General features: G+C 42.0%; 2 protein-coding genes across 5 annotated transcripts; one reads left to right on the top strand and one right to left on the bottom strand.

Annotated features, from left to right (window-relative positions):
* Positions 1-3,600: 3,600 nt before the first annotated feature.
* Positions 3,601-21,216, top strand: scn1ba (sodium channel, voltage-gated, type I, beta a). Its single transcript, XM_041942599.1, has 5 exons — positions 3,601-4,460; positions 14,835-15,001; positions 16,364-16,601; positions 17,631-17,772; positions 19,062-21,216. The coding sequence occupies exons 1-5, from the start codon at positions 4,406-4,408 to the stop codon at positions 19,090-19,092; spliced, it is 633 nt and encodes a 210-aa protein (XP_041798533.1). The 5' UTR covers positions 3,601-4,405; the 3' UTR covers positions 19,093-21,216.
* Positions 21,217-22,821: 1,605 nt separating this feature from the next.
* gramd1a (GRAM domain containing 1A) lies at positions 22,822-51,959 on the bottom strand. Of its 4 annotated transcripts, none has more exons than XM_041942489.1 (20): positions 51,542-51,959; positions 42,352-42,574; positions 41,372-41,392; positions 41,013-41,097; positions 40,708-40,811; positions 40,382-40,477; positions 39,986-40,066; positions 39,048-39,166; positions 37,976-38,285; positions 36,545-36,698; positions 35,114-35,260; positions 33,022-33,143; positions 32,000-32,142; positions 30,212-30,315; positions 29,046-29,276; positions 28,566-28,650; positions 27,982-27,993; positions 25,870-25,977; positions 25,013-25,133; positions 22,822-24,802 (listed from the first exon to the last, which is right to left on the bottom strand). In XM_041942489.1, exons 1-20 carry the CDS (start codon positions 51,655-51,657, stop codon positions 24,701-24,703), a joined length of 2,484 nt encoding a protein of 827 aa, XP_041798423.1. In that variant the 5' UTR covers positions 51,658-51,959; the 3' UTR covers positions 22,822-24,700. The 4 variants fall into 4 exon arrangements, with proteins under 4 accessions (XP_041798423.1, XP_041798421.1, XP_041798424.1 ...); XM_041942487.1 differs by lacking the exon at positions 51,542-51,959 and adding an exon at positions 49,131-49,600; XM_041942490.1 differs by lacking the exon at positions 51,542-51,959 and adding an exon at positions 44,830-44,935.
* Positions 51,960-53,074: the final 1,115 nt, after the last annotated feature.

The following is a 53,074-nucleotide window of genomic DNA, read 5'->3' as shown; positions in this document are numbered from 1 at the left end:
CCTCAGTGCCTCTCGCTGGATGAGTGATATTCATCCTGCTGAGACTGAAGTTAATCCACATATTTAAAAAGATGAAAAAGGGATGTTGGTGGAATTAGGGACAGGAAGGTCTCACACACACACACACACACACACACACACACTTTTGTCAGGGCGAGGACAGGGATGCAATCAGCACAGTAATCCTGACTGCAGGCATAATGAAATGGCCAAAACGAGAGAGCAGCACACACTCAGTGGACTGATTCCTCTCTGAGCTGAGGCAGAAAGCCAGCCAGCCATCGTCATGTGATGTGGTTGTGTGTGTGTGTGTGTGTGTGTGCGTGTGTGTGTGAACACCTGTACATGTGGGTTACTGACTGAGACAGAGAGCTTTAGTGTTAGAAAAGTGGGTTTGAAACCTGTTACTGTCAAACTGTCAAACGCTTATTTTTGAGGTGAGCGATCCCTTTAGAATCACCAGCACACACCAAATGTCCGATGTGAATTTGAAATGAGCTGATATATGTTATATAGCATTTGTTAAACACACAAAACGGTGGCAGGTTGACAAACGTTTGAATGAGGGGGCAGACTGGGGCAGTAAATTCTTGGTAATAATGAACTGCATATGAACAATAGTTCCTTCCCAAATCAAACAATAATATATTTAAGCATATTATCACTGAAGTTTCGAAAAGTCATTACAAGTGCACTTTTACTTTTTGTGCTTAATTTAAAGTGTGTTTGACACATAATTAGATGTCATGAAGTTCTACTTAAACGTATTAAAAATAAATACATTAATTCAGCCGTACTTAAAGTGGTATTTCAAAGTACTAATGAAAAGTATACTTTATTGTGAGTGTATTATAAATCACACTTAACTGTACCTTTAAAAGTGCACTCCTACTCCTACTACTAATTACAAATACTTTTAGTAGTAATAAAGTGTACTTATGAAACGTATACTTGTTTTCAAGTCCTTTGTAACACACTATCAGCATGCTTAACTAAAGTGGACTTAAATGTCACTTAATTTTAAGCATATTTAAGTGAATTTCCAACACATTGGTGATATAATACAATTGTATTGCAGACGTGTTTTGAATTCTCATGAATCCTGATTTTCACTGGTGGACTAAAAGTTTTGTACAATTGAGCAACTAATTGCAGTTCAAGTAAAATATTTATACTCAAGTGTTACTCAATGACTATTTGAGTAACACTTAAGTAAACTTTAAGGTGACAAAATGTAAGTGTGCTTGGTACATTCTTCAGAAAGGAGAATTTAAGTGTAATATTTTTTACCTGGGTTTGTTGATTCAGTGTAATAAATGAATGCAAAATAAACAGCTTTAAATATTATAATAGGAAATAATCTAAAAACAAAAATTCTTACATTTGGAACTACAAATAGACTATAACCATGGAGGTGAACACTCCCCACATAAGCAGTTCAAACAGAAACTGACAGCCTTGCTGAAGGTGGGATATTTGCAGAGCTGCTTGCATTAGACTGGTGCTGTGTTTTTCCTGTTCACGGTGGGGCTGAGGTGTCACTGCTCCCACTAACTGATTAATAGCTCCACTGTCACACCAACGTGGTGGCGCTTCGCTGTCTGAAAATAACGCCGTGTCTGAAGAAACTGATGACGAGGGCTGATTTCTTGTTTTTCTGCCGAACGATGAATCAGAGGCAGAACTGGAGCACGGCGGCTCAGGGGACATGACACTGACAGTGATTTGTCATTACTGTGCTGACTAACGTGTGCTGCAGATCACTTACAGTATAGTGAGTATAGAGTGTAACACCTCACAATGTGCATATAAATACATATGCTCCGATATATTTATTTGGTTTATTACTGTGTGTTAATGTTCTGAAACATTACTTCTTTACAGATATCTATGAATCCTTATTTGAATATTTATCCTTTACATTTTTAAACACTAGACTTTAGCACGAGCTTGCATTTCACCACACATGTTACTTATTTATGCGACAAATAAACCTTTGAATCTTGACTGTTTTGTCTGTCCTTTTTTTTAAACATCTTTGGCCTATTTTACATGCATGTTATCATTATTACATTTTGGATTCTGTGTGTTTTGCAGATCCACATTAACCAAACTTTTCAGAATCCTGAAGAGAAATAGTCCTGTGGACATCATGTGCCTGTAATCCTCCTATTTTACGCTACTATGCAGTTTTTCCTGAGATATCTGACCTGACTGTTGTCTTTGCCAACACGTGGGGGTTCTGGAAGGGATGAAAACATCACTAAAATCATCGTTGCCATAGCAATGGCTCTAAATTTTCCCTCCTCCTCCTCCTCTTCTTTCTCCATCCCTCTGCAGCAACGCATCTCACCCTCCCTCCTCCTCCCCCTCCCCCTGCATGCACCTCCCTCCCCCAGCCTTCACCCATCCCAAACACCGATTAGCGCGCCATCCTTCCACTGACACACCATGCAATTTGAGGGTTCCTGATTTTTTTTCTCTCTCTCACTCTGTGTGTGTGCGTGTGTGTGTCCCTCCGCTTCTCTTAATTTTGACGCCTCGCTCAGCATCTCCAGGAGGAAGATGCCGGTCTCATAAAGACATTTCCCGGCGTGCGTCCCCTCTTTAGGCAATAAGAAGAAGAATAGGGACGTTTTTGTCTCTTTTTCTGTGTTGCGCTCGAGCCTAAAATCCCTCCGATGGTACCCGGTGCGACGGCGGAGGGGCTTCTAGCATCTGGCTGCCGGACGCGGGATGGAAGCCGTCCATCTCTGACCCATCAATAGGACGAGACGTTTCAAGGATATCAGTGAGGGAGAAGCGCAGGATTTGTTTGTTTTTGTTGAAAGGGGGGGTTTATTAAGAGGTGACAGGTGAAAAGACGCTGCGCTCGGCTCTGCTGCGTCGATGGGATTTTTTTTAAAAGAGGACACACAGGATTTTGTGCATTTTTAGCAAATCCATCCATTCGAGATGAGTTGATTGTAGTTTCTTCTACGATCAGTTCAAACACAATTCACGGCCACACCGCTGGGATGCACAAAATAGCAGCGCACTTTTTTTAAGCCTCCGAAGACGCACAGAGGGCGGGCGGCGGTGCTGCTCAGTGCACGCCTCTCAGGCTGCTGTCATGTGCTGGTGACCCATCCGAGCACCGGAGCCACCTGTGCCGCTGCAGCCCGTGAAGCACCATGCGCAGACAGCCGCCAAACAAACCGTACGGCTTAACCGATGCGCAACCGGACTCTGCCCTCCATCACAGCCTCGAGTTTTAACAAGAGATGTGTAGTCGTGAAGCTGCAGAGAGAAAGCAATAACACTGGTATGAGGCAATAACAGGAGAAAGTTGATCATTGTGATTCCTTCCAAAACCAAAGAGAGGTGGAGACAAGCGGGAGGGATACTTCACACTGCTTCCATTCGCCATTTCGCTCACGCTGTGGCTCCATCCAGCACTGACCCTCCTTTCTGCTGGGGTCACATCTGCACTCCCACATGAGGGAAAAAGGCAGGAAGCGCTGCTAAATGTTTCCAGCCAGGGGCGTTCGTGCATGCAACATTTTGACATTTTAACAGACTTTATTGCACAATCACCCCATCTCCACTGCACCACTCTCTCTCTCTCTCTCTCACACACACACACACACACACAAGCTGTGTCTTCCAATTTAATCACAAATTCCACCGGACAGCTCAGCGTCGTCCCCCGTCAAATCAGCCTGAGATATCAGTCTTCCAGCAGCTTTTATTGTTAATCACTGACGGTGCATTTAATGAGCGGCCTGTGTGTCAGGATACTGGCCTTATTTGGTGCATGCAGACTCACTGTGGAGCTAAACAGGCCCAAGGGTGTGCCACAGAGTATAAATAGTTGAACAAAGGCCCTTTTGGAGCGACAAGAGGCCGAAACCTGAAACTTGGAGAGATTCCTCCCTCTGGTAACTCTATACGCTGACACACACTGAGAGGCTGGACAGACTGTCCAGCACCATAGAGTGATTTAGATCCTGAGAGGGTGAAGAGACAAGGCAGCAGGGCATATGCCTTCTGCACTGCCACTGTCAGGTTTTTCAGGTGCTTAAGAAGACCAGATCAGCAAGAAGACCCACCCACCCCTCCTTCCAGCACTTGTATCAGCTGGAGATTTTAAAAAAAGTAGAAGAAGAGGACACTGGTGTGGACCACACCCAGAGTCCGGACAGCCTCAGGGAAGAGTCTCCTCTTAACCTTCAGGACTTTTATTCATAGTCAGGACGTCTTTGGCATCGTAGCGCTCATCACCGAGCAGGAAGAGCTGCTGCAGATCTGTCTTGTGTCTCCCATTCTCAAGTGTGAGTGTGTGTGTGTGTGTGGTGTGTGTGTGTGTGTGTGGTGTGTTTGGACGCCGTTGAGAGCCGCCACCAGTGTTCTTTCTCCTGTCAGGATGGCTGCAGTGCAAGACCTGCTGCTGGTGCCCCTGGCCCTCCTGGCGCTTCAAGGTGAGTGGGTAACGGTTGTGTCGCCATGGCGATGCCACGATGGCAACACCTTGGCGTGCACACGAGCCACCATCCAATCCCCCCCGTTCACTGCGCTGCGCTGTTTGTTACTGTTGTTGAGGTGTTTGCTGTTGTCTGATGTTGCCTGATCTACTGTGTCTGCTCTGTTTGGAGGCAACGTTTTGGGTTTTTTTTGTTTGTTTGTCTTTAGGGATGCAAGTGTGTGTGTGTGTGTGTGTGTGTGTGTGTGTGTGTGTGTGTGTGTGTGTTTAGATGCAGATGTGTGAGTGGGTGTTTGCGGTTTCATCATTGTGCTGGATTGCTTGCTAAAAGCCCAGCTGTTCAGGGTTTTTTTTTTTTTAGAGTAATGAGATTAGAACATGTGGCAGTGTTAAAATGGAGGACACACACACACACACAGACACACACACACAGACACAAACACACACAGATACAGCATCCGTTGTCTATTGAGAGGTCTTGAACAATGTAGTTTATTCATTTCTCCCTGTGTGCTGCACGGGGGCGTCGTGATCCTCTGATGTCTGTTTATGTGTGTGTTTGCAGTTTAGGGCTGCGACTAACTCAGCATTGATTAAAACGCCAATGTTTTTCTCGTTTAATCTGTTTCGTAAGAGGTTTATGAAACTGCAGCAAATAGTGAAAATGCCTGTCACGACTTCCTAAAGGTCACATCATCAAATGTCTGACCGACACTCCAAAACCCAAAGGAATGCAGGTTCCAGTGATATAAAACCTCAGATTGAGAGAAGCTGGAGAACGTTTGGCGTCTTTGCATGAAAAATTGCTCAAACACTTAATTGATTATCAATTTTCTGTCGCTTGACCACTCAATTAACGATCAAATGGTTTCAGCTCTAGATCCAGTGAACGGATGTTCTCAGTGAGTCAGTGCTGCGAGTGATGAGTTGTTGTTGTGGTGTTTCACGTCAGGTCTCTACTGTACTCTACCGTTCCTCCTGCTGGCATCTGTATCATTGAGATTTCTTCTCTTGCTGCCATTTATTCCTTTACAGCATGAAAAACACTGACGGGAAAATGGGCCGAGCTACATAATCCATCACCGTCAACTTGTTGTCAGTCTCTTGACACCCACAGGGGGAGAAGCAACTCTGGAAGGAAATCATCCTTCACGAGCCTGTTTTCAGAAATTTACGATCACGGCCGTGTCTCTTTATTTATGGCCTTTGGCTTTATTTGAAAATTAGCAGCTGGTATTGACTGGATGCAATTTAAACAAGATGTTAGTAAACGGGTGACAACCGTGGAGACAAGTCGGTGATTTGCTCATTTTTAGACAAGACAAACAAATTTAACCTATGGGATTAGGACTGCAGGCCAACAAGCGGGATGGCATCCCCACTTATTTCATTAAAATGCTATTACATTTTTAACTTTTTCGTACAAATCGAGCCAAACCCAAGCCAAAAAGTTTTTAGGTGTCATATTGCCATCACAAGTAATCTAATTTTCAGAAGTGGGATTTAAAACTGAGCCCAAAAAGGAAGCAACACATTAAAAGAGTGATCGCTATCAGCCAGATGTTCTCGCATTCAGCATGCAGCAAAAATCCAATCGTTGTTTTTCCTTTACATGAAGTGTCGGCTTCTCCGGGACACGAGGTTGAAACAAGCAGGCAGAGCTGCAGACTGTTGAGCCAGGAAGCAGATAGTGAGCAAAGACATGAGGCTTGGCAAAAAAGTAAGAAGGTTACACAACCTTGACTGACGGGAAGAGAGCACATCTGGAGCTGGACGCAGTGAGGATGAGGACATAAGACGAGACAGGAAATTGGACGGAATCTCCTAAAGGAGGAGGAGGGGAACAGATTGAGGCTGATAAAGACAACAGCTTGTTCTCTTTGTGTTTCGAAAGGTGCTTTACAAGTGCTTAAAAAAACATAAACAGGATGGAATTCAAGAAGTTTCTGAATGAGAGAAAACAGATATTACAGCAGTTAAACATCAGTGATTTGATGATGATCACATGCTTCATCACACTGAGTTCTATCTAAATTAAGTTTGGTGATGGTGAATACAATCAGAAAAAGAAGAAATAAAGAGACATAAAGGAACAGTTCGCCCCAAAATGCAATAAAACAGACTTAGATATCATCTGTAGAGAGTTTGAAACTCTCCAGCTTCTCTCTTTCTAAGTGTAACATCGCGATTATTCTAAAGAATAATCTTAATAATCTAAAGATCTCATTGCAGGTGTCAGTTTCCTCCAAAAAAAAAGAAAGAAAGAAAGAAAAAAGAAGTAATTATATGAGAGAAAGTAAAAAAAAAAAAAGAAGTATATGTATTTTTTTTAACCGGCTGATTGAAGATGAGCTGCCTTCCAACTTGACACCAACTAAACAGTCGATTGCATTCTTGCTTTCAAGCTAGAGCGGAGGCTCATAAAACCTAATGCATCTGATGGCGGCCTTAACTAATGCATGCAGCAGAGAGACTCTTTGTTTCCGCAGTCGCAGAACGGAGCCGTTTAGTCTGCAAATGGCTCGGGCACGAACTTCTGGTCAAAGGAGATCTCTGTCAGCAGGATGTCTGAGCAGCCACACCATCTTCTCCGGCCTGAGCCATTTGGATTCAGGTCCATTCCATCACTCCGCTCCGACCGCTGCATCTGTGCCAACTGGAGATTACATTACAGAGGAGCTCATCACTTTAAGTAGCAGGGGTAGAACATAAACTAATTGTATCTACTCAAGTGATGCACTGCAGCAAGTTTTTAAAACAATAGTTAGTGTGATGTATGGTTTGTACTTCAGCTTCAGGAATTTTCCAGAAGAGTGTCCTTACTCTGAGGTGCGATACTGTATGCCAATTATCCAAATAGCTTAAATTAGGAAAATAGCACATCAAAATAAAGGAGGTGTTTTGCGGGGCAAATATTTATTTATTTATTTTTTTTGCAGATTTTTCAACATTTACAGCTCAGAGCTTTATTTCTTCCCATAAAAGCCGAATAATTTAACAGAGTCTGAACTCTTTAAGCTTTTGTGAGAGAATTTAAGTTGCCTTTTCTTCCTCTTGAGTTTTGCTTGTCTTCAGCGGTCACATACGAGCCTGTCGTACAAAACCTGCAATGGCTGCTGGCAACACGTTGGATGTCTGGATCTCTATTTATTGCCTCGTAATTGTTGTAAACAAAGAGCTCTCGATTGATGCGCTCCATCCGAGTGGCCCTGCAAGGTGCACGACAACATGCATGTGATCTTTAGCAACTATAACAGCCGTCGCTCACTTGCGCCCCATCTGCAGCTGCTGTCAGACTCTGACGCCTCAAAGCTCACTCTGAAAAGTTTCATTTCGATTTTTTTTGCACTTTTTTTATTGCCAGATCCTTTCTACGCCACAAATCTTAAGCGCCCTAATCACAGGCTGCACCTGTCCTACTAACTTATGTCACACATGCCAAACACACACACCCGTGGCCCTGTTCATCCAGCTAACTCTAGGGTGCCAGACGACCTTCCACACAGCTCAGTTTGTGTTTGTAGAGCTGAAAACTCATCGGTTTATCAGTAATTATCATGTTAATTAAGGTTAACACACCTTCAGAATAGCTGATTAAATGCTCTGCACTTAACACACTTTAATTGGTTTTTATGATCAGCGTGAAACTGCAAAAGCAACTTAACTGAGATGTTTGGTTTCAGTTGAGGTCAGTAAGAATGTATTGTTTTACAGTTTTTTCAAGTTTCTCAAGTTTAAGGAAAACATACGTAGTGCACAGACCTATTTATTGACCCACTGAATACATACACTATGTTCAACTAAAGTACCACCTTTAATTAATTATTTTGCCCCAATATATACATAGATTTGCAGAAACGCAGAATGTGCCATACAATTAGTTAATTTAAGATTCCTGCCTCAATGCTAAATATTGTCACTGTCAGGTAAAATCTTCAGGAAAAAATCTGAAATGCGTGGACTGTGAAAGCATTCAGAACTTCCACCAACTCAGACAAATGCAAAAATCCCTCTGACTTCAACGTACACACAGCAAGTGGAGCTACCACGCAGCTGTGCAGTGTGTTTATTTGACACTGCAGAGAGATCCGAGAAGGGCTGAAGAAATCAGCTCAAGCAATCTGTCAAGACAGAAAGAAGAAGCAGAAAAGAAGAGCAGAGCGAGTTGATATCCTGGAGACAGACAGACCAATAAGTGTGTGTGTGTGTGTGTGTGTGCCAGAGCTGCACAAGGGCAGACGAGGACAAGTGCACTTACAAATCAGGACATGCACATCAGTTTCTGTGTGTGGAGAGAGATTTTTAAACAATGTGTCACAACAATGTGCTGCAGAAAGTCCTGCAACTGTGATAAGTTCAAGATCTTGTGTGTGTGTGTGTGTGTGTGTGTGTGTGTGTGTGTGTGTGCGTGTGTGGTGTACTAGCCTCTCATGCTACTGTTAGATGACCTTGCAGCTGCCTTTGTCTACAGGGTGTTTAGGGTCTTTCAGCTCATTGTTTTGGTTTTGCAGCCTGCGATTTGACTATTTTGATTGAGCTTAACAACTCTAGAAACCTCGTTACTCCAACAACAAAAAAAAAAACCTCTGACAAACTCACTGTGCTCTACCTCCCCAGCAGGAAAAGTCAGTGACCGGCTAGTGAACTTAGTGCAGCTTTTAGCAGCTAAAGAGCGGGCTATTTAGGAGGTGGTGGTGACCAAAAGAGATAGAAGAATGTCTATTGGACTTGTGTACATTCAGAGGCCAGCCAGATGCACAACTGCAAATACAAGCGAGCGTTGCAGGCAAAAACAGGCCTAAACAGGCAATAGAATGCTAACACGTTAGCCATATCAGCTTGCAAGCTAATAACATGTCAAAACAATGCAGTTTCTAGCTTGTTGTGCGGCAGAACAGAACAAAACACTGATTAATGCATCTTTCAAATTGCGTTTTGGAATATAATCACAGTTTTGTCATGGCTACGATCAGTCCAATGAGCCTTTCTCATGGTGGACATTTTAGCTTGTAACAAACAGATGCAACTAATAATATTGATAATGGCCACACCTCATTTTGGGCGTCTCGCTCCAGTGCCCATATAGGCCTTTTTTATTTATTTTTTTTAAAGCAGACATTTTGGCTCGTTAAAGCAGGAAAAGGGCAGGCGTGACTAACATTAATGAGGCTTTGCTTCGTTTAGGTGTGTCACTCTACAACGGGAGCACCTACATGTAGCGGAGCCATCATTCATGTTATTAGTTACAGCTGCGCTTTTCCTGCTTTCACAAGTCACAATGTCAACCCATGAAAAGCTTTGTAGAGACTATGTGGAATGACGTGTTCAATGAAAAGCTCTGAATTTCACCAACAAGTTGAATAGACTAGTGAGCCGAGGACTTCTTGAGGAAAGAATGAAAGTGCGCCTTGTGTTTCATTCTTCAAAACAGATTCGTATCTATTTTGCAGAACAAAATGCCATTGAACATACACAACAAAGAGCGTTTGTGCATGATTTGCAGAGAACAGAATTTACAAGAGGAAGGACAGAAGTGACATTAACATGAAATTGGACAGCAGACAGAAAGAACTCAATCTGCATCAAAACATGCACACACGCGTAACAGATAATTAGAAAAATGGGAATTCCAGTGGCATTATCTTTCCCTCAAACTGTGTTCGCGGTTGCAAACTAGTAACAAATGTAATTTGTAGGCGATGGGAATGTATGGAATATTGTACTCACAGTTTGATATTTGCTCAGTTGTAATCATCTTTGGTAATGAGATTCATTGGAATCTATGAGATTTTGAGTTTTTGGTTTATTTCTATTTACATTTTTGCCCATATATAATTTTCCAGAGCAAGAAGAGAAAGGACATTTCAGGAGAAAAAGAAATGAACAAAATGTGACAAAGTTTTGGTTAACATCATAATGTTTTTACTCTTGTGTTGGGAGCTACTAAGTTAAGAAGACTTAAGGGCTGTGACTGTTCTTCTAAATGTCTTACAACATTGTGGAAAGGATTCCTGCAGGGACCTTTTTGTTAAACAGTAAGATCTTTTTGTTTTCTGTTCAAAGCCACCAGACTCAGACAAAAACAGTCATTTTTACCCCACAGAACACAGGAGCTGGTCCACAGCCGCCTCAATCAGTTTGTTTGTGTTATTGTGTGACTTTGGTGTTCCAGAGCTCAACAGTTAACACACTTGTTTTAACGTTGAGATCTGAAGCCTTTTTATAAAAACAAACTGTGCTCTTGAACAAATGGAGTAGCTGCTTTAAGAAGAAGCAGGCAGGGCTCCCTCAGGCTCGTTCTATGCTGACAAACCGGTGTGCCATCACTTTACCGGCCGTGACAACATGACAGCTTTGTGAAATGAATGAAAGAGACGCTCACAGACTAGTGTGCTTCAATGGTCTACTTGTTCCAGTGGAAAGTCTTTTGCTTGGTGTCAAGGGAAATGTCATGGATGCTTGGCATTTCCCCAGGTTGTGTATGCCTACAGTATGCGTGTGTGTGTATATCAGTGGTAACTGAGCCGTGGAAACAGATGTTGTCCTCCCTCGTCTCTTTTTGCTGTTGCTTATCCAATTTTCTTTGCTGCCTCTCTCTTTGGCTGGATCAGCGAATAACCTTCATCCTCTCTGTATTTCCTTCAGCTCCCAGCGATATGCTAAGATAGCTAACCTCGGTGGGTGGATGGTCTTTTGTGCAGCTGAGGCTTTAAATCAGTATTTTTGCTTTGTCGGCCTCGGGGGCATACAGCAACTGATATGAGGGATTAACAAAACAGCCCCCCGTCAGGAAAAAAAAACTCCTAATCTGCATTTTCTGGAATATCCGTTGCATAATCCTGAACCTCAGTCCACAGATTATGTAATGGATTTGCATTTTTGATGCTGTGTGTGTGTGTGTCTCCTGCTGGTAGTTACAGCTGTTGCTGAGGCAGTTTGGTGGACTCTGTGTAGTCTGCACTTTGGATGTGCAGTTCCTTTTGTGTCTGCTTGCATGTTTGTCTCTCTCTCGCGCAGTGTCTTTTCGCTGTCTTCTTCACTTGCTGTCTCAGCTTCGGACAGTCAGCAGCATCCGTGCTCACCTTGCACAATCTCGCCTCTCTGTGCGTCACCGAGCTCCCTCAGGATTACTGCCTCACACTGTCTGTGTGTGCTGCTGCTCCTGCTAGATCTTCATCTGTCTTTGTTCTTTTTTTTTTTGTCCCTGCAACTAATAGGCCCTCTTCTGTCTTCAGACATCCTCTCAGTTTACTTCCTGCCGTCTGTCGAACATGTGCTTTGTTGTTGTTGTAATGTGTCTCCTCTGTGTGTGTTCCAGGTCTCACCTCCTTTTCTCTGAGCAGTCAATAACCCATCTCAAACCCTTCTGTGTTGTTCTGCATGGGATGTCTTGCTCTTGTGTCTGTCTGGTGTCTCTGTGCCTTTCTGTCTTTCTCTCTAGAAGCTGATATGATAGAATCGCTCACAGACTTGAGTCAAAACATCACTGCATATTAATGTTTAACCAAACGTTTGCTGTGTCTGTTGATTTCCTGGGAGATTTTGCAGGGGCATTAAGTGATGAATGACTTTCATCGACCTCTATTGGCAACAGAGGATTAGCTGCAGCGCTGACAGCTGGTGCATCTGACAGCAGCCTGTAATTAACACAAACAAATCAAAACATATTTGTAAAACACAAGAAAGCTTATTAGAGCAGAGATTAAACTTAAAAAAACATATTTTCCACTCACTGCACTGCTTTTGGTGAACACCTGTTCTCCAAGCAGTTCAGGACGAGTATTTGCAAATGCTGTTTGCCTCAAGTCTGCTTGTTTTAATCTAGAGGTCCTCAACAGACCCACCTTCCCGAAACCCTAAAAACCCAAGACCCAGGCCTTAAACAAACCCTGTTTCATAGGTTCAGACAAATTTTAAGTTATTGTGGTGGATGTCATGTGTGAGTAGAGGCAAATTTAAAGGGAAAATTTTCATAGTTTTGGAATTTGAATACAATAGTAGTATCACAGAGAGAAAAAGAGTAATTGCAGAGATCTGGGAAAACAATGACACCACAAGCACCTGCAGACATCCAGATCCAATCCAGGGATTCTCTTTCTGCAGGTACATGTACACCAGAGGTACTTCTGCAGTTGTCTGGGGTTCGGGGAAAGACTGTGGAGTTGATCAGTTAAAAAATAGAAATTATGATTTAGTAAAAAGAAATTGAACACCCATGCAGGATTCAAAATTTGTGATATTTAGTACAAAGCTGATAACAAAAAAGTTGAGACGTGCAAAACATGAAAAAAAACAATTTAGTTATTTGCAAATGAACTGTAGTTATATGAAGTGTTCCTGAGCTCATGTATTAATCTTCTTTACACGAGCATGTGTTCACAAAGTGGTGAACCTCCCTCCATCCTCGCTTGCGATCGACTGAGCCTTTCGATGCTCCTTTCATACCCAATCATGATGCTATCACCTGCTACCAATCAATCTGTTTACCTGTGGGATGATCCAAACAAACTGGTGTTTTTGATGTCTTGTTGCTGTTGTAAAGAGTCATGGTGGAACAAGGGATTGAACCCAAAAAGAAGAGCTGGTGCAGTTCAATACATTTATCAAGATGGATCATGAACAAACCAAGACTTATGGGAAGATGAGGGTGAAAACCAAAATAAAAGTCCACTGCAGCAACAAAATCCAAATAAAGGGTGCATAAATCCAAAAATGAGAAAACAAGCAAAGTCCAGGGAAAACAAAACAAAAATCCAAAATCTCAGAAAGACTGAGAAAACACTCACAAAGGCAATAATTCAAAACACAAATGGGACAAAGAATAGATACACAGGAAGGAAAGACTGACAGAGAACAGGTGAAAACAATCACACAGGTGGGAAAACACAGGAAGTAAAGCAAAATAAGACACATAAGGTAAACCTTCAAAATAAAACAGGAAATACAAAACCCAGTCAAACCACATCATGACAGTTGTGTTCCCACATCTCTGCAAATAACTGGGTGCGAGGAATGACGTTCAAAACTGTGAAAATAAGGCCAAATTTGTATGAAACTTATATCAACCTTTATGTTTTCAGCAGAACCGATGGAATGAGATCTCGAATGAAATCAGTTGTAGCTGGTTGGTTTAGACGTTCTCAGGTCCAGCTGGGTTCTGGGTTTTAAATGCACGGGTCCATCTCTTGTTTCGATATGGTAGCAATGGGTCCATTTACTTTTAAGTTATTATTTTTGTGCCTGTGAAGTCTTACATTATGTTCTTAACTTTCTCTTCTCCTCCTTCCCTTTTTTTCTCTCCCTCTTCTCTCTGCAGTGCATCAGCCTCTTCTAGGCCTCTTCCCTCCTGCTTCCCCATCTCCACATGCTTTTGCAAAAGTGGCTGTTACTACTGACGCCTGTGCTAACTTTCTGTTTCTCTCCTTCTCCCTCATTCCTCCCCTCCATGTTTCTCTGCAGTGTGCTGGCATTTCTAGTTTTATAATCTTTTAAGTCTCACTGCGGTGCTACAATATTTGTATCCCAGGGAGTCAAAAAATGGACTTTTGTTTTGATATATTTTTATACGTGAGGCCATGGACGATGTGCAGCCTCAGTGAATCTCAACCAAACGTTTAGTGATTTCAGTTCATCTTGAGTTCATCTGATCAGCATTGTGTTTCCTGTCCTCTCCCTCATCTCCCTCCCCCCATCTTGTGATTTGAAACAAAAGCATCCCCAGAGGTCAAAGTTCAGAATAGCACAAGATCATTGGTTGAGAGCCAACCTGAGGCCTCAGTGGAAACTGCAAGGTGCAGTGTGAGAAAGAAACATTTGGAGTTACAGGTGTGTAACTCCCGGCCGATGAGAAGTATGTGTCATGGTGATGATGGCATATATAGACTCACGCTTCTATATATGAATTTAGCTCAGCCACCAGTTGGCAGAATGCAAGAAACTAGTATTGCTCACTGCAACCTCTTTATTTCCCCTCAGTTTCACGGATTAAAAACACCTAAAATGTACATTACTACAAACCTGAAAACCAAATTAATCAAATTCACAAGAATCTATGAACTGAAATGATGAGTGGAAATAAAAAAAAGCAAGAAAAAAAGCATATGCCCGTGACGAAAGAAAAAAACACGCATGCAGTGGCCATTGGGCGCAAGCACGCAACAATACAAACGTTACACGAGCTAATGTTGTTTTGTAAAGTGCTGTTTAGACAGTTTGCCTGCAAGTACTGAGATAGTGGAAAAACAGCAGAGCTCTGCCCTTGTAGCAACCTTTCCCTCAAGTCACGGGTACATGAAAAAGAGGATGCTGGCCACCCAGGGACGTGATACAGGAGGTTTCTAACTGTGTGCTCTTCATCCTTTTTGCTCTGCAGCGTCTCTGTGCCACGGAGCCTGCGTGGAGTTGGACTCGGACACAGAGGCCGTTGCCATGGAAGGCTTCAAACTGGGCTGCATCTCCTGTAAGATGAGGGGCGAGGTGCCCGCCACGGCCAGCGTCAACTGGTACTTCAAGGCTAAAGATGAGACCGAGTTCTCTCACGTGAGTGATGAGATGTACAGCAACATCGCAAAACAGGGAAGTCAAACTCATTGCAACCAGAAGAGAACTGATCAAGCATAAATAAAGAATCAGATCAATAAGAACAATTGATAATGGCACTGGTATCAATGAAATCTTAGCAATTTCCATCCCTATTGTCAACCTCATGAGGTTGCATGAAAATGAAAAAGAAACCAGTAATTACATTATTTAATACATACACATACTTAAAGACTCCAAAGGGTGAAAAAAAACGTGTGCAGCTGTTATTTTTTGGACTGACGGGTTTGAAAACAACCTTTAAATTGCAGTCAGAGAATTACCCAGAAATGTGGGGGCTGATGCAGGAAACCGAACTCTCCAGATTCCCCTGCCTATCAAATGAGTGCAAAGGCTCCTGCTGAGGAATGGGCCTGGAAGAGAGCCTGCGAAAACATCCACAGCGTAGGTTTTTCTGTAAATTTGGAGATCTGAAATGGAATGTTCTCCCTGATGTAATGAGTTATCATGTGTCCAGATGAAGCAATAGCCAAAATCAGCACAAAGCCCCAAACACATTCATCACAACAAGGTCGTTTGTCTCCTCTACTGGGAATCGGCTGCAATGCATTTATCATGAGAGAGAGCAGAGTGCTGCATTTTTCATGACAGCACCCCCCCCCTTCTATTGACTGGAAGGCAGCACATTTGCTGGCCCAAGGAGCACTCACCAGGCAAGGCAAAGAGGCTATTATGGTATTTACTTATAGTGGGAGAGATCCCACTAGTCCATTTATAATCTGTATCCACTAATTCACCAGGAAGTGAGGGGAGGCCCTAACTGCGGCTCGGTCGATGTGGAAAAACAGCAGCGGTGATGTGGGGACCAGCGTTATTTACCCATGTCGCACTGCATTCTGTAGTGATTTGGCAAAGTTCAAAGTTCACTGAGAGAACAAAGTACCAGCTGCTTGATTTACTTGAAAATGTTATTGAACCCCATGACTTTTAATGTTAAACAGCCGTGGAGGAAGCACTGAGGTCTTTAAGTGCAGAAAAAGTATTAATAACATGATAAAAATGCTCTGTAAATGTCCTACACTCAAAATGTTACTCAAGTAAAAGTACAGTTAGCTGTCTAAAAGTGAATTTTCACAACATCTTGAAATGTCGTGTGGCTGCATGTAAGGAGTGCAAAACACATCAATTACTCTAATAATGCAAAAATTACACTATTTGTAGTAAATGATTATAACATGCAGAAACACCGGTTTGGTCTTTAAACATGCCTGAAACGCTTGTTATCACTTTGCTGAATGTTCACAGTCTCTATTTCGCTTCGGCTCCTTTTCAAAGAAATCCCATTCTGTGATTCTCTTCCAGTTATACAGCTTTGAGGACCAAACACCCGAGATCATAGACCCACGTTTCTACGGCCGCCTGGGCTGGAACGGCAGCAAGAACACCAAGGACCTACAGGACGGCTCCATCTACATCCTCAATGTGACCTTCAATGACACGGGGACCTACGAGTGCATATTCAGCCGCAACCTCATCTATACCAACTACGAGTTTCAAACCAACGCCAGCAAGATCATCGTCATGAAGGTGGTGCCACGACGTAAGGACAGAGGGGAGAGATGCTGTACAGCGTGTCTGAGTGTGGGCTGAAATTAGCCAAAATCACTTGCATGTCTTGGTCAATTTTATTGTTTTGGGACATGATATCACACTATCACATTAAACTTCTAATTAGCACAAGAATGTACTAAAGACCCCAAAAAAAAAAAAAAAAAAAAAAAAAATAGGACAAACCACACATCAGCTTGCACGGATTATTTAGTTTCTGACAACCAGGAAGGAGCAGAAATCTTACAACTAAGTAAATACACCGAACAATCCACCCAATTGGCAGAATAAATGTTGGTATTGTACGTTTCTGCAAAACACAGGTACACTGAAACTATACTTTATGTTTCTGAACATTTCAGTTTTAAATTTTCTGTTGTGATAATGCTGTGGTTAAGGTTTTGTTAGGTTCACAAAAAAACACTTGTTTAGGTTTGAGAAAAGATAATTTCTTGACTCAGGGTTAGGGTTGTTCTTGTCGATTTGCTCAACACGAACACGGTGGAAAATGTCTGGTTAGGCTTAGGCACAAAAACCACTTGGTGAGGGTTTGGAAAAACTTATGTTTTGGCTTTAAGTACACAGTTTCACTGGCTCGAACTAGGCTCCAAAATTCCCCTACATCTCACTAAAAGCACAGCTGCAAAACTTCCTCACATCATCACAAAAAGTGCCTGAGTTAGCATAAAGGTGTCCCCCATGGCTCAATGCTTGGTCCTCTGAATTTTCATCGCAGGCAGAGTCATTGCTGTTGTTTCTGTTTGTTTTTTCCTTTTTACTGCCAAGCTGAGCAGCAACCTTTACCTTGTAGATGTCAGGCAGGTTAACGGTATCTGCAGCAGCTGTTCAGGAACTGATGAATGGTGACACGCTGTAATTCAGGACAGGAGGTCGTGAATTATGACGTCATCGTCTAAAAAATGTATGGCCTGGGTAGCCCACATCCTCTTCAAAGTACAGATTAAATCCCCTTTCCACAAGCACACACATACAATACATCTCGCCCTCTCTGTCTCTCCAGTCACCAGGGGACTGGCATCCATCTTGTCTGAGGTGATGATGTACGTCTCCATCATCGGGCTGCAGCTCTGGCTGGTGGTTGAGATGATTTACTGCTACAGGAAGATTGCGGCAGCAGGGGAGGAAGCTCTGAGAGAGAGCGCGTACGTAACACACACACACACACACACACACACACACAGCCTCTCTCCGGTGCCAGTCCTTTATTTTCAGATCCTGCTGGACGGTCCAAATGTCCTGATTTCCCACCAACCGCTTTCACAATCTGCTTCACTCTGCTCTTCTCAAAATAACAAACATTTTCCTGTCTCCACACTGAACTGATGTCTCTGATTCTGCTTCACTGACCTTCTCCGCCTGTTTTTCCCTCTTCTCCTTTTCTACCACTCTCTCCTTCAGGGCGGAGTATTTAGCAATAGCATCGGAAAGTAAAGATAACTGTGCAGGTGTACAGGTGGCAGAATAGCACCGGTAGGTCTGGATTCTCACTAATGTTTGGTCGTGTGCTTTATCGTTTGTTTGTTTACAAAGCAGGTGCTTATACAGTTTGTTTACACCTGCTGTGTTGTTACCACCACTGGAGCAGAACTGGGCCCAGAGTCACACGTTTTCAGTGTCCTCCTATACTTCCTTTAAGCTTGTGACCCCTTAATATGAAGCAAGGTCCACATTTTGTCGCATGTCTCTGAGATGTGAGCAGTTCAAATGAAGACTGATTTTGTCCATAGCATTATCTGCTCCACCCACCCATCGTTCTTTGATTGGAGACATTTTAAAAGGGTCATCTGCCGGTTTTAAGAAAACATGGATGCCATTTTTTGGAACTTCTGTTGCAACTGCAGACTCCTACATGCCTCTCTGGTTAGCCAGCGTGCTACAGTCAGATTTACCCCACAAGATAACCAAATTATTCATCTTAAATTGAAGCCAACCAGTTGAGAGGTAGTTTGCACATCCTACATTTAGCTCAGGTGCAGGACAGCAGATTCAATGAAGGAAAACATAGTAACAGAGTAAACTCAGGCCCCCAAACCGCATTTATTAGATGGAAAAAAAAACCAATAATAGCTGAGTCACAGGGAACATTTAATTTTTCCAGCTCAAATTACTAACCGGTGCACAAACTTTGTCACTCCCTCAGTTAAATAAGTTGTGACCTCAAATTACTTCATTTATTGGCCCAATTAAATGCATTATTACTTATGTTTCCATTTGCCTTCCTCCCATCTCTTTGTCCTTTTGCATGGTGCCACTTCAGTTTAGAACAGTTTTTTTTTTTTTTTTATCTTGGCCTTTGACACGTTTAAACACGTTTATTTGGATTTTAGATTTAGAGATCCTTGTGTTTGTGCTTGGAGGAAGCTGAAATGTTACTTTCATCACATTTTCCTGATAGTTTTATGTTTTGTTTTGTTTTGTTTTTTAACTTCAGGTCAAGAAAGAACTCGAGAATGCTTCATTGAGGAATCTCACATCCACTCTCGTGCCCTCTCCTCTCACCGTCACTCACCTCCCGCCATCCTCTCCACATGACGGAAAGACAGAACCACAGAGAGGAGAAAGATCTTCAAGAAAAAGGTTTTTATTTTTGAGTGACTTCCTGCAAAAGGCTGAACTGTATCCTGTTCTGAGGGACAGGAGAGATGCTGCATCAGGTCGTGGTCCAGCAGGACAGAGGAGGAGGAGGAGAGTTGTCATGTATATACGTGTATAAGTATGCACAGATAATCTTTGAACACATGTAGAGTATATTATAGGCCTACGTTGTATATCCACTATCTGCATGCTTACAAGCTTAATCAAAACAGCCGGCATCATGCTTCTGGTCTTCTGTCTCGCTCATGTTTACGAGTTTTTATGCAGTTTTGTCATATTTGATTTTGTGTGTTGACATTGGGCTTTGAATGATACAGGTTTTACAAACTCTTATTGTCAACTGATCCAGTGTCAGTGTTTCCCTGCAGGTTTATGAAGCTGAAAATTCAAAATGCTTAATAACAGAAAAAATATTTTATTTTTAAACACCAGTGAGACTAAATTTGACTGCTCTTAGTAAAACTCTGCTGCTGCTCAGCTGATCTTTTGCTCAGATATATATATATACATACTGTGTGTATATCTATATGTATATATCCAGCAAAAAAAAACATAGGGCGTTTTTGTTGGATTCCATTAAAATCAGCCTCATAAAACAGAATTTAAACAAACAGGACACAATAAATGGAAAATACAAATATTGATTTTCATTTTCTTCTTCAAATATTTTTAATAGATCAGATTATAATGCTTTTCGTTTTCATTAAAGCATGATGACAGGCCTTTTCAGCAGACCACCACCCTGTTTAAAGCTTGCAGCTGAGTTTACTTCGCTCTTCAAAGTTACTGAGGAAATATCTCACTAGATTCAAGTGATGAGGGGTGAAACCAGCACCAAAGTGTGACTTCCTGTGACATTTTAGAAGATGATGCCCGCTTTAATGCACCCGAACCAAAAAAAAAGAAAAGAAAAGGGAGAAAAAGCAGCTTTGCCAGTTTATCTGAAGTGACATGAAAGCGTCAAGGTGTAATTTCACATGTTTAAGTGTCTTTGTTGAAATTTAAGGGCTTGGCAAATTGCTATTAATCTCACTGCCGTGGGCAAATGCGCCACAACACCTGTCCAGCGTGCCTCCCAGCCGGTGGAAACCAAGAGGAAAGAGGAAAGAAGCCTTGCTATAAATCTTTAGAGTAGCAGCTGCACTCGCTTCTCTTTCCAGACAACCAGTTATTGACCATGGCCAACACTAGATGGCAGCCAAACACTGCCGTTCTGCATGTTCACCGTTCATCCCTTTTGTACCAAAACTGACTGAGATACATTATGAGACACTTGAGAAGGGGACACACACACAAACTGAGAAATCCATTCAGAATGGCTGCATGATGGGATGAGCAAAGGCTGCCACAGGCCTCTGATTTTTCTCAGTACAGACTGTTCAATGAGATACAGAGAGAAAGACAACGAGTGACATTTCCTTCGAAGGCCGTTCGAGCAGTTTTATACACCACTTACTTACTTATGTCATCGTAACACCTTTTGCTGCATGGATGAACCCAACAGTGAAAGGAGAATCACACTGCCACGTTGTTGGTCTGCTTTGTGTCCACGTGCTTCCTTTCAGCAGCGAATAAAACTGTAGTTCATGTGTAGATGTGGAGGAAAAGACACAGAAAGAAATAAAATTCTTGTGAGGAAATTATCTGTGTCTCATTTGGATTCTTTCGATCACAGAATCAACACGTGATAAAAAGTTTGACGCAGGTTTTTAGTAAATTCTGTCCACACATCAAAAGGAAACTGATTTGTCATGTTGTATTTCTTTCTAAATTTTATTCCCCTCAGGTCATTAACGTCTTATTAAAAAAGGCCCCAGTGTCCACCATGGCAGGGGAGTGTCCAGAGGGTGGCCTGAGGTGGCACTGGCCACATCTTAACTCTGATTGGCCAACCCAAGTGCTGTCCCATCATCCTAAAGTATGATTGGATATCTGCCCAGTGAGAGGCGGACCTTAGTTTGACATGTAGCTTTGAATGTTATGTTCTTCTGCGAGTAGCCTTGTTTGGAGGTACAATTTCTTTTTGAGGACTTACAGAATAAAGAAGCTTTATATTCGATTTGTATGCTGCCACTGGAATATTTATCTTTGAATAAATAAAAATAAAAAATAAACAAAGGGATGTAAGAAACTGTAAGATATTGTGATTAGTGTGAGGAGCTAATAAAACTGAATTGCTATTTGCAAATGAACTGTTTACACCAACAGCGTTTATTCGATGTGTAAGAGCCCATCTATTAAACTCCTTTATCCAATCATGTGTTCACAAAGTGGTGAACCTCGCTCCATCCCCATCCTCGCTGTGAACCACTGAGCCTTTCCAGGATGCTCCTTTCATACCCAATCATGATGCTATCACCTGTTACCAAGCAACCTGTTTACCTGTTGAATGTTCCAAAGGTGTTTTTGGAGCATTCCACAACTTTCCCAGTCTTCAGTTGCTCCTGTCCCAACTTGTTTATGTGTTGCTTGCTTTACAAAAATCAATGAAGTTGATGAGGTGAAACATTAAAGGGTTGTATGAAAGTCAGGTTTGACAGGAAATGACAACACTCGTGCTGTCTTTTGACTCATCTGTTATTCAACAAGACATTTCCATAATTCATTCATTGTTGAAGTCATTTATCAAGCAAACGTGTCAAACATTTGCTGCTTCCAGTAACTTATCGTGTGTGAGAATTTCGTCTTTTTCTCAGTTTTACATTATTGTAAATGTCTGTTTGTTGGTTTTAGCCTTTTAAGTGGTTGCAAGTAATTTAAAGGTGTCACCTGTGGCTCTGGGAACTTGAGACTTTCTGACACATTAAGTCAAAAGCAACATTTTACTTCATTCCCTTTCAAATTTCCTCTCCTGCACGAGACATTAGACCGACACTCCACTGGTGTGCACTCCGCAAAATGAGCAGGGCCTAATTCAATCCAGCATGAACACGAAAAACAGTTAAATTGGTCTGGTAACAGAACAAGACATCTGAAGACGTCACCTTGGACTTGTTTTGTCAGCTCTGAGACTAATCAATGAATCTAGAAATTAATCAGCTTCAAAGAACAAAATGAACATTTGTTGCAGCTCTACTTTGGAGTTTCTCCTGTCCTTGATTTGGCAAATAAAACAACATTGTTTTAATTGATTTCTTGGCTTTTGAGCAAAAATGCTGAAAAGCTCACTGATTCCAGCTTCTCAAATGTGAATATTTGCTTTTATTTGTCTTCCATGATATAAAACTGAATATTTAGGTGTTTAGGACTGTTGGCTGGACAAAATGAATAATTTCATTATGTCAGCGTGGGCTTGGGACATTGTGATGAATGCATTTTAGCATTTTCAGACCTTTTTGGACAAAATAAACCAAGAAGCAAAAATAAAAGCTCCAACACGATCCAGTGAAAATTTGAAGTTAATCTTTTCAAGGGAAAAAACACACAGACGCAAAGATGAGCGACGAGTTGTTGCGTGTTTTAGAACTTTTCATTTCTCTCCATGGCGTGGTGTACAATCACATTACAGTACATCCTCATCCCTGCTCCTGAACCGTCTCTTTCTCTCCCTCAATCTACCCCAGGTTGCCCCCCCACCCCCAACCCCACCCTCCCTAAATAAATATTACACCCTTTGTTATCCGCGGACAGCCATGCACAGCATGGCCCACATGCTTCTGTAGCCGCCATTTTCAGTGAAACAGAGAGAGAAAGAGCGGGGGAAGGGTAGGAGCACATAGAGGAAAGAGAGGAAGAGTGGGGTTGAGTGACGAGCAGAAGAAAACAAAGCGGGAGTACAGACGAGTGACATGTTTTCACATCAGCAGAGGCCAGAATCGAGCGGACGGGAGGACTGGCTGAAAATAAGCAACAAATAAAGACGACAAAATAATAAAGATAGAAAATGAAAAAGGAATCGAATAAAAAGAGAAAAACAAGTCAAAATAGTCTTACAGACACACACACAAAAAAACAATACTGCAAAACAGATTCCCTTTTTCTTCACCTGGGCCTATAAAATTCTGGTTGGTCCTTTTGTTTCGAAGCGCCCAGCCCAGTTGGACAACGAAGTAGCTGTTCTGATATTTAGGTTTCCACCTGATCAAGTCTACGGTAAATCCTGAACTGTTACAGTCCGGCTCTGCGATACAAAGAGTGAGCAACCACGTGTGAAAACGAAAATCTCCAGAGACAAACTTAAGAAACGCTAATATGAAAATGTAACATCTGAAAATGTAACTCTGAGGACTCCTCGTGAACACGCACGCACACATCTGTCAGGTCGAAATCTTCTTTGCTTCGTTTTTTCACTGCCTCTACACACATTCACACACAAGTCATCATCATCATATTATTATTATTATATACTACTTTGTTTGAAACATTCAAAAAGTACTAGAATCACTATTGTCATTATTGCTGTGACAGTAATCCTTCTCGCGCAGCTCTTCTTGGTCCGCACCGCAACAGCAAATCAGAGCACAAGATACCAACAAATGATTTCTTAAGAGCAGGACAGGACTTCAGATCAAAAGTCATTGGTAATAATAAATACTCTAACAGCCAAAGAAAACGACGCAGCTTGATGTCCTAACAAACGACCCAACACACTGATTTCGAAAAAGGATAAAACCCAGACCGGACTGGGAGGAGTGTGAGGGTGTTTGGGATTTATCTTCAGATGTATAACCTACATCTAAAATTGAGGGAGAAAACTAAAGTGTCTGGTGGTGAAATGTTCCTTGTCCCCTTTCGCAGAGGACCGACGGCCTTCGAGGGGGCTCAGCTCGGACGTGAAAAGAACAAATCCCTGACGGAAAGAGCGAGAGAGGTGTCCTGCTCCTGTCAGCACTCTCCCCTCTCCTTCCGGGCGTTCGTTCCTCACGTCCGCACAGCAGGTGGTGCCCCCTCTTCTCGTATCAGCAGGCGTTCACTAGAGGCAAAAGGTATCTAATTGTTCCCCGGTCTGGGAGGGCGAGCTCCCAGAAATCACCGATCCCTTCCCACTGCACCTATGAAATGCTGCATGTCAGAAGAGTACTGAAGTCTGTGATAGTCATAAAATGGGAGGAAGATGAAGGAGGTCTGAAGCAGTTATTCTGAAACACAGTTGGCCTTTTTGAAATGTTTCTTGAGGAGTGGATGGTCTGAGTCGGCCCACCAGTGGCCTGCTTCCATACAGTACGTACAGATGACTTGCAGCTGTAGGTAAATTATTGCTGTGGTCCTGATAGCTTCCAGTCTGCATGAGTTCACTGAAGGTGTTTCTGGTTCAGGCTGAAGGCAAACATAGCCACTTCAAGTCAGTCAGGTGAGGAGAGTTGTGGGTAATGGAGTCCCCCCCCTGCATGTCCCACTCCTGGTCGTCGGTGGAAACGAGGGAAAGAGCAAACAGTGTCCTGATCCAAGTCAACCAGCGCCCTCTTTTCTACCAGGGTGTGTTCAGAGATGGGAGACAGTCAGGGGGGGGTTTGTGGTGACCAGAAGAGGCAGGGCTCAGTCCTCAGTCAGGGACTCTGTGAGGGTATCATCAGGTGGATCCTGCTGCACCTCTGGGACCACGATGCCCCGGTGGAGCTTTTCTAAAGACTGCTTCATCTGGGAGGAAACATGGACGGGGTGATGGAGGAGGGGGTGAGAGAGAGGTCGGGTCAGATATACTGGATTACACAATGCTGTGACGATCTGGCACATTATGAGCATGAGCAGTTTGTGTGGCGCATGACATTTCCTGCTGACTGGTCCCAGCAGAACCAAGTCAGGAGCATTTTACTACAGAGAGTATGATAAACGCGCACACACACACACCTGATCGAGAAGCGTGACAGACGACTGCAGGATCTGCTGCCACTTGCTGAGCTGAGCCTGGTGAAACTGCCTCTGAAGCTGTAAGACCTGAGCCCACTCGCCAGCTGTCTGAGGCAAAGGACTGAGGAGAGGGATGCAAGAGGAGACGTTAGAGGGGTGGAGGTGGGACAAGGAGCAGAAGAGGTATGGAGACACAGTGAGACTAGTGCAGAGTCATCGAAAGGTAGTCAGTCGTGTAGTCATAGTTCTTAAACCTGCAATAACCAATTTTTGGCCACTAGAGAGCAGCAGAAACAAGCTGTAAACTCTACACTGACACGTTGTTGTTCATACGTTCAAAGATCATAAGATAAAAAAGGACAAGACTTTATTTACCCCACGGTGGGAAAAATTCAATTGTCACGCATGTCAGTGTGTCAATTGTCAATTGATGAACTTGTTATCAGAACAGTTACCAATTTGCACAACCAGCACATATGGAGCCAGATTAGCATTATTTTGGATTTGTGCTTTCTCGGCCTGGTGAGCACATGTTCCATCATCCCTCTCCTTTTAGCTCTGTTCTGGTCTCCACCAACTCCTGAAGGACATATAAGCCTCTTTAGCTGCTAAATACTCAACTATGTTCACCAGCTCCTGAGAGCAAAGCTAAAAACAACACTAATGGGAACAGTGAGAGTGAATCAAAACAATGAACATTTTATCTACTTCCCTTACAAAAGGTGAGAGAAGACTTGTTGCAATGCAATAACTAAAAGTCTAGGGGCATGTCAGACTTCAAATCCCACAACAACAACCTGAGACTCTCAATTAACACCCTAACAAACAGTCTGTGGAAAACAGTGCCAAGTGTTTACCTGTCAGCAACAGAATAGGAGTGCCATGTCTCCAGTGTATGGGCCGCCCTTTCCAGAGCGTACAGCTTGTAGAACAGCAGCATGTTGAGAGCCACCAGCACCACCAGACTGACAGGGACAGAGAGAGAAGACAGTCTCATTTACCGACTCGTATGAAAATGCTTAAAAACTGTGAAAATGCTTCCAAGGAATCACTAAGACAAAATCTGAAAGATATGCCATTACGGATGGCACAGAGAAGATACGAATACTTCAGTGTTTGTCCGTCACTTCTTCACAACACAATGTGAGTTTACTGCAGGAAAAATCCACCCTGGAACAAATGTTAGTGCTGTAAACAACTGCTATTGTTTTACTGTGCGTGTTGCATTCCTGGAAAGGACTTTTTCACGGATCTTTTGGTTCCCGTTGATTTCCAGTTTAATGCCTCAATAAGGACCACTCTCTGGACTCACCAACAGTCAACAATCACATATACTAAGACACCAATTTCTCCACTGGTAGTAGCTGTGAACCAGAATGTAATGCACCCACAAAACCAAGGACTTGAAAATCCATTGGTCTCTCTGTCGCCATGATTTCTGTGAGAGACAGAATCAAGGAATTTGATAATAAAACGATGAATATCGTGGAAACTGGCGAAATGTGGATGCAACTTATGAAAGCGTTTTTTCTCAGCAACTAATCCAGATGAACAGGAAAAAAACGACGCTGTGAACGAGTCCCACTTACCCGGTGTGTTTGTGTGTTGGTGTGTCCTGCAGAAGGTCCGTTTGATAAAAAATAGCGCAATGTTGTGTTACATCAAATTCGTTAATACAAAAACTTTGACATTCTCTGATTAGAAATGTTGTAAAACATAGACTTTAGAAAAACTGAAACGGAAAAACAGGGAAAATTAAAATTAAAAAAAAAATTAAATGTAGCAATTTAAATTTCATAGGACCCAATGTGTTAAACCCACAGCTAAAATCCTGTTCTTTGAAGGCTGTAGAAAGTAATTCTGGGAAATGCAGGAAACGCTTAACTGAACTGGTGGTACATGAATCAGCAACACTCCTGATATACACTGATCATGCACAACAGTCTAAGCGTGCTTTGACACATAACATCTTTGGTTCAGCTCGTACAAACTCGTAAAAACATTTGCCCGGTTACTGCAGTTTGTTCTGGTTGGTGTGAAAGCTGTCAATCAAACTCTGGTTCAGACAAAAAAACTGAATCAAGACCGCCTGAAAATGAGAGTCTGCTTCCAAGTGGACTCTGGTACGGTTCGTTTGGGGTCTGAAAGCAAAGACACCAACCAGGAGTTTAGAACAGTAGAAATGTGACTTTACTATGAATCTGAAAATCCATCCTCTGGTCATGAACTGCCACCCGAGCGATACACAGTATATTTATACAAATCATTTGGTAACCGTGGTCACACAGATGTGCATCAGCCACAAGTGTGATCCATCAGAAAGAGGACAGAGCTTAAAAAAGAGGTGTGTTGAGCTCGTTTCCAACTGTGTTAATATTGGTACAAATGAACTGTAGTGACCAAACAGCAACCATCTCTCTCCGTAATATCACAGCTTTTCATCCTGTCTGTAACTTCTCATCGTTTTTCATACAATAACGTTAAGTTTCAGCCTCGGGTAATAATGCTCATTATCAGTTGTTTCTTTGTGAGCTCTCTGAAAACACTGGAGAAGATAAAGGAAAATAAAGGTGCAGTAAAGTGCTGCATGACTTGCTGTCAAGTCAGCAAAATTTGATTTGTTTCCCACTCAACATGAGGTAAATTGCACTAAAAAGGAAATAGGAAAAGGTGCAGTTGTGTTCTTGTTTCAGACCAAATTACAGGTGTGACAGTGACTTAATTGAACTTTTAGACTGAATATGAAGTAAGAATAACCTGCAGAGATCTGTGGATGTTTGTGGAAAAGAAACATGGACGTAAAAATAACGCCAGCAGTCAAATTTGTGTCAAGAATTAGAGACAAAAATTTGCTTCATGTTTAATTTGAGGGCACCTCAAGAGTATCAAAGGGTGGATTTTTCCTGTATAATCTACATAGCTTTTATTTATGCAGCCAGAGGTATAAAATCAAAGCCTCTCATACGAACCTGATACAGATCCTATTCACAAGAAGTATTGCAGTGAGGAGGGGAAGAGAAGAGAAATAGCAAGAAAGGCAGTGTGAGGCTGTTAGTATGCAGAAGACTGATATCCAACATGTCTGAATGAGGATGCATTCAGACGTGGATACAACCAAGACAGCAAAAAGCCAATATAATCAAAAATATACAATCAAACCAAGGATTTGATCAGGTCTCCTAAAATTCCTCTATATCACACAATATAGGAGAGGACGTACTGTACCACTAAGGAGGAGGACCACATGCAAACACATGCTTCTATATGTAGACTGCACTGATCTCGACTCTATATTTGAACACTCAGAGAATGCCTTTGTTAGATAACATAATCTCTACTTAGAGATGCTCATCTCCGCTCTGAGTAACTCATTGTGTGTGAGATGACTAGCGAATAAGACATAAGACTCATATGATCAGTGTGCAGTAAAATATGAAACATGCTGGAAACCATCTGGAGTTTAAATAGCCAGGAGGGAAGTTCAGAACAGGGATTTAGAGAGTCTGCTGTTACTCAAGGACCACTAACACACAGTACGAATACTTGAACTTACATGAAGCTGACGATGAGGAGGATGGTGGATATACTGTTGTGTCCTCCACCACGTGAACGCTCCCCAAGCTTCATATACTGGGAACCTAAAACAAACAAAAAAAAGTGATTATGGTTCTTATTGAGTTTCTAACAGAAATTGCTAAATTATAATGTTTCTAGTCCCTAAAAATACTATCCTATCACTTCAAGTAATTTTCAGGTCCTAAATGAATAAGACCAGTTTCTTCTTCCCAAGTCCCAGATTTTGTCTGAAAACTATTCCTCTCTGCATTTCTACACATCAAACAATGTTCAACGATCAATGACTGATGTTTCTATTTCTGTAATATAACTCCCAACAAAACCACTAGAGGGTAGTATTGCACAGAAGATGGATTCAGACTTTTCCTTGAGCTCATGACCTTCAACGTTGGTGGCAAAGACTGAAGTTCCAGCTCAGATCCAAAGCATTTCAGCATCTGCATCCTGTCTGACTTACTGGCTTCTCTCCTGTCCCTCTCCTCTCCGACTCCTCTGTCCCCTCGGTCTCCGGTGCCCATGCCGCCTCCCTCCCTCTCTCTCTCCTTCTCGCCCTGCCGTCGAGAGCAGGTGCGTTTGCGCCGCCGCAGGGCCGGTGGGGTCTTGGCGGCGTCGGCGCCCACTGCTTCGCCTGTGGTCACCACGGAAACCTCAGACTGTAGTAGTGTCTCCAGCTTGCACACCTCGCTCTCTGCATGGAGGGGGAAAGTAAACAGAAAATAAAAGAATAAATGACCGGAGAATTTAAAATCCGCACAACAGTAAAAAGAAAGTAAAGTGGAGGGACAAATACAACTGGATCATTGAACAGCCAATCAGAGTGCATGCTGAGGAACGAAGTAACAATTAAACTCTGAACACAGCACTTTAGTATCAAATTTGTCAAGTACAAAATGCTGGGACTGAATGTTTGGTCACATTATTTGACCATATTTAAGTAATTTTTAGATCATTTTAAATATGTGTGGGTATTATGTGGCAAAGTTCTTGTATGACTACTACTACCTACTTCACTTCAAAGTTGATTTTCAGTGTACATGTACTGTTTCGGGTTTCCACATTGCGCTTGAGTAAATTGCATATTGGACCACGTTTGGCTTCGAGGACAGCTGTGTTTCAAAATCCTGCTTGTGGGTTTATGTCCTCACTCAGATTTAAGATGAGCACAGAAAATACTTTGCTCCATCAGCGGATGAATGTGAACACAACCTCTTAGTGTCAAAGAGTTCTGGCACCAGAATTTAACAAATTCAAAACAACCATTCCTCGATCTAAAAAACTCAATATGTCAAAATCAAACAGGTCAACTTTATCTGGTTATTTCTTGTCAAATCTAAATGTACATAAGTCATGAACCACATGAACAGACTCTCAGCATTCATTTCTGCTGAAAAGAGAAAGTAGGAGTGACTCTCACATTATTAGCAAGGAAACATGATGCTGGCAAACACATTCAGGCTAGAACACACACAAACTGGACAAAAGGTGCTCTTGTGTATTGTGATCTGCAACATGAAACTGTGCATTTGGCTTTCATATCAATGATGCCTGTCAGTCGGTCAGTTTGGTTTCCGCAGCACGCGTGTATACAAATACAGGCTGGAAGATGCAGATCATGTGACTCACCCATGTGTCTGTAGTACTCCTCAATGCCACTCCAGGTGTTCTTTTCAATCAACGCTTTGACCAGGCTCCACGGCTGCTTCCTGTAGCAGATGTCTGAGGAAACTCTGGGCAAAAGAAAAGCAAACAAAACCTTTTCATAACACAATCTAATGTATGGCTTATATTTCTTCTTTTCATTTTTGTGGAGGACAACTTAGCCTGCTCTGTTTCGCTTTGACATTAATCAGTGCTGGTCTCAGTTATTGATATCATACATTTCCCATGACTTTTAACCAGTGCCTGACAACTATAGCAGGAACTTGTGCAGGTGGCTCATATAAGTTCCTGTAATTCCTACAAATTTCCTTCCAAACTGACCAGTGTTTCCATGCTCCAAAGAAAGCAATCAGAAAACACACAACACACCACCAGTACACCAACGTTTAGAAAGTGATGGATCTGTGTTGACACTTTTTAGCAGTTCTGCTAGAATATTCTAGTACTTTGACAAGTACTTCGAGTTTTTAAATCCCAAGATAGGCCTTCAGGTCTGCCTATAATTAGTAACCATCAACTACTCAAAGACGCTTTTGGGAAAGAAACACCACTCTGAAAAGTGGAGAGAGAAGAGAGAAACAACAGGGGTTCTCTAAACGGTACACGTGGATTAGTCCACTCCTTAGAGGGTGAACAAATTTTTTTTTTGGGAAAAAGAAAGCAGTTGTTGACAAATGGCAGTCTTTTCTGAACACACTTAATAGCACTCTTTAATACTAGTATGTAATGTGGCTAGCTAGCTAACATTAGCTTGCTGATTAACTAACCGTTAATTAACCGTTTATATATATATATATATATATATATATGGATTGTGACGTAAGTTTTGAAAGTTTTATTATGCCACTTATGTGTTGCAACAGACTGTATTATGAAATACAGTAATTCTTTCTCAGTTTAGGGGATGGAATAAGATGACGTCCTTTGTTTGATGACCTTCCAAAGAGTTGACAGAAATAATATTCTATAATGTTCTAAAGCCTCATAGCGATTACAGGATGTCGAGAAAAGGAGGCTGAAATATGTTACAATTTCACATTGTGCAGCCTGTTAAATGTCTTATAAGCACTTAATTACTGATTTACTTGCAGGAGTTATTTGTACAGCAGTGAGAATGGATGTATTAAAGGGGAAAGGAGCCCACTGAAGCTGCATGTAGGGCCTAGATTTTTGTGCTACACCACTGAAGCCAAATGAAGACAACTAGTGATACAGTTACTGAGACGCAGACAGCGTGACAGTTAAAGCCCTTACTTAAATGAAGCATGTCTTGCGGCAACATTGCATAATAGTCCGTTCAGGCTACTGTCAGTGGAGAAACTTCTGTGTCTGCCTTTTGTTTTTCTTCCTCTGTCACTGCTGAATGTCGGTGCAAAATTATAAGAAAGATGCTCTTGGTCTTTGATCCTGAGATGCTGACATCAAGATGTCAAGTACTGTACGTGTACTAAAAATATGCCGATGTGTCATGAAGTCAAATACAATATGTTTGGCCAGCGATTTCTGCGGACGTGATGAAAAAAGACAAACAAAAAGGGCCTGAAAATAGAAGCAGTGACTCGGGAAAGCAGCATGGGACATTAGAAGAAACAAGGGACAGAAAGCTCTGATGGGATAATTTCATATAGCAGCGAGAGTTTCTGGTCCCCAGGCGGAGGGATGCAACCAGTTTGCATCATCTATTTTGCTGCAAGCTGACATCAAATGTAAAGAGGTGATGAAACATGGCAGCGATCTCTCCACCGAACCTACCTGAGCCGGCTCTTGTGCTTGTTGATGGAGGTGAGGCAGTATCTGTGGACTGTGTAGAAATAGTCCTGGTAGGGGATGCCTGAAGTGATGACCTCCGAGTCCACCACGAAGCACTCGCCCCGGGCACTGCTCTTATGCAATGTCTGGAAAATATGGAAGCTGATGGTTAACGGTGTGTAAACATATTGATTTCCTCTGATACATAACAATACCTGTCGGTTTGCGTTTAGTTATGGCATCTTCTGGCTGATAATGACCTGCTGTGCCGGTATGCTTCATCAGAACTAATCGTTGGACGGTCAAAAAGCTTTGGAACCCCTTCCCCCCCCTCACCTTTCTGGCCTTGTGATTGGCCAGCTGGATGTGAGAAAGTTAGCAGGGTTTGAACTTTATTCTCGAGCTGTCTTTTCTCAATTTACACAAAACTTTTTCCAGTCTCTGTCTGATTCTGAGGGCTCCTGTCAGGGAAAAGTAACCAACATTGCAACAAATACCACTTGCTGTGGCACAATAAACACAACACTGGCATGTCACAACAGTCCGTTTCTGCTCTGTACAAATAGAGTAGCAGAAAGCTGCTTGCTGTGATACAAGAACTTCAACATAAGTGTTAGAAAGAATGGGATTATTTATGAAAACAAATATCAGTCAAAATGCTTTGAAAGAAAATGGTACATAAGCTTAATAAATACTTGAAATCTACTTCTATTGACCTTGTGACATAATTTCCAAATTGTAGATATGTTATTTCTGAATTAAATTCTTCATTTGTTTCATGATGTGTAAGAAAATTTGTTTTAGTTACAACATATTATCAGTTGTAGCATTGACACCTCCACTCGACCCAAAGATGGAACCATTACAAAGCAAATATTAAAAGATCCCTAAGACACAACTACATACGACTACTGAGACATTTCCACTTCAGTTAAAGCTAAATAAGTAACCACTTATTGGCAAAGCCTTTTTGCAGAAGGGCTAAATAATGAAACTAAAAAGGCCGGTGTGTGTCAAGGACTGACCTGCGTCTCCACCACAGGGGCGGTCTTGGGGCCGAGCGGGTTGTTGAGGGCGATGGTGTAGCTAAGCACGCGGCTGGTATTCCCGCTGCTGCTGTCCTGCTGCCACTCACCCACCGACAGGTCTGAGAAAGGGAGAGAAAAGAGACGGAGAACATGAGCGAGTCAAGCGAGGACAAGAGACAAAAAGTTCCAAGAGATTTCATGAAAATGAGCGAGAGAAAGGACAGGAGAGGTTGAGAATTTGTAAATGAAAAGGAGAGAGACCACAAAACTCAGACGGGTGGAAGGGACAGAGAGAGAAGAGAGAGAGAAAAAGAGAGGCTCAATCCATGCTCCCTCCTAAATAAGAAAGAAAGAAATGCCCCAATTAGAGCTACACAATGTTCCCAAGCGGGCTGGGCCTCCAACTGGGGTAGCCACCGGCCAAATCAACTCCACGGCTTCACCTCCGTCCTCATTTAAACTACTGCAGAAAAATGTCCAAAATACACACTGCTTTTACATCTGAAGTGTCAGCCCATTAAATAAAAGACAGCTGTACAGTGACAAAGCAGGGCAAGAAAAAACAGAGTGGCAAAGAGCAGAAGAAAGAATGATGGAAGATGGTTAACACAGCGTACACAGCTAGTGTGGCACCCTCATTAGTGGCACAATACAGTGGGCTACAGCATGTTTTGAGGGGTGGGGAGTATGTCGCCACATTTATATTCATCAGCTGGAGGGTAGCTGCAACAGCTGCTTCATAAGACCAACAAAACTACTTTTAAGATTAAAAACATGACCAAAAACATGTTTCCACAGTGTAAAAAATGCTTGCAGTCGTGCTTTTCTCATTCCCATAGATGACTAACATGGTGGCAACAGCACAGATACTTGCAGTGCACCTACAACTGAGCGTAACGGCAGCAAAACGTCACGGTATCAACAGCAAACATCAGGTTCTTGTGACAACCACAAAGAATGAAGGAGTAAGTGATTTTTCTGCCCACAGCAGCCTCAATAAGTCCAGTAAGCAGCAGAGCAACAACAAACACTGGGCCATAACTGTCATTGTCTCAGCAGGAAAAACTCGCTCCCTTGCGCTTAATGTTGTGCAACAAGTTGATGCAAGTTCAGCGGCGGTTGCTGAAAACCTGGGTAATGTCACATCATTATAAAAGTCTAACACAATCTCACAGCATGAGAAAGAACTCACAGAGATCTCTCAAACATGGGTTCAATGGGCCAGATAAACAGAAAGAGATAAGTATCACAGAACACCACAGGAAGTCATTCCTGCCTGTGACCAGCAAACTTCTGAAGAGTCAGTAGACGGGCCTCCTGGACGCATTCCATCCCTGTCAGTAACTACAGTACTGCACTACCTCATAATAATGATACTTTGATTAACATGTGCAATAAATCAACTGGGCTGTGCAATAATTAAATGGTGCAATACTACGGTGTATATGGAGATTACCTATACTGCATATTTATACTGCATTATTCCACTACCATTATTATTATTGTTTTTGTTAGTAGTAGTAGTAGTGTATTTATTGTTATTATTATATTAGTATTATCATAATATTATTGCTGTTTCTATAGACCACTACATATATTACTATACACAATTATTACCATATATTATTACTGTTATTAGTGTTCTTATTAGCAGTAGTGATATTCTAGTATTCTATTTTCTTGTTACTAAATGTTGCACAGCGACACAGATATATTTCTATACAGACGGTTGCTATTTATCGTAACTAAGTACACAAAGTTTACATATTTACCTGTGCATATTTCATATTGTTTATTATTCATTTATATTGTAATATAGTGCACATGTTTTTACATTTTTCTTTACATATTTTCCATTATATTTCTTATTTACTATTTCTATTTTGCTACTTGTTCTACAATGGGAGTAACTGCAACTGAGCAATTTCCCCTCGGGGATCAATTAAGTATTCTGATTCTGAATATGTTAAAAATGTATGGAAGATGTGTAGCCATAGAGGACATCTGTATTTTAACATATCAACTGCGTACAAGCAGTGAGAAAGTTTTGACCCTCATATATGTGTGTGTAGATGTGTGTTTTACCAACCAGTAAAGTGTCGCTGGGAGAAGAGGTGCTGGATGAAGTGTGTGTCAGCAGAGAAAAGCAGGTCGTGCAGCTTGTCTACACTCATTCGAACTGCAGCGTTGATGTGCAGCCGCCCGCTCAGGTCGGCGCAGAACGACTCCACTTCACCTGAAGATCAGAGAGAAAACAGGAAAGATTTTATTTCTGTTTCTGGTCATTTCAGCACACTCGCTGTTTGTTGTTGTGGTTAAACATTTATCGGTTTAGTTCTGAGTTAAAAATCCTGCACAGGTTCCTGTTATAAAAATGCAAATGTAATGCTAAACTATTACCAGCTTATTCAAATGTTTAGATACTTGAGCAGGTTTGTTTTAGGTAAATTTGCCATGATAGCAATTTTATTTCCAAATGAATTGAGGGGAAACACAGATTGCTGCTGTATGTCTTTGCTTGCCTCCCAGCAATCATACCATGATGTCAGTTTGGAGGAATTTTAGGTTCATCATCATCTGACTGTGCCACATGCACAAACCTCCAAAGGAATTATCCGATTTAGTTCAGGACAGATTCACCCACAGAGCACCAAACACTCCATGTTAATGTCTGAAAAACCTTCCCTGCATTTTGAAGGTGGAAGCAATGACGAAAGAAAGAAGAGGAAGGGAAAATAATAGAACTCAACCTAATAAACTTTACCACCTACGTAAAGACAGAGTTAGCTCAGTAAGATTAAAGCTCACAACTTCAAATGAGCACAGTAAATTAAGAAGACAGCACAAATATAGAAATTAGAGTTTAAAAATAGCATAAAATAAAATAAATAAATAACAGCATAAAATACATCCCAGGAGAGCTTATCAAAAGAGTTTTAAGATGCAACTAATACTGAATCCGACAATGAATCTGCAACCCTCCGTACTTTAGGGAGATTTTTAAATCAAAGCCTCTGTGGTCTGACAGAATCTTGGCTGCAAGATCAGAAAAACTGAGTGTTGTTATCGCTGATTTTTTGTTTACTCGATTAACAAAGTACAACATTAAAATTAACTGTTGTAGCTGCTTGTATCCTATGAAACATTTTACACTGTGTGTATTACAATTATGGGTGCATTTATCCATCTTAGCTACATCTGTATAAGTGGAAGCTCTATATAGTGCATATAGTATATATAGTCTATACTCTCTTTTCTTATTTCCAAACTAGAAATGACTAAAATCAAATGACGTGCTTTTCTGTACTGCGTAGGAACTCTGTTTTATGTTTGTATATTTTTATCTTGTTTTATTCTATTCAATCACTTTTTCCTCTGCTTTTAAACCCTTGAGTTGCTGTAATAAGTGAAATTCCTCAGTGTGGGATCTTATCTTAAATAAAAGTAATCTTCATATAATTTGCACTGTCTCATCTCTGCCGGGTTCATGTGGTGGTTTGTTCACCCAAACAACACTCACTCTCTTCTTGTGTGTCAGAGGAGTTGCTGGGGTCTGTAGGCAATTCCTCATCATTGGTGATATCCAATGAGGAGAGGTTTCCCAGACTGGTGGTTGGCAGGGGCAGCATGTGATTGGCTGACTCGGACAGGCTTTCCCCACCCTCTTCCAGATTCTGATGCAGCGAGAGGGGAAAAAAACACACCAGAGGACAGTTAGCAAGGTTTGTAGGGAAATCACCCCATTGTCATATGACTTTGAGAGGAAAGAGGCCTCAGCTGACCTGACCTCGTGTTGACGTGGCCTGAGCAGGCATACCCACTGTAGCCATAGAATTAATCTAAAACTGACACACAATCAACACAGCACTCCATTTATTCACTTTAACTTGGCTTGGGCTTGATCCATTCATAAAAGGCTCAAGCTTGCCGGGGAAACAACCAGAGCAGCTGTTTTTGAGCAGAACTGATTGGACATAGAATTAATTAGAACTACACAGTACTAAGGTTTTTTCAAAAGGCAACTGGACTTTAGGAAAAACCTTAGAAGTACCATGACCTGGATGAAAGAGAATCTCCACAGCCAGAACAACTACGGTGTTTTATATGCTGTATTTTTGTCCTTTTGTATTGTATTTCACTTATTTTTATTACGTTTTAACTGATTCTATTTAAATATTGATGTAGTGTATTATTTTACCTTATCTAAGCATTGCAACTGTGTTTGAACAATGCTACAAAAAATCCCTAGATTATTTATTTTTGTAATCGAGCACTGTTTGTACAGAATTTATTTGAGTGCAGCTAATAAGAAGAACTACCACAGGTGTAGACAGGGCCAGATATGTATGAAGACTTTACTAGGTCACATATCATGCAGCATAGTGGTGATGACTGTGACTCAAAAACTAGTGAATAGTTGATGAAGGAGAAAAGACAGCAGAAAGATTAAAGCAGTACATCAATTTGAGTTGTGTAAAACATAAACGAAACACAATGTGATCGTTTGCTCATCCTTTTTGACATATTACTTTGACATATTTGACTCGATTAAAAACAGTACAAAGACAATAATGTTTCACCTCATCAATTTTTTTAAATGTCTGGTCATTCTGAATTTGATGCAGCCACACATTTGTTTGGAACATCCCACAGGTGAACAGGTTGATTGGTAACAGGTGATAGTATCGTGATTGGCCATGAAAAAGGCATCCAGGAAAGGCTCAGTCGTTCACAAGCAAGATTGGAGCGAGGTTCACCACTTTTTTCAATATGCATAATGATGACAGCTTTGCAGGTGGTGCAGGTCTTTCATTATTCTGGTTCAACTGTCTTGCACATGAAGTAATAAAAAATAAGCCCTCTAATGCCATTAGACTATGCATAATGCTACAGTGAAGAATAGCTATTGCACTAGTATGGCTAAGTACATGTGGATGTCAAGTACACTCACAAAGGAGGCAGCAGCAGAGGCCGGAGCAGAGGCAGAGGCGTTGGTGGGAGTGGTCGATGGCAGCGAGCTGTGGGAGCTAGGCGGGCTGGGTTCAAGGGGGTCAGAGCTGAGTCTGCGTCCAGATGAGGAAGGCACCTCTATGGGCAGACAGGAGGCGGAGGAAGGGGGAGAGGAGCCCCCGAGGTTGACAGCTGATGGAGGGCTGGCTGGACTGCAGGGCACCAGGGGAGGGGGAGAGCTGCCGGTGGAGGGGACCGACACTGAGCTCAGGTCTAGCAGATCTGTGACCGAGACTGACTCGTCTCCTGGCCTGGGGGACAGAGGGAGTGGAAGTGAGAGTGAGTGAGACAGAGACATTAACAAAGTCACACTGTGAGAGAAAGACGCAGAGAAGGAGCCACGTGTCTGTTACAGATCTTAGAAACAGGGAAAGCAAATCTTTAGGCATTTCACGCAACTGTTATGCTAGCTGACATTAAAAACATTTCTTCACAAAACTTAAATGTCTCGGATAGGATAGGGTCAGCAAAAAAAACAAAACAAAAAACAAACACACAAACAACCCCTCATGCTACATATGCGCCAGTTAGTCTGGAGGTATTTGCACATTCATGCAACCCGAGGACCTGATGAGTGTTCTTTTTTTCCTACTGCTTTTCCTTTTTAGCAAGTTACCGCAATAAAATCACAATTTTTGACCTCTCTGTCTCTCTCGCCTTTGTAATAGTACTAAGGTAGTTATTCAAGTTACTGATACTTTAATTTCAATGATAGCAAAGAAAATTTATAGAGCCAGCAAAGGAAGAGACAACATTTAGTAAAGAATTATAAATAAACAAATAAAATAAGCATATTCCTGCCCTAGTTGACGAACGCTTTAACATTTGCATGCAACGCAAATTTAAAAAAAATACACAGACAGAAAAGGTTTACAATTACACACAGATTTCACACTCTTTCAGACTGTTGAGAGTGTTAACATGCCAGCACGCATACTGTATATCAACACTATGACTCTCAAAATAAATGCATAGCACCACATATTAGCATGTTTTTACACATGAACACTCACAGTAGGCCGTTCATGTGTTCGGCGGTGGGGGAGACGTAGTCGTCGTCTTCACTAGTGAGGCCCAGTTCAGTGCCATAGCACTGGTGTACGATGTGCCAGAGCTCTTTGGGGGACAGAGACTGCAAAATGAACACAAAACTTTTATTCAGTTCAAATTAAATACCTGATTTGCTGACATCTACATTCATGTACTGCCGTAATGTACTGCACAACAGCTCTCCATATCCTGCATTCACTTGTGGCCTAGTAATGTATGTAGACATAACAAGCACAGACTGTCACGTCGCTAGTGTGGCTCACCCTAACTACATGACACAGAGAGGTGTTTTCACTGGGATGGCTCTGTTCATTGTGCAATATAGTGTAAAGCTGTGATTGATTCTCAGTGCCCCTTGAATGCTAATGAATTCTGCAAAAAAACAACATATAATGAGGTGGCGCTTAATACAGCGTGTTAAGGTATTAACAGGCATTTAAATAACCAACTTTTTTTTTTTTTTTTGTTGCTGTTGTTGTCAGACTTTGAAACTGTATTCCACAACAGACTATTCTGATGACCAAAGCAGCATTTGATGATTGCTAACAACTTTGTTTTTTTTTGTTTGGCAGGCTTCTGCAAGTGAGACAGGAAGTATATTCCAGACACTGGTATAGTTGGTAGAAGAACATCTTGTTAAGTTTCCAGTGCACATGTTTCATCTCGCCGTCTGTTGCTATGTGCTGCAATACTAAGCTGCTGTTTCTGCACCACCGCTGTCCAAATAAATGTCTAAATTCAAACTCAGCAAATAACAGTGATTGAAATTGTTCTCCCAAGCCTGTGTTTGTGGCCATCTCCTGCTTCTTGAAGCTGTGTTCTATTCTAAGATGTTAACTACTAGCCGTGCCACACCAGGGAGCAACATAAACCGGCAGGAGGGTGGATGAGGAGGCTGTACCTTGTCCAACAGTGCGTTCTGCCACAGACGGAAAATCATCATGAAGCTGCGATCCCTTGCTCCGAAAGATGTGAAGAAGTGCTGAGAGGGTGAATATCGGTGGGACAGGAAGGAAGAAAGAAGGGAGACAGAAGAAAAATGTGACAGTGGACTTGACGGATGGTTTCCTTCTGTTGGGATGTTGGCTTTGTTATGCTCAGTGGCGATAAAGTTGAGTCAGCTCATTTCACAAAGCTTCACTGGCACATAAAAGAATCATTTGAGGTAAAGCAGTATCAATAGTTAACACTTTTCATGCTTTTGTGCCACCAGTTAATTAAGTTATTGGCTAAAATTAAAAGCCTTCTTTTAAAATGTCACAACTAGGGCTCAACATTCTTTGTGCTCAAGTCTGACCTTCTCATTGTCAGTGCTGATCTGGATGGCGTTTGGGATGAGCTTGGCAGTCTTCTCCTTGGTCATAGAGGTCACGTCTTTCAGCAGGATAGTGATCTGAATAGAGAAGGAGAAAGATTTACTGTATGTATGCTTCATCGTTTTTTTTCCCAGTGTGCGATATTCTCTTTTCTCACCAAGGCCCTGAGTTTATCTATATATTGATCAGCAAACAAGTCCATTAAAGGACTTCTTATCTGATTGCAGGTGCGACATTAACCAGGTTACAACGGGCCTGTGTTTGACTGTGCGCGTGGAAATGTGTACACAGTGTGTGCGTGACTTACAGTGGTTTCCCAGCGGAAGATGTTACTGTAGAAACAAAGCCAGTTCTCTGACAAATAAAGGCGGCCTTGAAGCAGTATGTCTTTCTGCAGAGCACAAGAGTAATCTGTGGAAATAAAGAGGAAAAGATAGCATGTCAGTTAACAGAGAGACACCTGGTTGTGTGAAGAATCATTTCAACCATTTAAGAGGTTGAGTCTTTAAGTGAAAGGGTTTGTCGAGTATTTAATGATTTTGAGTGTGAGGTGACACTGGTGTAGCTCAGCGCACAGAGTTTATCATATATCAACATGCCTTTGACACTCACCCACTATAAGTCGCTCTGTGTCAGGAAGTTTCTTAAAGAGTTTACGAAAATCCTCATTCCGCTGTTTGTATGTAGGACTGAGAACCTAAGGACAGGAAAAGAGAAAGGAGAACATGGTATTCTACCTCACAGCTAGCTTGCACAACAGTGGGTAGCCACAGGCTGGTCTGGAATATTTAGTGAAGCAAATGAGAAAAACAGTGTGTTTATCTGAAGGACAAACACTAACCTTCCTCAACAACGATTATCAATTTGCTATGTCAACTAGTTCCACCCACATAGAGCTAAAAGACAAACATCAGCAAAGTCAAGTACAGTGGGGTGAAAATGCCTAATGGGGGAATTTAATGTATACTTACATTGTACCAGCTCTGCATTTTCTGTAAAGAAAAGAACAGCACTTTCAGAAGTTAACAGTGCTCAAATGTAACTGTAACAGGCTAGTTAAACTGGTTTTCTTCAGGTACAGAAAATCTATCAGCATAGTTAAAGTTGTTAATGTGAAGGAATCCCCTTTGATATACATGTGATCCTGCCAATCCAGTCCCTTGGCTATGCTTGCTTCATGTAACCTTGAGGTTTTGCAGTTTGAGAGGTATGAAAACCATCGGCACTTTTAAAACGGTACATGTCACCGACCAGCTGTAATGCACAGTCAATAGTCTAACAAGCTGTTCTTTTTACAACAATGAGAAAATGTGAAAGCTGAAACTAAACACCAAGGCACACAGAATTACACATGCTGTCTCGGTAAATTTACAGAAAACAAATATGCTAACATTTTAGAGCCTTGTAGACAGACACAGTCGACACTGCAATGTCTGTCATGTCAGAGATGGAAGGTAGCGAAAACAAACATTTACATTCGCTCAAGTGCAGATGAGAATTTACTGGCATGGAGGTGGGATGCCATTTTCCTGTTCCCAGAAACATTTATGATATTTAAGCCGTTTATTTCGAATTATTTCTTTCAAAGGTCTACCTGAAAACACAGCTCAAACTTCAGATTGACAGAAAATTCTGCCAGGATGGTGCGATCATGCTCAACTGTTTATAAGCTTGTTATTGAATGTTGTTTTTGATGAGGACACACCACAAGGTTGTAGAATAAACTATCTTTGTGTGCTAACAACGTGTTTGATTTAATCATGTCATTGCTCACTGGGATCACATTAAAGAGTTTTGAGTCAACACACATTAAGCTGGCATAGCCTTCATGCTGTACATTAAACTGGAACACTGGCAGTAAGTTATTGGCTTTAGCCTCTATGTCTGCATATCTGCACACCTCTTGCATTTTACACTTAGCATCCATCTGTAAGTGGATATTTTGAGTTACCTTGGCATTGCGGCTGAAGTGGCGAGAGGCAAGTGGGTAGGCGGATGTGAGGGAGGAGGCAGAGGGTATGGAGGGCAGGGGGCTATCTGAACCACCTCCTCCTCCACCACTGCTCTTCTCTCCTCCACCACCCTCGCTCTCACTGGCCCTGCCACCCCCAAGGACCCTGCGCCGCAAGGAGGGAGAGCTGCCGGGCGTGCTGCGTGGAGAGTTACTGGCCGTACTGGAGACAAAAGGGCACAGAGAGAGGTTCAGCTCAGGGGAAAACAGAGGAAATTCTGACATATTTTATCGCTAAATTGTGCTCTCTAATGCCTTTAATGTCATGCAATGATGAAAGGCTGCAGGCACGTCCTATTTGATAATAGCATGCCATCGCAAGCTGCCTACTGAAGACCAAAGAAAGGGCATGTGAGGCTGTGTTATCAGCTAACTGATTTTGACTGGTACAGGAGCCAAACAGTGATGGTATTTAAAGCCGTTCAGCAGTGGGTCTTAAGACTGTCCAATCAAGAAATGTAGCTTCAAAACACAGGACCCACAGTCCTTTAGAATTAAACACCACCAAGACAGAACTTCTGAGAGTTTGTCCTAGAATTTAATCTTCTTATGGTGGACAGAGATACGCACTTACTTGAAGACTGAAAAGCAACATCAGACATACACACAGACATAGACAAAGACGACACAGTTTTCATTACTGTGAAGTAACAGTGTGGCCAGGGTGCAAATCATACACACACAGCTATTTACCATTGTGCACTCTGTTGTCCTGAGCAGACACCATGATCAGATGCACAGTAGCTGCCGAGTGCCAGCTTTAAATCAGTAAACTCTATGCTAAGAACAGGCTCTGACTTGATGAATGGTTTGGTTGCTCACTCAACAGCATGTTGCAGTGGCTCCTTCTGGCTTACAGTAATTTCATTAATGGAACAAAACAAGAACTCAGCACTTCATTTATTCCATTTGAGCCAAATTGCTCTGCACACACCAAATCACCTTTTTTCTCAAGCCATTATTTAATCTTTCTCTATCAACTCAAGCCATAATGTTTTCACACCCTCCATGATGATGATGACTTTTGTATCATCACTTAATCTATGCAGCGAGTGGCGAATCCCTCAGACATTTTTTTCACATTGTTAACACTATAATTTCTTATATCTTCCATCTAGCTCTTATTTTTCTAACCTCACCCTAACTTGAGTCTAAACTGGCATGAGTAGTGATGGGACAGAGTTGAGCAAAAAAGCTTTTAAACATGCTCTACTGTTTGCCTGTAATAATGTACAGAAGGACTTGAAAATCTTGATGCTGAATGCTGTTGGTGAATTCATGCTGTGCTCAATGTTCAGTGCATTTGTTTCTAAATCTATTGTTCTTACTTTATTTTAGACATGCTAAAAAGTTACATTTATGATGCATTTTAAATTAACATTGTCTACACCCTTTTGCAGAGCATAACAATGTAGTCAGGCTGCCCTCTAGCCAGGTCCCTCTTGGCAGAAAAGCAGATTTCAATATGTTCTTGGTTAAATAAAGGAAATAATTTAAAAAAATGTCATGAGTACAGCTCAAATCTACAATCTTTTTTTGCAGTGGTCAGTGACAGGAGCTGAGGAGGAAAATTATCATTTACAAGACAACACCTGTGATAACTGGGAGAAGGAGCAGGGAAGCTGGGGGTCCATCCATAAACCTCAAGGGATTCATTGTATAGGATTATAACCCCCGAAATATCATGTTATCTAATGCATCACTGTTTATAATAGCGGCACAATGACAAGAAGCATTGAGCTATCTATAGGTGACCGTACATAAGGGCAGCCGGTGCTGTAATAGGCTTGTAGTGCGGTCAGGACACTGGGTGATGCGTATCTGTGTCAGCATGTGTTTACAACCCAGGGCACAACGCAAACCTCCAGCTACCTCTCCGGTGCAGTTAACCTTAATATTGCCCTCTCTCCCGTTACATATAAAAGCGAAGCGAGCAAACCGATACACGGATCATGGAGGCTAATGGGCAGCTAGCACAGCGGCTAACTACAACAACCGAATCCAGCAAGCTCGTTTACAGTATTTTAACTTGCCATACACATGAGAAACGAGGTAAAGTCAAACATTAGTCGTCGGGGCGCAACAAAACAACTCGTTTCAGTAGAAAAGCACTAGACTGTAGAGGGATGGAGGCTGCTATGGTGAAACTGGATGGAGGGGTGTGAGCGACTGAGCACCATCAGAACGAACATAAACATATAGCTAGCTCCCCGTTTACACAGCTAACATCAGACTGCGGCAGCACACCTGTGTTTTTACATAAACTACGCCTGTCCCACCCATATTATCAGTGGGATTTGCAAGCTGTGACACATTTGACCACACCACCGGTCCATGAGCGGTATATGAACACCAAAGACAGATTACATCATAGCATATGCTATTCATCACACTAGAAGAGACTCTTATGTCACTTACTCGAACATGTCATGAGGCGTTTGCGATCCAACAGATATCCACAAAAACACACGCGTTGCTGTTCGCTATTGTGTCACTATGGCACCGGTTCTGGTGTGTGTGCAGCTAAAGCAAGCCAGACGCTACAGGGGTGTATGTCCGCTACTCTGCCGTGTTTTCCTCGCTGAGCCTCGGGTAAGAAATGCGGCCATCGTCCACTGTCCTGCAGTTGGATGTTAATTTCCCCTCATGGCCGACGCTTTTGCACCTCATACCCAGGTACCGGACGGGCCGCTACTCCTTATGCCGCTTGCGGGACCCGGTAACGTCCCTGCGTCCATCCGTAATCCCTTTTGCAACTAAGGAGAGAGTCGGAGGACGAGGGAGGAGGGAAGAGGCGGCTCCATGCGGTGAGCTATTTTACAGTGAGGTGGTGCTGAGGGGGGGCACCGATAAGGATGATAAGGCAGAGTCAAAACTCAGAGGTTTTATCTGAATTCAGAGGGACTAGAACCTCACAGACAGCGGGTCGCTATAACATTTATCTTCGTGATAAATGCCTTTTTTCCCACACGTGAAATACTGACTTTTGCAGGCTCTATGCTTCAAACAAACAGATGCCAAAAGCAAGCATCAGCGTTACCCTCATTCATTTGTGAGGATCTGTAGCATTTACCTATTGTACCAACACAATAGGTACTGTTTTTTAAAAGGACTGATCAGCCTCACGAGTTAACGATTAGTGGATTAATCAAGTAATTTGATTAAAATGTTGATTAATTTGATTGTAATTTATAAACAAAAGTGCCAGAAATTCAAAGGTTCTGATGTGTCAAATGTTATATTTACTGGCTTTCTTGGTCATTTTTGAGCAATTTGAAGACATCAAAGTGACCTCTGGGAAACTGTCACTTCACTTTTGACACATTTCTAACATTTACAGACCAAACTATTAATCAATTAAATAATTGGCTGGTTAATCCATAATAAAAATAGTTAGTATAAGTTTTGGGATGAATACATTTACACCATCAGATGGAGGCCCTTAAACCCTGACTAAAACATGACTAGCATTGTAAATACACGGCTGCCTGTAGTGAATCCACCTGGCCAAAGCCCAGAGCCCAGAGCCCATGCAATCCCTTAACCCTCAATCTCTCTGTCCATCCCTCTGGATTACAGTCCACATCATAATCCACGCTGGGCTGAGCCAGGCCAACATCTCCACCACTCTGTCTCCCTCTGTGTAATCTGCTTTTCTGAGGTTCACCAATGAGAGTTTCATGGCCTGGGTGGGCACTGACGAGTCAAGGAAAGAGACAGAGTGCAATTTAGAATAGTAGAGAAAATGTACAGGATATTGATACACAAGACAAGATGTGTATGTGCAACCCGTACACCTTTTCCTTTCTGCCTACAGAAAAATCTCTCATTTCATCAGAGCAAGAGATAGAAGAACCGTGCAAATGGACTTGTGTCAGAGCACAGATCAATGTTTTTGGGCTAATTCGGAGATTGTAGCTCCTGGCATACACATGGTGCAAAATCCAGAGTCCAGGGTACATGCTACGCTAATACATAATACACCAGTGCCTATAACTATAAAAGCGGATTACTAAAAACGAGTGCAAAGTAGCTACAACTGTGCTGGACATAAGATACTGATCAGGAACAGTGAAACAAACTGCTGGAAATAAGGTAACTGTCAAAAGTGGATTGATAATCAGACTGAGTGCATTTAAACACACCAACTGAATGCAGTCTATGTGAACCTGCGAAAGAGGCAAAGCTACACTAATATGGTGTGGCGGAAAGAGAAAGGTCGCAATTACAATCAGTCACAGTCAGTGAGCACCTCACTGTGCTTTGATTTGATTTGGCCACGCCAAATGACTACTTCATAACATGTTTGTATCTGTGTGAAGCAGAATTGCCCTTTCAGCTGTACTGCAGAAAATGCATTTGTGCTACTTGTGCAAAGCATGCATGTAGTCACACTGGCAGATTTGTCACTTCTTGCCGAGGTCAAAACAAATATTTTGGTCGAATAATATGAAATGTCGTCAAATAAATTGCTGCAAATGCCTAAAGTGGAAACTGGCAGGCACACGAGACAGAGCAGAAAATACAGGGAAACTATGTCAGCCATCTCTACTACCTTATTATTTCTTTAGGAGCTACAGCCAGATAAGCTTAGCAGCTTCAATCTTTCCGTCCTCTCCGATAATTATCACTGATACATCTCCTTTGAGTAGTGTGTACTGGATGCCAACTCTGGATGAAGACAGAGACACAAGAAATTTGCTGTGCAACAGCCTGTCTAAGGAGACCACGCTACATATTTCTGACCAAGATCATAAGAGGGAATAAAGTTGCATTTTCCAACAGTCTGAACAAGTTAACATGGGTCCTTAGATCTGGCCTTGCATCCAACCAGTGTTAAAGTAATACCAACCTGCATAAAAAGGCGAGAACAGAAGCTACTATAATATTCAGAAAATTACCATATGACAACTTAAGAATTATGACAGGATTACCATAAATTCTGTTCTTCCCAAATGAATACAGGAAAATTATCATATACTTTGAGCTGCTGTATGAAGTAACAAAATAACAACACTACTTTCCCACTGAGGTGATGAATGTCAAGTCGGAATACTGGCCAAACCACTTTTAATGAACTGGTCGAGCCAATGATGACAAGATTCAGTTTAGATGGTCTGTGACTCACAATGAATCTCCAATACACCTTGAGTGGCTTTTATGTCAGCTGCCCACAATTAAGTTTATCTGCAAAAAAAACTATCCACTTTTTAACAAGAAAAGTAAACATTTGCCATAAGACTACACAGGGGGAGCTTGGCGCCTCACCTTAAGGGCAGAAATTATAGCCTTGCCAAATCATTTGGCAAATCAGCTATGTTTGGGAAGCCTGTCATGCTGTACAAACACTTACAAGCTGACCGGAAATTTTTTCAGTGCGGTGAACAATGCATTTGTTTTGTGTAAATAGGGTTATTGATTTCTTTTATGGCTTATCTGAATTATGGTTTACATATACTATACATTTGTTTGCTGGAGCCTTATTCTGAAAGGGCATACATGTGTTTGGATTTACCAACTATCTTTTGAGCCTTAATCTTTCAATTGCTTTTTAAGCTATATAAATACATGTTTTTCACTATAACAGGCCATTCTCAAAGCATCATTGGATGAGTCGTAACTCAAATCTGGACAAGTTCCATTAATATCTGGCAAAACAATATAACTGGGTCAATAAAATGATGTGTAAATGAGGAAGACAAGGGCACAGCTGCTTATATGGAGCACAAGAGAGAATCACCCTCTGCTTGCCCTCTGTAGCCCACTGCAGTGTTGCCCAGAACCTCTTCTGATTGGACTCACATGACATCATCAGACTACGAGCACTCTCCCATTGGCTGAAGGTGATGTCATCTTTCAGAGGAAGGATAAATGGCGCATGAACCCCGCCTCTAGCTCCTTGTGACTTAGAGAGCTCTGTATGACAGCAGTCTCACTTTATTTGTATATACTTTACATAACCTTGCTGTTTCACTTGTTTAAAAGCGATCATCTTTCCTTAGAGCTTGCACTGTTCTTTTAAAATACCAGTCAGTTGCAGGCATATGTAGTGTGTTTTTTTTTTTTTTAGTTTTAAGTACAGTGCAGCAAGGCCCTTTCTTGCTTCATAACTAAAATTCTACAATCTGATTGTTGGCCTGCTTCTTTATCTGACGTCTGAGTGTACTGTGAAGCAACTCAACTTAATGAGGATTTTAACAGTGTAATCTGTCCTCACTAGTTTTAGCCATTGGCTAATTAACTCCACCCTGTTCCAAAATAGGTGACCTATGTGTCATTTGAGAAGAGTCGACTAAGCGCAAATCTGTCAGATGTAAGGCCTTTTTATTCCTCACCGTCATGCACAAATGAGAGGCTACTCACTCCAGTCAGCCATTGCAGGCAAATCTGGTCTCAGAAGGCCTGAATGCAAATTAGCTGAGGTTTAACTGAGCTTTAAGCATAGAATACCCGTGAGACAGTCAAACATAGTGCTGACGGTGCGGACACACTGTTCTAAGCCACTGAACCCTATATGGTGCTGCTGCTGTAAGATAAGTGATCCCATTCGCAAAGAGAGGACTGACAATTGAATGAAGAAAAAAAAAACACTTTAGTTTAGACCTCTGCTCATGAGGCAATAAATAAATGCTGCACGCTAGCACCCCATTTAAATATTTCTTTGATCATACTTTTTTGAATCTCTGGTTGTTTATTTGGGATGAATCCAGCTCACTAACCTGCAGCCCTCCCAGTCAGAGTCTCTGTTGAGCAGGCTTCTGAGGGACCAACGGGAGCGCCGACTGGGAGAGGGACTACGAGACCAGGAGCGAGACGGTGGCAGGAGGAGGTCCTGTGAAGGGCTGTCCCGACCTTGCTCATCCCCCTCCATCTGACTGGACATAGAGGGTGAGGGCGAGGGGCTACGATGTTGAATGGTACCCTTTTCCACAGTCTCCTCAATTAGAATGTGTGTTTTTTTACCCCATTGCCGTTTAGGGGTGCAGCCTTGCTCTTCCTCGTTTTGTTTCTTGGTTCGGGGCCTGCTGCGGTGGAATCGACCATGGCGGCTGGAGCGTGACAGTCTGGGGCTAGGTGAGCGAGACCAGGACTCTGTATCTGAGGATGGTGGCAGGACAGTCAGCGTTGGAATAGGGACGGGCTGAGCCAGAGTGATTCCTTCTGGTCCCACGGGAGAAGACATAGTCATCTTCAGAGCTTTCCAGGGATTAATTTTATGTTTGAGCCAAGTCAAGAAGAACAACAAGGCCTTGTTGGATCTTTAGAGTTGAGAGTGACCCATGACTGACTAAAATGTTCCAGTCATGCTTGCATTTGGTATACTTTAGAAAGGCGATGGGTAAACACATCAAGTAGTCCCTCTGTGCAAATCCACTCATTCGCTCATTCAACTCAGTATTGCTTAATAATAATAAACTTATTAAGCAACCCTTACCATAATCAAAGATGATTCAGTATTATCCATATTTCTTGTGAACCTCAGGAAGTAAAACTCCCCATAAGTGTTAAACACAGACAGAACAGTTCACAGTTAACAGTTGTGTGGGTGTTCCTTCACAGTCAAAAATGATGCATCAATGAATGATGAAGCCAGGAGGAGGTCTGTCAGATAAATTCACAGGCTTCCAGCGGTCTGTGTGTGTTTAGGCGATCCATTTCCAGTTGTCCAGTCTGTGTATATGCTGGCTAAGAATGAACAAAACACTCTCTAGCTAAATACTTTGTTAGCTTATGTGCCTCCCCCTTCCTCCTCTGCTGTCCGGTGTCACTCTCTTTCTTCAGTACTCATCCGCTCTGCTCCCACTGGCAGACTTCGAGCATGCATTATCAGGCTCAAGTTGAAGTCTCAGACAAAGACAGATCTGTGTCTGGAAGTAGCTACCTGAGGAGTGAAAAGAGCAGAAACTTTGCATTCAAATGGCTGGCCTACATCTGACTACCACCTTTCTACAAAGCTTTCTCTTCAAATATAAATCACTACACCTTCCCACAAAAACAAATGATTGTGAGACTAGGACTATTTCTATCTGGTCTTTGATACTGTCTCCTCTGCCAGTTCTGGGAATATGAGGTATCATATGACAATGATGATGATTTGCAACGAAATACTGTTCCCATTAGAGGGCTGATCAATAGGATTTATTCATGGTGAGTAGTTTATGTTATGTGCATTATTTTGCCCAAGTTTGGACAATTGTGTTATTATTTTTGCAGCATTAATCACAATTTTCTCCCTTCAAGTAACTCAGAAATTGACAAAACTGGGTAGATACCAGTAACTGTGTGTTTAGCAGCAGAAAGCAACGCCCCAAGATAAATCTCATTCCTGTGTGTTACAAGGAAATCAAAATTCCAGTAATTCCGAACCTTGACTGACATAAACACATCTGATCCTAGAACTGCCAGAAAGAGCAAACACACAGTCTCACTCGACAGTTGCCAGACATTGCAACAAACATTCACAACACCCTTTGGAAATACATAGCTCATACAGCCAATAACAAGTTCTAATTGTCACTACAGGCAGCCAAGGTCATAACTGCATAAAACATACTGCAGATGTGTCCTCCAACAGGGAAGGGTTGTGTGTGTGTGTGTGTGTCACTCCATTGTTTGCCTTCAAAGCAGGCACTTCCAAGGCAAGGGCCCAGGCACATCTGACAGTACTTGCTGTGATCTGTTTGAACAAGAACAATCTTGGCACAGACTTGTTTGTCCAGAGTAATCCATCATAATCCCCGTGCAGCCTTCACTCTTTGGTCCTCGTAAGCCTGATCGTTTTGCCCTAAAACACGGGCCATCTCGAACCATCGTCCGACAACATTAAACACCGACCACAGCCATTTCAGGTGGAGAACACTACAATACAAAGGAGCAAGCTTCTGCAGCAAGAAACCAAGTGTTCAGGAACAGAGCATCCTGTGATATCCAACTTCACTAAACTTTGTTGTTGCTCTCTTCACGTCGTCTTAAGAAACGCAGCATAACTACTGTTACGTGTTGACATGTTAGTTTGTGCAGTTAAACACCCCGGGGCAAAATGGCATGCAGAAAGACATCGGGTAACGTTTACTAATATGGCACAGAAAAAAAACTTTGCAGCCATGGAAGAATAAGTTGGAACTCCTACCTCCCATTGGATGAGTTGCCTCCGTTTCTACTATCTTGCTCGGCTTCGAAAACAAGCCGAGCGACGGTGCGGGGAGTAATGTTAAAATCCACTTTTTCACAGGAACACATCAACATTCTTAGTTGCGTAAAGAAGCATCTGCCGGCTGCAGCTAACAGTTAGCCTTTAGCCAGCTAACTAAATTTGGCTAGTGTTACCCCTCGACCTCTGAAGGCCGACAGCTCACAAAAAGATGACTATCTGGCTAGCAGGCTGTAATTTTCGGCAGAGAAAGCAACATGCCGACGCCTTCCATTTTCACCTTAAAAGCACCCCGGTATAAAACACTGTTATCAAAGTAAATCTGAAGCTAATTTAGCCAAATTGAGCTTAGCATTAATAGCATACTAGCCTCGATTTAAAGTAACACACAAAACGGTTTATTGTCGAAAAGTGAAAAGGAACCAAGTCAGTCGGTCGAGCGATTAACTTTGTACGTCGGGGGAACGAAAATTCTGTATTATTAACAAACTCTATTCCTGATTCGTATTTTTAACAAGAACCAACCCACCAACACTTTCTACCAAACATCACACTAAAAATTTTATATAATGTTTATTATCATGGAATGAAATGTATACAGCCACCAGCAAAACCAGAGAAACACCCCTACTGCAAACTTTGTGGTACAGTCCGGGAAAAATAACTGTTCAGAGGATGTGATGAGAGAAGAAGACGAGTGTTGACAAGAGACGAACAATATTCACCGAATATCCGTTGTATCCTTCATCAATTCTTATCCTATGATTAACTTTAAACAAATCGACCACCTTGCAATCATGAAATTAGCCTATTGTCACATTTAGGTTGTTTTAATTGCGAAGAGAAACAATTGCAGTCCTATACAGTTTCATTAATCACAGTGATGACAATGAGTTTTGTAGCACAAACCACCACAGTAGGTTTTCTCGGTACATCGTTGACTATAAATACAGATGAATCCACAGTTTAGCATAATTTCAGAGTTAATTTGAAGGGAGCTAGTTTGACCAAAATGAATCGACAGGGACATTGCGACCCCTTGTGTCTAAAAAGGGTGTGTGCAGTCGTTATTTGTCACCTGATAACTTGCCTCATCATTCACCTCATTAAATGGCTATGAAACTATATGTGATGTATGTAAGTATTAATTAAGCATCCATTATCATTAAATAATGAAATCATTGATTATGGGACTTCTTTAGCTGCAACAAAAAGACATTGGCATAGTGTCTGTGGCAAATGGGCATAATCATCTCACCCCTTCCCTCCTGCGGCAGCATTGCTTCATATGGTCTCATGAACTATTATAAGGAGGATGCAGCCTGTGCGAGACTGGATTCCTTCTCCTTCAGGACACACACCGTGAACAAGGCCAATGACCGGTCACCTTGTCTGAAACTGAAAACAAAAAAACAGGCATTAACAAGGCACTTTCAGTTAAGATGAGGCATGAATGTAGACATTTAAACCTCCAGATGCACATGAGTAAAGAATGTTCTCACACATTGCACA

The sequence above is a fragment of the Chelmon rostratus genome, chromosome 8 (assembly GCF_017976325.1).
Source record: "Chelmon rostratus isolate fCheRos1 chromosome 8, fCheRos1.pri, whole genome shotgun sequence".
In the NCBI taxonomy this organism is placed as follows: domain Eukaryota; kingdom Metazoa; phylum Chordata; class Actinopteri; order Chaetodontiformes; family Chaetodontidae; genus Chelmon; species Chelmon rostratus.
Note: the sequence above shows the minus strand (reverse complement) of the source record. Positions and strands in the feature narration are given on the sequence as shown.

Bases quoted from the DNA above. Each gene is read 5' to 3' on its own strand.
- scn1ba (XM_041942599.1), top strand. From the start codon at position 4,406: ATGGCTGCAGTGCAAGACCTGCTGCTGGTGCCCCTGGCCCTCCTGGCG. The intron at 4,461-14,834 runs GTGAGTGGGTAA...TTTGCTCTGCAG, and splicing joins GGCCCTCCTGGCGCTTCAAG to CGTCTCTGTGCCACGGAGCC. The intron at 17,773-19,061 runs GTACGTAACACA...TTTTAACTTCAG, and splicing joins GAAGCTCTGAGAGAGAGCGC to GTCAAGAAAGAACTCGAGAA.
- gramd1a (XM_041942487.1), bottom strand. From the start codon at position 49,600: ATGACTATGTCTTCTCCCGTGGGACCAGAAGGAATCACTCTGGCTCAG. The intron at 39,167-39,985 runs GTACAGCCTCCT...TTCATTTTGCAG, and splicing joins AGAACGCACTGTTGGACAAG to TCTCTGTCCCCCAAAGAGCT. The intron at 36,699-37,975 runs GTGAGTGTACTT...TCGCTGCATCAG, and splicing joins CCTCTGCTGCTGCCTCCTTT to AATCTGGAAGAGGGTGGGGA.